The sequence below is a fragment of the Phaseolus vulgaris genome, chromosome 4, assembly GCF_000499845.2.
Source record: "Phaseolus vulgaris cultivar G19833 chromosome 4, P. vulgaris v2.0, whole genome shotgun sequence".
Classification (NCBI taxonomy): domain Eukaryota; kingdom Viridiplantae; phylum Streptophyta; class Magnoliopsida; order Fabales; family Fabaceae; genus Phaseolus; species Phaseolus vulgaris.
Window position 1 is genome coordinate 11,910,598 of NC_023756.2, and position 72,089 is coordinate 11,982,686.

General features: G+C 34.3%; 4 protein-coding genes across 5 annotated transcripts; 2 read left to right on the plus strand and 2 right to left on the minus strand.

The window, feature by feature from the left end:
• Positions 1–23,394: 23,394 nt before the first annotated feature.
• On the plus strand, positions 23,395–36,613 carry LOC137837286 (cationic amino acid transporter 2, vacuolar-like). Of its 2 annotated transcripts, none has more exons than XM_068646247.1 (14): positions 23,395–24,016; positions 24,428–24,629; positions 25,489–25,573; positions 25,796–25,936; positions 26,044–26,162; positions 26,265–26,361; positions 27,806–27,978; positions 29,109–29,175; positions 32,354–32,512; positions 33,343–33,607; positions 33,817–33,922; positions 34,645–34,757; positions 35,766–35,841; positions 36,173–36,613. In XM_068646247.1, exons 1-14 carry the CDS (start codon positions 23,860–23,862, stop codon positions 36,312–36,314), a joined length of 1,902 nt encoding a protein of 633 aa, XP_068502348.1. In that variant the 5' UTR covers positions 23,395–23,859; the 3' UTR covers positions 36,315–36,613. The 2 variants fall into 2 exon arrangements, with proteins under 2 accessions (XP_068502348.1, XP_068502347.1); XM_068646246.1 differs by having other exon boundaries at positions 23,474–24,016; positions 34,642–34,757.
• Positions 36,614–41,887: 5,274 nt separating this feature from the next.
• Positions 41,888–44,653, minus strand: LOC137838293 (uncharacterized). The gene is made up of 5 exons (XM_068647543.1): positions 44,498–44,653; positions 44,288–44,418; positions 43,931–44,200; positions 42,145–42,316; positions 41,888–41,944 (listed from the first exon to the last, which is right to left on the minus strand). The coding sequence occupies exons 1-5, from the start codon at positions 44,651–44,653 to the stop codon at positions 41,888–41,890; spliced, it is 786 nt and encodes a 261-aa protein (XP_068503644.1).
• Positions 44,654–45,688: 1,035 nt separating this feature from the next.
• On the minus strand, positions 45,689–56,947 carry LOC137837287 (co-chaperone protein p23-2). Its single transcript, XM_068646248.1, has 6 exons — positions 56,744–56,947; positions 56,239–56,422; positions 54,753–54,909; positions 46,655–46,683; positions 46,515–46,560; positions 45,689–46,024 (listed from the first exon to the last, which is right to left on the minus strand). Exons 1-6 carry the CDS (start codon positions 56,746–56,748, stop codon positions 45,993–45,995), a joined length of 453 nt encoding a protein of 150 aa, XP_068502349.1. The 5' UTR covers positions 56,749–56,947; the 3' UTR covers positions 45,689–45,992.
• A 2,136-nt stretch (positions 56,948–59,083) lies between these two features.
• LOC137838294 (uncharacterized) lies at positions 59,084–59,992 on the plus strand. The gene has a single exon (XM_068647544.1). It carries the CDS (start codon positions 59,084–59,086, stop codon positions 59,990–59,992), a length of 909 nt encoding a protein of 302 aa, XP_068503645.1.
• Positions 59,993–72,089: the final 12,097 nt, after the last annotated feature.

Genomic DNA, 72,089 nt, shown 5'->3' on the forward strand with positions numbered 1-72,089 from the left:
GCCATCACCGATCGCGCATACTTTTTCCTCTGCGATGCGGTGCATCCACCACCTGAGAAACCCCTTGCAATGGTGTGGATCTCCCCGTGGATAGGCATCTCGTGTTGCTGGGCTTCTCCACCTGCTGGCTGGGAACTCGACGCTCCCCCCGTCCTTCTATCCAGCAGATAGTCATTTAGGAACCCGCTCTTGACCAGATCGTCGAGCTGATACCCCAAAGACAAACACGAGTCCAAGGTGTGGCCAAAACATTGGTGGAACTCGCACCAGGCGTCCGGCTTTGACCCCAGCACCTTGTCGCCCACCTTCTCAAGCGCCTTCAACCTAGCAGATATGTTAGGGATAACGATCAGGTCCGCTAGTCCCATGACAAATTTGTGTTTAGGCGGACGATTATATTCCCGGCGTGCTGGTTGTTGGCGTGCTGGTTGTTGGCGCGCTTGGCTTCTTCCCTTGTTTCTCCTGTCGTAAGGATGGCGAGTCCTCTGGTCTTTTCTGGCCGCCGCCGCCGTTTCCAGCACCCTCTGCGGCTGGATCCTGGTCTGGGCGCGTGGCCTGGCGGGAGCCACGCTGCCCCTCTTCTCGGCGACTTCACTCTCGTCGGCGATGTGGGCCACCGCAAGTCGCCTGACTTCAGCAAACGTCGCTGGATGAGCCCTGATCAAGGCCTCGCAGAATGGCCCTGGCTGCACGCCCTTCTTGAAGGCATAGACCAGCATTTCTTCATCCTTGGCCGGTGATCTGACCATCTGCGCTCCGAAGCGATTGAGGTAGTCTCTAAGGGACTCCCCATGGTACTGCCTTATATCAAACAGATCATAAGACACCCTGGGCGGTGCCTTATTCACAATGTACTGCTCGACAAAGATTTTCGAGAACTGTTGAAAATTGGTTATGTGGCCGTTAGGCAGGCTCACAAACCACTCCATCGCCGTTCCCTGGAGCGTACTCACGAACATCTTGCAGTAGACGGCGTCTGACCCTCCCGACAGCATCATCTGCGTGTGGAACGTGGTCAGATGAGCCTCTGGATCCTCCACGCCGGTAAAGACAGCCTTAACCGGAACCACGCTCGTGGGAATAGGCGTGTCGGTAATCGCCTGAACAAAAGGCATCGGGAAAACACGAGGTGGCGTCGACGGCGCCACCTCTTCAGGAGAAGAACGTCCTTGCTGCTCCTGAAGAGCTCGACGCAGCTCCTCAGTCACCTTGCTGAGCTCCTCGTTCCTGGCGCGAGAGGCGACCAAGTCCTCATGTATCCTCGCATGCTCTACGCGCGAGGCTTCCACAGTTGCCTGCAACGAGCGCATCATCTCTGCCATCTGCGCCATGGTCATGGCGGTTTCGCCTTCAGCAGCGACAGGCGCCACGGGACTGGAATGATTGCTTCTCATTTTTCTCATTAACTTCAGCAAATCACAGGAATGCAGCAAACAACACTTCAGCGAATCACAGGAATGCAGCAAACAACACTTCAGCCTCGATCGAATCAGCGATCAATCGGAAAAAAAACAGTGCGGAACAGTGCAAGAAAACTCAAGAACACCGTAAGCCTTCAAAGAAAATCACAACTTCGCCAGAAACCACCGCTTCCCCGCGAACAACCAAACAAGCGAAAGAACTCGAACTTCCACCAAACAGATTACGCGTAAGCAGCAGTAAACCTTACTCCACCGATCGAAAAGCCAAACGAACGGTTCAAAACGCAAATTCACCGAACGAAACTCAAAGAAACTGCGAACGACGGTTGCACCAGCACACAACCACGCAGAAAACCTCGAAAACTTCCAAGAACTCACGCTGTGGATGGGAGCTTGTTTTACACGGCCCCACGGTGGCGCCTGATGATCCTGCCTGTTGACTGGAACGCTGGAAGCTGCCTCGTCAAAGGATCGTCGTGCGCACCGCTTCTCACCTCCGTTCCTCTTCGGGATCTATCTCAAGAACCTGCAAAGAAACAGCGCGGTGCCGCTGCGGCCGATCGCACTCCAACGCTCAAGTCAGTGACGGTATCACCAAAAACTAAGAGAACTGGAACCGTGCAAATCCTCTCTCACAGTTAGCTCTATCACTCGCAAGCGTAAAGTGTATGAACTGAACGTGCGTACCTCAGAAAGTTTGTTAAGAACTCTTATATACCTGGTGGCTTTCTCTCTCCTGGCAGTTACAGACTTGGACACGTGGCTCGCATCCAACTGTACACGTGCCATCATCTAGAGGCTCCCTGACTTGGCGCTGCTTCTACTCTCATTTTGGCTAAGTTACTTATGCATGGTACTGCCCAGTGCATAGCTAACTTAGGAGTGCGATCTCTACTGGAACTGGCGAGTTAGGGGCCTTCATACACCTTCCCTGTGGTCTCACCGGCAGCCTTCGTAACCTGCTTCTCCTTCATCTTCGGCGATGTGCTTGTTCTGGCGATCTCCGACTGCTTGGTCGCCTGGGTCTACATCTGGCGACTTCATCTTCAACCCGGCGATCGCCCATTCTGGTAAGCTGGAAGTCGGAAAACGCCAGCTTAACAACTGGCGACTACACGTGCCCCCCGACTTCCTTCCTTTCTGCCAACCTGGCGCCTTGTCAACACGCCTACACTGCAGCAGGACGCCACGTCATCACACCCGACCATCAGGGCGGTACAAATGTCATAGTGTAAAAAATGTAAAGTGGTTCCTACTCTAGACTTATTAAAAGTTTGTGAAATTTAAGTATAATTTAATCTAACTAAATCAGTTCAATAAGATTTTTTTTTCATTTATATATTATAAATTCGTTTAAATTTTAGTCAATGTATCTCATGCCGAGGATATCGTGCGTTCAAGTTAATGATATCAAGTGTGGAAATTAAAGGTGAGGGGTGATAGTGGGTGTCATGATATGTCCAACAAACCCAATCTATGATAGACTCTTAATGATTATAATATCATATTAAGAAATGACTCTGATACCATATTAAAGTATTTAGTTTAAGTTTAACTCATCCTCACAAAATTAACTCAATAAGGTGAGATTTGTCCACACTTTATATATAATTTGGTCATATTTCTAGTTAATGTGGGATCTCTCACATACTCCCTCACATCAAGGACATTGAGTGTAGGAAACAAGGAAGGTCGATAATGGGAGATACAATATGTCCAACAAACTTGACTTAGGATAAACTCTTAATGTCTCCAATATCATATTAAGATGGTGAAATTTAAGTTTAACTCAATCTCACAAAACTAGCTCAGAAAGATGAAGTTTATCTCCACTTATATCGTTTATACTAGTCTTATCTCTAACCAATATGAGATCTCCAACACATCCTTTTACATCGAAGACATCAAGTAAGAAAATAAACAGAAACACGATAACAAATGCTACGAGAAAACCAACAAACTCAATCTAAGATAGTCTTTTAATAACTCTAATATCAAATTAAGATAACAAAACTTAAATTTAATTTAACCTTACAAAATTAACTCAATAAAATAAGATTTATCTCACTTAGATATTATAAATTAGTCTCATCTTTAACTAAATTTGATCTCCAACTTTAAAATTATATATTTTATCATTAAACTTTTGTGAATTTTATTATTCAACTTTCAAATGATCAACTTTCGTGGTTTTCCTATATGACCTTTCAATTTGATGAATTTCATAATCTGAAATCTAAAGATATACATACTTTACATTGTTTTATATTGATCGTGTTATATTGATGTAAATTTTGTGATGATATCGATGACATAACCAATAAAAAAGGTAAACAAGTAAAAAATGTGTATGTAAAAGTTAATCATCTTACATCTTCATACTAGTATAACATTAAGAATAGTTGTTGAAAAAGTATAATTAAATCAAACTAGTATAATAGGATTAGCGTTATATAGAAGCAACGAGTAGGTTAAAAAAAAGGCGTCGTAATAGTATAAAAGCACGACGATTATTGAGTGCAATGATCATATCTCTCATAATTGCTACAAAACGTTCTCTTCATCTTTGTCTCTTTTGCCCTTCCCTTTCCCATCATTTCGGTTCCTGCTTAGTCATTTATGTCATTACTGTCATCAGCATTCTGCCATTTCACCGTCGTCACCGTCAAAGGAGAAAGGTTTGTCTTTTTCTTTCTTTACATACTGTTTTTTTTTTATATATATTTTTATATTTATCATGCTATTTTAATGAGATATTTATAATTTTAAGTTTTATTAGTATAATAACATGTTAAATTAGACTTTAGAATTTTAATTCTCAAGTTAATTTTATTTAATTATTTACATATTAATACACATGTTAAAGTTAATATTTATATTATTAATAATTTTTTATTAAATTTAACTAATCTAACTGTAAAGTTCCATATTTTTAATTAAGTATATTATATATATATATATATATATATATATATATATTCACACAATTCGAAACTATTTAGAAGTTTATTACGTTATTTAATTTTAATATTTAGTATAATATTTAAAAACATAAATATTCATTATTAGATATCATATTTTTACTTGTATAGACAGATAGAACCTAGATAGTACCTAATACCAATTTGAACAATTGTCCTTGATCTTTCAGTCACTTCTTCTTCTTTCTTTCTCATATTCATTTTTTGGTGTTCGGTTATTCCTTTTTTCTCATACTCACTCTTTGGTACTCAGTCGGGAGATAACCTGCAAAAGGTTATCTAACGATCAAGTAAGTGCTTTGTATAAGAGTGAATGATATATTGATAAAAACGTATCTTACTCTTGTGTGAAAATGCTTATTTATAGTGTTCATAATAGGCTATTTCGTTTATGGATCGTACATGATGCATATCTTTGCTAAAGCAGCAGTACTTGATTTATCGCATGTTACCAAATTTATAACATATTACCTGATTTATCGCATATCTCTTTATTTTCTATTAATGTGATCAGTTTGTTCAGCTTACTGTTATCGAGTGACGTGGCTCACTCGGTTTCAATTGGTATACTTGCCTTCCAAAAGAGCTTAGATGTGACCTTTGGTGTCTCAAGGTTGAATTTGATTGCTTGTTTTACCTTATGTTTTTCTTGTTTGATGATCCGACCGTGTAGGAGTAATTAAAAAAAATTGGTAAGTTGTTGGGAGGGATTGTCGTTTGAGACAAAACTTCCTTACCCGAACTAACTATGTGATTTATCACTATTCGAGAGGGATTGCCACGTTAGGAAAAAGTTTTCGTAGTCGAAGTATACAAATTTTTAAGCATCGGGAGGGATTGTCAATTGTTAGGAAAAGTTTCCTTAACTGTGCCAAGCCTTGAGGCATTGGGAGAGATTGTCATGTTAAGGAAAAACTTCCTTGATCGAGTCGAGTCTTTGGGCATTAGGAGGATTTCCATGTTAGGGAAAAACTTCCTTGATCGAGCTGAGCCTTGGGGCATCAGGAGGGATTGCCATGTTAGCGCAAAACTTCCTTGACCGAGCCGAGCCTTGGGGCATTGGGAGGGATTGCCATGGTAAGGTAAAGCTTCCTTGACCGAGCCGATTCTTTGAGCATATGGAGGGATTGCCATGTTAAGGCAAAACTTCCTTGGTTGAGCCGAGCCTTTGGACATCGGGAGAGATTGCCATGTTAAGGTAAAGCTTCCTTGACCAAGTTAAGTCTTTGGGCTCTAACCTTCGTCACGGTTGTGTCCGCTTTGTTCTCTAACCTTCGTCACGGTTTTGTCCTTAAAAGAAGCCTCGGTGGGTTAAGGGAGGAAGGTGTATTTAAACTGTCATTGACCTCGACTCCTAAGCGATGTGAGACTATATTGGGCATATTAGAACAAACCCTCCAGTCGAGGTCTAAGGGGAATGGATTCCCCCTAGGTGAGAAGCGAAGGAATTAAATGTTCGTCTTTGGAACCTCATTTCGTTCCCACATTCGAGGTATTCTCAAGTCCGTTGGAGATAGCATCTTTAGATTCAATTCCCGCATTCGATGTATTCTTAGAGGATTTGTATCTCCTCCTCTTTCTTCTGGCGCATGATTCACATCTCCTCATGTTCTTCTGGCATATCTCCTCCTTGTTCTTTTGGAAAACCATGATAGAACTCCAAGCTTGAAAGCGGACAATACCTCAGCAATGATTAATCCTAACAATGTTATTTCAATAGACTTGAGATCGGAACGATATTTATAAAAATTTAAATGATGTGAAATTTAATATACATATAATTTAAGTTAGTATGGTGAAATTCTATAATTTAATATACATTATATATATATATATAAATATATATATATATATATAAATATATATATATATAAATAAACGTAATGCCCTTTTAAATATATTGCAGTGGAACTCTCAAGACAAAATTTCCAGCTTCAAATATTATATTCAGGAGAAGATATGACATTTAAAATAATGTGTATTTATTGTATGACATACCTTATTAATGCATGGTAATCCCATTTTAAATACTTAGGGACCCCTTTATTGTCGTGGAATTCTCAAGACCTTAGATTTTGTGGTATCAATCTTTATATTTATGGGATATGGCATTTAAAATATTGACTATTTGCTAAACGACACACCTAATTAATACATTTACACTGGTATCTATAGTGTAGGAAATGATAACTTGGAGAGACAGTGTATTATTGGGTTCAAATTTTTTTCTTCAGAAATTTATATTTTGTTCCATTTAAATTTTTCTATCACCATTGTTGAGCCGGAAACCAAGTTGTGCTGATGATCATAAGTTGAAATGGATTTGTTGTTCACCAAGAGATAGAGCACAATATTTTATGAACACATTATAATTTTGTTATTAGTAATGATATGATTTTGGAGGAATTTTTCGTTCTATTTCAAGTTTGCTACATTGTTTTATATATATATATATATATATATATATATATAATTTTTATTTTTTATAGCTTCTATTCTGAAAAACAACATTTTCTATTTTTAGACAAATATTTAAGTATTATTTCTTTCTCTCTTTAACATTTTTTTTTTATATATGTGACTGTTATTTAAAGGCTACAAAAACTACAACATAGCTAGCCTTAATTTTTCATTTTATATTATATTAGTTAGTTAATTAGATTATATATATATATATATATATATTAAATTTTGTCATAAAGATTAACCTGCAAATATTATATATGAGAAATTAATAGCCTGAATTTTCACTAAAAGAAAAATTAATTTATTAGTTTCTAAAATAATAAAAAAATACTCATTAATATAATTAAATACTAATTTAAATCTAATAATAATAAGCATCAATTTAGTTACCATTAAATGAAATCAATTTAGTGATAAAATCCATAAAGATTAATATAATAACCAATTATATACAAACTAATTCAAAAAGACTACTAAAAAACTATTAATAAATAAAAAATAATTTTAAAAACAAAAAATAATTAATTATTATATTTACTAAATTAAATATTATTTTATAAATTAAAAAAATTATTAATATTTAAATTAATTTCTATTTTTTTATAAATAATTTTATTTATTTAGATTCTAGAATTCACTCATAATTATATTTGGGATTGATAAGTTTGTTGATGGATAGGAGAATCCCTCAATAAATTATATAGCTATAGAGAAAGTGGCCCTCTCCAATATAATAGTACTACATTTCTAGTTTGTGCTATTTTCTTACAATTGCTCTAGTTTTGTGAAATAGGATTTATTTAGGGAGATAAAAAATAGTGAGAGGCAAATTGCCTTGGGTTTTCTTGTGCATAGACTACAATTATTATGAGAGTTCTATGACTGTGTACCATGCTTTGTAGATATGGCAACGACAAACCTAGAGAGAGACAAAAAGATTGCAGAGACTCTTTTATTTTTTCTGAGTTGCCCTGTACACCTTAAACTCCTGTTTATATAATTAAATAGGTTATGTGGTAGATATTTCTAGAAAAGTAGTCAATTTCAACATGTAGAAAATAATTTTCAGGTTCACCCTTAAACCTTATGATAAGTAGAAACATATCAATAATTTTAAGTATAGTTTGCAAAAAAAATAACATTAACAACATTTAAGTATAGTTAAAACAAATTATTTTTCCATAGTTCCTCTCAAAACACCTTTAACATTTACTTTAGATGCTCAATTATTATCTACTTGTCCGAACACATAAAATAAAATAAAAATATTAAAAAATTGAAATTAAAAATATATATAAAATAGTGTAATAAAATTACCTTATCACTTTATCACTAGAAGAAAATCATGAAATAGAAACTAATTTTAGAGACAAAAAATAATTAGTTGCTATAGTGATTAAATTAGAGACCATTTTAGGAACTAAATAATTTTTTGGTTTCTAAATTAGTTTCTATTATTGTTAAATGGTTTCTAAATTGATATATAATTAACAACTAAGGTTTTTTTGCTACCAAATTTAGAATCTAAATAATTGGTAGTTAAAACATTGCTAGCTAATTAGATACCAATTTAGAAACTATTTCACAATAATAGAAATTAATTTAAAAATCATTTTTTTTAGTTTCTAAAATAGTGTCTAATTCAATTATTATTGTAACTAATTATTTTAGTGTCTAAATATTGGTTTTTATTTAATGATTTTTTTATAGTGTATAATAAAGATGGTGTATAATCGGCTAACTATATTTCCTTCTCATCTTTAGTTTTCTTTAAAAACTTAGTGGTATAGATTGATTACTAATGTCATCTATCCATTGTAGAATATTTTAGAAGTATTAAATATGGACATATTTATTTCCTGAAAGTAATACTAGATGTAGAGTGTAACATATATCAAAGGAGCAAAATCTCTCATTAATAAATAATATTGTAGACTTTGCAACATAATTGGAAAGAGAGAGAAATACCACTGGTTTACCTAATTTTTTATGATTTCTTGTGCTTGCCTCAACCTTACATCAACAACACTAGCAAATTCAATTAAAATGTGAAGTGGATCATTCATGTGCTCATAGTCAAACCTTCCTCTTAACAACTCTTTATTTATATTGTGTTTGCATACAGTGATTACTGTTCACCCAAAAAGATTTGTGATGATTTGCGTTGTTCGAATTCAGTGATTTGTGTTGATTTGAAAAGGTGAGTAAAGTCGAAAACATAATCCACACATATGTGTGAAGAAGTGAGGAGAAAGTCACGGAGATCCATAGTAATTTATATTGGTGTCTTTTCTTTTTGGTGGGCAAAGTCGCATGGTGGTATTGTGTGATAGTTGGTAGTTTATGTGGTGATCTTTGGTGTTGTTGTGGTGGTTGTTTGAGGTAAGAATTGAAAATGGAAATTGATTACAAAGAGTTAAAATTGATTATGAAATTATTAAGATCATCTCCTAAACACCGATGTTTCGTATCTTTAGAAAACATTCTTATCATTAAGAAAAGATATTATAAAGCATTTGATATATAATTATCTATTTCTAGGATTAAAACACATCAAATATTTCCATTTAAGTCAGATCATTAGAAATACTTCTCAGTCAATGTCAAAGATCTAAATCAAGAATAATATTCAAGTTTTAAGCATAAAATGAAAATAACAATATCAAATAAGAACAAAATATTATAGATAAATATCACCTCAATACATAGAAGTTTGAAACGATTACATTCAATCCCAAAGGAAAGGAATTAGCCAATCATGGTGGCCATTACATGCACCAAAGCAAAAGAAAGTGATCCAGAACATTTCTCTTTGATGATTTTTTCCTTGGGTTTCCTCTCTTCTTTTATCTTTGTCTTACGCCATTATTTAACCTAATTGGATTTGTGTTAAATGACATATTTATTCATAATATATCTCTTTGCTTCATCTCTCCTTAAATTCCTGAAAATAACACAAAATTAGGAATAAATAATACTATTAATCTCATAACTCCAAAATATATTATTAAATTCTAATTTTTCAAATTAGGTTGAATCATAGCTTAATTAACAATTAAAATCAATAAATATTTAACTTTTTCATGAAATTTTACTGAATAATGACACTTATCATCAATCCATGTTTAGTCCCTATAATCAGTTAAAGAAACTATAGATTATAATGAAACAAATACATAAAAGGAATGTTGCTACATTATAGAAAGAAATGAAACTGTGTTATAGAACAAAGATTAAATCATATATGAATTTTGGATATAGAGGCAATGGAGAAGAGGGAATCTACGCAATTTAGCAGCAGAACTGGCCAATAGTTAAGAATCATATTTTTTAACAATACATAAATTATATACACTTAATAGAACATAAAAATTGAGGTGCTTACTTCATGTGGCAGGTTCTTCTAGCAAATAAAGTTTTGATTTTGAGTTTGGAGAAGCAATATGACTTGGATTTATGAATTGCATTCTATCAAAGTCATTAAATCCTTGGTTATGCACTAGTCCATTCTTTTTGGTAGCCCTTGAAATCCAATATGCATGGTCTAAACTATCATCCCAACCCCATAATACATGAGTAGACTTCAAGTGCAAAGGAAAAAATGTATAAGAAAAGAGCCAAACCTAGAATTGAAACTCAACAACTCTCACAATCAACTATGATAAGGTTTTCAACCACAACCGATACATTATGAGATTGTTGAAGACATCAGAAGTACTAACATAACATGTAATAAACAATTAATAACATTACGCAAAGTTTTCATCATTATTATTGTCTATTACATTCTATTTTTTTAACATTAGGTAAAAAATAATTTCTCTCTAACAATTAAAAAAAAAAGGAAATTCAGTTTTAATATTACTTTTGACCGGAATCAAATCTTCTACAAAATACAATAATTCTAGAAAGTTGGAAACTGAGAAACTATTAACAAAATCTAAACCAAAATATTTTCCCAAGATCCTTGGAGCATAAAACCTATAAAAAGACACAAGCTTCAACGAGAAAGAGGGGCTTCATAGGGTTTTCTTAGTATCTTTTCTTCTTTGTAATTCTTTTATTTTGCCTCCACATGGAAGGCTAAACCTTTTTGGTTGATTTCTTTGTCATTCCCCATTGAGTTATGAGGTTTTTATTAGTAAAACTTTGATTTTTTAATTCTCTATAACAGTTGGTTTAATATTCTAATCTCCTAAAAAACTATTTTTTGTGAGAGGTTGTAATGCATGATTGATTTCTTGGGCGCATGATTGAAGGTAGAGGAGATAAGAATTCTCATGGAGTATATGCATGGAATAAAGTGATTACTTGTATCGGTATGGGCGAGACCGACACTTGGTCACCCTAACCGATACCCACTTGACTGCCCGAGACCTGGTCTACTTGACCGAGACCAGGGGAAACATGGCCGAGACCCGATAGATTCGGCCGAGTCGACCGAGACCTAAGAGGCTTGGCCGAGACAAGTGGAATCATCATGGTCGGCCTGGCCGGGCGATCCATACTCCTGTTAACGCTCAAACCAAGGTCAGTAAAACTAATCCATCATTAAGAATTAGGTAATACAATCCTAAGCAAGATCCACTCCGATAAATGGGCCTAACAAGGTAGGCCCATTAGAATAATATAAATAGCACACATCCCAAAGAGAAAGGTACGTCATTTATTATTGTTCACCTACCAGAGAACTGATCACCCGCTTTACTGACTTGAGCGTCGGAGTGCCTTCGCAGGTACCCCCACCATCCGGTGTTCACCCGAGACCGAGTACTGAAGGAGAAGCAGGAGGACGAGAAGAACCTCAGTCCATCACCCAACAACCTGACCGACCGAAGGAAGGAGAAGAAGACTTCAATAGTTCTCTAGGTCTCATCTCCCTAGTAGGAACATTACTGATTAAATTAATAGACACATGCTTTACTGGTGAGTTTCAGTTGAATCAGATTGACGCATGTTCAATATGGTTTAGCTCTATTGGGGGATTGAGAAAATATTAATCTTTAGAGAACCTGTAAAGAATTCAATTGTGGAAGAACTTGGGGATCAACCACTTTTTATTTATTATTTTAATCTTTTTTATATTTTTTTCACAATTATCTCAACCCCTTTTTATCATTATTGTTATTGCTAAGTTTTCTTGCTTGCAAATAGATTCTAAACACTGATTTACTGATTTTACTATTGGATTCGTTGGGAGACAACTTTGGGATCATTTGACCACAACTATATTATTATCTCTCTAGCGTTAGACAGGTCTAGGTTAGAATCATCTTAATTTAACAGCAAAACGACAACTAACAGTCTCACCATATTTGTTAATCACAATCATAACCCAAGTGAAAATCCTAAAAATATGTGCAAATCTAAAATCAACTCACATCACTCTTCCACAACCACGTTTCAAGAAGGTGCCTACACTCTAGTATACAGAGTGACATACACTAAAAGAAAATCATGAAATAGAAACAAATTTTTAGAAACCAAAATAATTAGTTGCACTAGTAACTAAATTAGAGACCATTTTAGAAACTAAAAAAAAAATTGGTTTCTATATTAGTTTCTATTATTGTTAAATAGTTTTTAAATTGGTATCTAATTAGCAACCAAGGTTTTAGAGACCAAATTTAGAAACTAAATAATTGGTAGTTAAAAGCTTTGTTGCTAATTAGATACCAATTTAAAAACTATTTAACAATAATAGAAACTAATTTAGATACCAATTTAGAAATTATTTAACAATAATAGAAACTAATTTAGAAACCAATTTTTTTTAGTTTCTAAAATGGTCTCTAATTTAGTTACTATTGCAATTAATTATTTTAGTCTCTAAAAATTGGTTTCTATTTCATGTTTTTTTTGTAATGATAGGATCGGTCACGAGTGCGGTGTTAATGGCTTTTTCCTCCGAATGAGAAAAACCAAGAAAACTGCTTGGCTGGATTTGGGCCAAAAAATGTTGCACCTTAATTGAGACAAATTCTTCCTAACTTTTCTTCTAAAATTTGTGGATTTTAAAACTCATAATATAAATTTTGTATTTTAGATTGCACAACTCAAAATACAAATTTTGCATTTTGGATTACATAATCCAAAATACAAATTTTGAATTCCAGAAAATTTGTATTATGAATTGTACAATCCGAAATACAAAATTTGCATTTTGGTTTGCAAGATTTGGAATACAAATTTTGTATTTCAAATACAAATTTTGTCTTCTTGATTGTGCAATTTGAAATGCCAAAAATTACAATTCCATAATTAAAAAAAGTGTCAATAAAATATGGGGTAATTTTGATATTTTTGAAAGTATGACCGTGCATGAGGAAGATATGGAGATACAAGAAGAATTTGCCCTTGATTTCATGCAGGACATTAAGGGGTGAAAAAAATCTTCATCCATGATTATAAAAAATTGGGATTCAAAAAAATTGGAAAAAATATCATTAATGAAAAATTATAGATTTGAGCAATGAGACATGATACTTGATACCATATATAAATTCAAATGCACATAATAAGAATCTTACAAATTATCATTCTCACATTCATTATAATAATTAAAGATACCTTGATCTATAGAACTAATATGTTGAGTAATTTTTTTAATCCCGTTTTCTTGATCTGTCTCTTTGAAATTTATTTTCTTGTCATACCTTTTTTTAAGAGTCATACATGAGAAAAGGTCATACATGAACAACTTCATAACTTCTTTTAGAGACAAAATCTCATTTCTTAATCTTTCTCCATCTCCATTAAATTGATCATGGTCAATTCTTTAAAACATAACTTCTCATACTAACCAATAGGTATCATTTTATTTTATTAAATCATATTATCTCACAATTATATTTCACATAAGTCACATAATTTAATTTAATATATTTATATTTTCTAACTAAATTGCCTTAATCTTTCACAAAAGTTTTTATAATTCCGTCATGCACAATTCATTTTAGAAAGTTCAAACAACCACATGAAGATCATGTTTTAGACAAAAAAGAAATTATAATTTTAAAAGTTACTTCAAAATTAGTATCTAAATCTAGATACAGTGACTAAAAGTTTAAGTTAGATATGATAATTAGAAATAAAAAATTTAGTTTTTAATTTTACTATTTTAAAAATAACTCAAATAGTTTCTAATTATATCTTAATAAAAATTTTAAAAAATCTATAAATAAAAAAATAATGTGTATAATTAATAGTACTAAAAATAAGGTATCTATAAATTTTTATTAATAGAAGTTATTAATATTAATTAAATTTAATCTATAATATAGTATCTAATTTAATTAATAAAATAATTAATTATTATTTGTTTTAAATTAAATGAATTTAAATAATTTTCTAATGTTCCAAGTTACTAATAACTTTTATTTTATTTTACTAATTTGTTTTTTTTTTATACGTACCAAAGAATAATTTTAGAATTCTGAAGAATATTTTATAGTATATATATATATACTACAAAACCTGAGTCCATCTTTGAGTACAATTACGCTATATTATTTTTCACCAAGTAAGAAAATATATTTATTTAAATCAAAGCAGGTGGACTCATGACATCATCATGTGGTCCTAGGGTTTTACATCCAATTATTAAACGATTATTGGCCTTAGCATCCAAAGCTCCTACGGCACCTTCAAACATAATTTTGGCAGTAATGGAAATTAATGTATATATTGTTTATTATTGTTAAAAAAAAATTGATGACAGCAACTCGATGGAATAAATAAAAGAGAATAAAAAAATAAAAAAAGTAATAAAGGAAAATGTTGTTTGCTGATTGGTTGTATGTTAAGTTTTTCTTACAACACAATTCCCTTATTTAGGAAAATGTTTATTTGATACTAGTTATTTTTTTTTTACACATACTTTATAATTTATTTTAATAACAAAAAATATTATGTTTTTCTAATTAAAATTAATATAAATAAAATTTTAAAATAAAATAATAATAAATTTAATTATCAAGTGAATTGCAAATCTATCATTCCGTGATCAATGATGGTTTTTTCTACTAAATTTTAATTAGTCTTTCTAAATTTTATTATCATAGAAAAAGTTTTCTTTGACACTATATTACATACATCTATTTAGCGAATGATTTTTTTAATAAAATATTATATATAATAATATATAAAATTGTAATGTGAATGTAGAAAGTGAAAAGTGATGTCAATGTGTCACACTCTATTTTCATATATAATGTATAGTGTAGCATCCCACACTAAGATGATGTCGCTAAAACATATCATTTTCATTCACTTAATCAGCACCAAGGGATTAATTAGATTAGATAATTTACAAGAATCCATACTGATTAGGTGTTAAGCAAATTAGGTTAGAATAACCTATGCTCACATAGGATAATAATTAGGTATTAAGAAAGTTCATCTAACTAAAAAACCACTAAAACTTTATAAATAACTAAATTGACATTTTTTAAGATATAATATTTAGTAATTATACATTTTGTTCTTGTTAGGGAGATGGGACCTAGAGAACTATTGAAGTCTTCGTCTTCCTCCTTCGATCGGGCAGGTTGCTAGGTGCTTGGTTGAGATCCTTCTCGCCTTCGTGTCTCTTCTTTGGCTCTCGGTTTCGGGTGAATACCGAATGGGGTACTTGCAGAAAGCACTCCAACGCTCAAGTAAAGCGGGTAATCGACACTCAGGTAGGTGCACAGTAATAAATGATGTACCTTTCTCCTTGGAATGTGTGTTATTTATATTATTTTAACGGGTTTACCTTATTGGGCCTAATTAGTGTAATGGATCACACTTAGGATTGCATTACCTAATTCTTAATGATAGTTTAGTTTCACTAACCTTGGTTTGAACGTTAATGGTTATACGTGTCGGTCAGTCTAGCCGTGCGTGGTGTGTCGGCCGGCTTGACCAAGTAGACTGGAACACATCAGCGTGTGTCTCGGTCATCTCGGGCATGAAGACCGAGACACGTCATGATGTCGATCGGCCATACCGGTACACATTATTACCTTTATTTACAACCAGTTAACATAAGATTCGAAGAGTTTTAAGCAAGTACATTCTTTCTTGATCTTTGAAGAATACACCTTAAAGTCCATGAAGATTTGGACCAAGTTGAAAAAAAAAAGACATACTCTTGTAGGAACATCTCACTCTCTTAGAAATATTTGGTGCTCATGTGGAGTTGGATTATAGGAGTATATGTTATTAACAATAAATGTGATGAATAAAGAACGACAACAATCAATAGAGACCCAAGGTAATCATGTGAACTAAATGACATTGTTAGCTTAACTACATAAAGAATTATCTGAGTTAAAAAAAGCAGAATGCTAAAGAAACCAATGAGTTACATCAGGAGAATCTCCAACAACTCTTCGTGGATGGAATCATGGAAATTCCATTACCTCCTAACTCGAAGAATTTGTCCAACAAGTGTTATTGTTGGAGCTGCTAGAGTTAAACTGAGCTACATTTGATGAATCCAACTATTCCTTGAATATTCTTAAAGATTTGAAGATTTAGATGCTTTTAGGGAGTGTGTTGTGTTTATTAGAATTTGAATTTAAGTGATTTGATAGAAAGATATTTAAAAATGTTTTAGAACTTATCATGATAATTAATAAGCTATTTTGAATTGATTGAAAGATATTTTAATCCATTAAAATGTTATTATTTAAAGTCGAAAAATGATTACATAAAGCATTTAACCAATTACATTATAATTTTAATTTATTATAATTACTTTTAGCTCCGAGTAGTTATGAGGGATTTGTTTTATATGTTAAAAAAAGTTTTTAATAGATTAAAATTTTAATTACTTTCAAAAGATTTTGATCTATTCTATTTTAATAGGTTAAAACAATAATTTAATCCATTAATTTGAGTGTTAGAGGTAGATGGAGTTGAAGTTTGTATTTGTTGAATCCAACCCACTTGAAAAATGAAGATCAATCTTTTGTAGAAAATGTTTTTATATGTGTCTTTTGGCTTTTGGGTCTATTTATTTTTGTCTATCAAGGTAAATAATCTATGAAACTCCAAGAATTATGTTTTAAAATGGTCAAAACTTGTGGAGATGTTTAACCTATTAAAACTTGTTATTTAAAAAGTTGAAATTCATTTGTTTTAAGGATGTTGTTATCTGTTATGATTTTAACATATTAGAGATTCAAATTAATCCATTATTTTCACTTTAAGTGAAATTAATCGTTTGAATCGGGTTTTTAATCCATTAAAAATAAGAGAAAATTTTGAAAAAAGTTTTTTTTTAGGATTATAAAAATTTATTTTAGAAAACCTCTTGACAGAACTTTTATAAATTCAAAGAGAGAGCTAAGTGATTTTTTAAGAGAACACTTTTATTGGAAAGAAATTCTTTAAGTATTCTTGGAGTCTTCTTGGATTGAATATCTTGATGGAAGAAGTTTATCCTAAATTTTCAAAACACCGTTGTTTTTACTATAATTTAGGTGTTGTTGTTTCTTAACCTTTTGACTCTAAGGTTTTTTTATAGAATTTGGATAGTGTTTCTAATTTCTATTGAGCAACAAGGTGTTTCTTGTCTTAAAGATCATTCTTGTAGGTTCAAGAGTGATTGTTGTGTGAATCTTGTTTGTAAAAGAATTCTTGTTAAGTGGAATCTCAGTTGGTGTGGATAGGAATCTGGATGTAGCTCTTGAGGAAAAGTGAACCAATATAAAAGTCTTTGTGTGATTCTCTCTCTCTGCATTGTGTTTATTGATTACATTGTGCATTAAACAATCGTCTGATCCAATTTTTGTATAAATAGCTAGCATCTAGTGCATTATAAAGTAAGCATACGATATAATCACTAGTTAAGTGACCTATAAAGCAATTGTCTAAAATAATAATTGAATATTCATCTGGTGTATCTTGCATTGATTATATTACGCATTTGCAGAAATCGTCTAATACATTTATACTGATTGTCTAATGTGTTTCTATTGATCGTCCAGTGTATTTTCTCTAATGGTTTGACGTGAATATTGTTAGAATTAGTGGCCAAAACAAGAGGGAGTGAATTGTTTTCACAAGATTTTCGCAAAGTTTGAAGGTAAAGTGAAATTTTTTTAAACATCACCCAATTGATTTTCTGTTCAACTCAATAAAATTTATGTTTTAAGATTATTTCTAGAAAATCAACCTGTTGTTTTCACGAAACAACCAGTTGTTTATATCAACAGAATATAAAAACAAGTTAAAATAGTTTACAAGAGAGATAAAGAGAATTGCAAAAGATGGTTATACTGGTTCACTCTTAACCAAGAGCTACATCCAGTCATCAACTAACTATTGAGAATTCACTATGTAATCAAACCTAGATTACAAAACACACACCAAGAGTGATGATCTTGAACCCCTCAAGAACACACACCACTCCTTGGCCAAAACCACAGTTTTTAGAAACACTTTTCTGAAACTGCCATATACAAGAACACACAGAAATACAATGTTCAAAGAAGAAGGGAATAAAATACACCTGGGTATTACAAAGCTTAAGGTTCATAACTACAAAACCCAATCCTATTTCATACACTTGAGATGATCCAAAGCTCTTGAAATCTTGAAAAACGTTTTAAGTGATCTCTCTTTCTTGGTCAAATCAAAAGAATGTTAAACAACCTTTATATAACCTGAATCAAGTGGTCAAAGTTGTTAGATCAAAAACCAAAAGCAGTTGGAAGCATTTAAAACAATTTAAAACACTTAACAAAATTTTGTTATGAAAACAACCAATTGTTTTCCAAATCAATCAATTGAAATAATTTTTTTGTTAAGGTTTTCATAAAAACAACAGTTGATTTATCAAAACAACCAGTTGATTTTGTTTGACAGCAAAGACAAAATAAAGCAAAGTTTTTCCAAACCATTTTAAAAACCATGAAGTGTCAAACAACAGGTTAATTCGACATTTCAACAGGTTGAAATTTCACAGCCTTTCAGAAAACCCAGCTTTTCAAAAAGATAAAGATTCAAATAAACTTGGATCATCTTAAGGAGTGAAATAACAAGTTAAAACCTATTAGATAACACACACACACCCAAAAGCAAGGTCTTCAAGCATTCCACATAGATTTGAAGGTATCAAAGCATCTTGTTCAACAAATATTTATGTTGTTTTTGTGCTTTTTTATCCATTTTTTGATATTCAAATTGATTGTTTCTTAAAGAACTTCATTCTAATACAAATCTTTGCGAATATCTTTTATTGTTGAATTCACCCCTCCCTCTTAAACTCTACCAATTACTCTAACAAAATTAACATATTTAAAGAAGTTTTAATCCATTAAAACAACTTTTTAACACAAAATTTGAACCTAAGTTTCTGAAATCATTTTCAATATTGAGAGAGGGTTATTACCCAGTTGAAAAACCTTTTTTGGAGCTTTCTTTAAGTGATTACTAGATCATTCTCTTGGTGTAAAAGAGAAAGATAGTCTTTCACATCAATTTTCTTCTTCTAATGAGCTTGTTATGTTCCAGGTTAATCAATTCCTTCTTTTTACTCTTGTTTTCGTGTTGTGTGGTTATTTTTGGAAAGGATTTCCAGATTCAGTGTTGTAATAAGTTGTTACTAGGTTAAAAATTCATTATTGTAGGGTTCAAGAGTTGGTTTCTTGTGTAGATTGTATTCATCAGGTGTTTGTAAAACTTTGTTTTAGTGTGAATGTGGTTGGGCAACTATATGTAACTCTTGGTTAAAGTGAAGTAGTATAAAAACCTTTGTGCATTTCTTCTTTCCTCTCTCTTTCTTGTTGTTTTTGCACATTATACTTATTCTTGAGTATTCTTAGTTCAAAAAAAATTTTGTAAAAAGCAATGGAATCCTAAAATTGATTGGACTAATAAAGTTTCATTCTAAGTTTTTGAAAAAATGAGATAGTTAAATTCACTTCCCCTTTAAACTCAACCCTTTTATTTTAACAATTGGCATTAAAAGTTGGTTCTTGAAAAATATTCAAGAATTGATCCTATTTTTTCTGAAAATGGTTGAGACAGGTTTCCCTTTGCTGAAGGTGCATATATTAATCGGTCACCTATGTTTGGAAGAGTTAACTACCAGTTTTGGAAGCTTATAATGAAAATATTTATTGAGTTTCTTAAAAGAGAAATCTAGGATGTCATAATGTAACCTTAATTGAGTATGTTTATTTTAAAAAAAATATTTTCTTTATTTTTACATAATATAATTTACCTTTTATATTATCCACGATTATCTCATGTTTACAATTTAAAGTTTTTCTCACTAAAGAACATATTTTTGAAAGAAAAACATTTTATAAATTGTAAGGTTGTACAAATTGTTTATGTTGTGACATTGTATATTTTTGAAATGATGATTGAACTAATTGGCATTCATAATTATAAGACTATTGAAAGTATAGCTTCAAAGTTAGTAACAAGCAATCATAAGGGATCCTAAAAATTTCAGGAAAGACAAAATGAAAGGAGACACCTTTTACAGATTGTGTCATTGTTCCATTGAAATGCACAATTGTTACAAATGAGTTAGTAAAGTTCAATTTATTTGAAGTATCAATTACACCCATTCTGACAACCATATTACATTTTGTTATTTGTTGTTAGGAGGAAAATTTTCAATTATTCGTTATAAAATTTTTACATGAACAACCCATAACTAAAGAAAAATTAAGTATAGTGTCACCCAAAAGTAATAATCATGATTACATCTACCCTCATCGACAAACAAGATTCATCCACCTCACTTGATGAGACATTATTCACCATCATGATTTGTTGAACGTTGATGTAGAGAATTTATCAAATTGTCACTCCAAAAGGAATGGTCATAATTGCATTTTTCCTCATTAATGCATAAAGTTTATCCACCACATTGCACAAGACACTTCTCACCATATGAAATTGCTAAACATTGAGACAGAGCAATGGTAAAATCATCACCCTAAAAACAACGACCCAGATTGCATCTGGACTAATTGATGTACAAGATTAATCCACCCACAATGGACAAGGAATTATACACCGTCAAATTTATTAAACATTGACATAGAGTATTAATCAAAGTGTCACCCCAAATGTAACAATCAAGATTGCATCTAGACAAATTGAAGCACAAGATCCACCCACCACACTTCACAAGGCATTGTTCACCGCCAAGATTTGTTGAACATTAACACAAAACATTAATCAGAGTGTCATCCTAAAACCAACAACCAAGATTGCATTTTCCTTCATCAATGCACAAGACTCATTCACCATGCTACATAAGGCATTGTTAACCATTAGAATTTGCTAAAGACTGATGCAAAACATTGATTAGAATGTCATCCTAAAAGTAGCAACCAAGATTGCATGTGTCTTCCTCGACATACAAGATTCATCCACCATAATACATGAGGCATTATTCACCGTTAAGATTTGATGAACATTGACAAAGAGTACTAACTAGAGTATCTTCCAAAATCAACAACCAAGATTGCATTTTGGATTAATTGATGCATAAGATTAATCCACCATACTAGACTAGACATTGTTCAGGATTTGCTGAACATTGACACAAAGCATTGATTAAAGTGTCATCCCAAAAGCAACTAGTAGGATTGTATTTGGACTTATCAATGCACAAGATTCATCCACCTCATTGGATGATGCATTGTTTATCGTCACGACTACGCAAAGCGTTAATTAAAGTGTCATCCCAAAAGTAGCAACCAAGATTATATTTGGACTAATCAACGTATAAAACTCATCCATAACACTATTGTTCGTCGTTAGGATTTGTTGGACAATGACATAAAGCATTGATTAGAGTGGCACCCTAAAAGCAATATTGCACGAGACATTGTTCACTATCAAATTTTGTTGAAGATTGGATACAAAGCATTTATTAGAGTCTTACCCCCAAAATTAACATAAGGATTGGATCTGAATTAATCGATGCACAAGATTCATCCAGCACCATGGACAAGACATTATTCACCATCATGATTTGTTGAACATTGATGCAGAACATTGATCAAAATATCATCCCGAAATCAATGACCAGAATTACATCTATTATGATCGATGCATGTGATTCATCCACCACACTAGACTATTTTATAAACCCTCTAGTATAACTTAAACAAATTTTACCATTCACCAAAATATCATTAAAACTAGTATTAGTTAAAAAAAACTACTTTCCTAGTTCTTTCTCGGTTGCAAAGTTCTATTTAGTTCCACAAAATACTATTGTGGATTCAACATAACATTACTTTTTATTTTAATATTAACTTTCAAATATTAAATTAATCCTTAGTTTTAAGTATCATTGTATGAATTTACATATTTTAATTTAAAATATTTTTAATTCATGATAATAAAATGGTTAAATAATTTAATTCATCATAATATGTTAATAAAATATTTTACATTCATTATATTTTTGGATCGTCATTATATTTATAATATTTTTTAATTTAATTATTAAACACACGAAAGCAAAATATAAATTTTAAAACTCTACTTTATACTTTTATTCATTTTATACTTCCCATTGCATTTTCATTTAAAAATATATTTTTATTCAAATTTATTCAAAATAATAATAGTAGTATAATACAACTTTATATTTTTCTACTGTATTTCATTAGATTTTTATACAAACTGTTATAATAATAATAATAATTTTATTGTAAATTAAATTACGAAACCCAAATTGAAATTGTACTAAAATTTTTCTATAATTTATTTTTATTTATTTCCTTCCTCCAAACTAAATTAAAGTTAATTTCAACATTTTTTAATTATTTATTTTAATTTTAATTTTAATTTTAATTTTAATTTTTTACATTTTTTCCTTCTCCTCTCCTTTATTTTTCTTTTAAAAAAGGTTAAAAATATCTAACGGAAATTCAACTCAAAAGATTAAATCTGGATTATTTTTCAACGTGGGAACCTCTACATGTTAGGTACTCTCAGATTTCACAAAACCGAATTCTTAACATGAAGACCGAATGAATCTAATTATCTATACCTATATTCCATTATAATCGTTTTTTATATACAAATTTCTTTTCATTATATCCTTATTTAATATATTATAATTGAATATTTTGTCATTTTATATAAATTATTTAAAAAAATAAAATTATTTTTTAATTTAATATTAATATATAGTTTTCCTACAAATTAAATAAAATAACATTTATTTTTAATTACTCTTTTCACTCTAAAATCATTATTTTTTTATCTACCAAAACTATCAATGGAAGAAGAGAAAAAACTTGAAGAAATAGAAATACTCAAACCGAAGAAAAAAAAAGTTGTTTAATCAATTCATCATTTTTATTTTACATGTTATTTTTTGTTTTTTATTCTTTACTCATCCAAAATTATTTTTGTATGTATATTATATCATCGGGTAAGTTGAGAAAAAAAAATGAGATACATAAATAATGTTAAAAAAACTCTATTTTAGCATATTTTTTTATAGAAAAAAAGGAACATTGAGGGAAAGTATCTTGGTTTGTATCTCTTTTGTTTTCTATTTTTTAAATGTATTCTGCTTGCGTAGGTGAAAAATGCATAAATGGAAAAACATAAAAGCCATATAAAAAAAGGTCAAATTGTAATCTTAAAAAGGAAGATAACAGTTCGAACATGGTAGCAGAGCAACTGCGATGCTTGCAATTCTCAAACAAGCAATTAGACAAATCATCACACAACAATTTTGCGGAGAAAGAAAACTAAGAAACTTTCAACCTTAAAACAACTCATCCTTGTCGCACAATAAGGAAAAAAGGAGAATCCAATTGCTTCTTCTTCTTCTTCTTCTTTTTCTCTCTTTCTCTCACTCAACCAGCATAACCAAACTGTTTCTCTATTCTGACAAAATCCCGAATAAACTCATTACTCAATTGAAAAGAATCTTTTTTTCTGCTATACCAAACATCATTGTGTGGCTTGTTGAACCAAAATATAAGGTAAAGAAAAGAAAACTTGTGATGGGGATTTGGGCTGATTCAAAAGGGGGTGGTGGAAACGGAGGAAAGAATTCGTGGAGTTTTCTAACCAGGAGGAAAAGGGTGGATTCTGCAGTTGAGAGCAATTCTCACGGTCAACTTGCCAAGGAGTTAACCGTGCCAGATCTCATGGCAATTGGTAGTTCAACCTTTTCTTCTCTTCTCTTTCTTTCTGGTGTTTTATTTTACTTTCAATCACGTTTTTCATCTGGGTATGGATGTGACAAGGTTTTAAATTCACGATCTTTCATATTGTGAGAAATTGGTCCTTTTGGGGGTGCCAGATACCCAAAAACCTTAAAGATGCAGCTGAAATTAGTGTTTCCAACAGTTTTTTTGAAACTTGTAGTGTGGATCCGCTCTTGTCTTGGTTTCAAGTTTCAACAATTTGTTTTCACAATTCCACAAATTTTCTGGCTGAGTGCTTTTTTCACAGAAAAAGAGAGTATAAATGAACTGTTTTTTCTATATTTTACAATATGCTATTGTTATTTAATTTGTTCATAAACTTCTTTTGCAATATTTAAATTTCTGTGGTGGTTTGACTCAGGTGTTGGTGCAACAATTGGTGCTGGTGTTTATGTGCTGGTTGGAACTGTGGCTCGAGAACACTCTGGACCTGCTTTGCCACTCTCTTTTCTGGTGGCTGGATTTGCTGCTGCGCTTTCTGCTCTTTGCTATGCAGAGTTGGCTAGCCGTTGTCCTTCTGCTGGAAGTGCATATCACTACTCATATATATGTGTTGGAGAAGGGTATTCATTAGTTCTCCTCATTAGTGGCTTTCTCTTCCTTTTTATTTCCTTGGACCTTCTAACACACTGACTAACAACAATATTGAAGAATTCTCCGCACTCACTTGCAGAAAAGAAAATTAAGAAAAATAAATTAGATGAGCTTCTTCGTGAACTAAGTGAGAGTGTTTCTAGTTTATCTATCAATAATTTAATTTTAAATTATAAAAGAACTTATTTGTTTTTCTCCTAAAACTGTTTTTGAAAAAGCTTGTTCAAACATCTCCTAGACATAGTGAAGATTCAAAAGTGGCTTTAGTTCTGAATTATGATAATCAGTTATCTTATGATAATACTGTTTTTTCTTAGATACTCAAGAGGGTTTGGATACACTGAAATCTCAATCCTTTAATTTAAAGAGTAATAAATTTTAGTTATAAACAAGAAAGGGAATATAAGGATTTAGTGTTGGATATTTTCACTTGAGAGAATTTGAAAGGGGTAGGACAAGTTTTTATGTTCTGTTCTTTATATTTAACATGGAGTATTCTAGCTAGAGTTTTGATTCTCTAAACTCTTCTGACATATGTTCTTCAATACACTGGACTTGATAGTTTGAGTTCTCTTATCTGATCAAGTATAAAACATTACTTGATTACTGATTGAGGGTTTGGTATATTTTAATCGAGTGGTGATATGAGTGGTGATATGTAAAGAACCTTTCATCAAATCAAATTATAATTGAAAAGAGAAATAACTTTTTGAAATAGAATAATCTTAAAATTATATTGGTCAAATTGTGAATTGGTGTCCTCCATGTATAATTGTCAAAGACATTTTCATATTTTAATTGATGAAGAATGATTACTTTATTTTGCAGAGTTGCTTGGTTGATTGGTTGGGCCTTGATATTAGAATACACAATTGGTGGAGCTGCAGTTGCTCGTGGCATAACACCCAATTTGGTATGGTGTTGGTTCACCCTTTTTGTTCTTCTAAGAGGGTGTTAATTATACCATCTGTTTCACTTTTGTCCTTTCTTAAAAAACTATCTTACAACCTATTTTTGAGTGACTCAGTGCACATGAATAACATTTTTGTTCTGAGAGATTAGTTTGTTTTGTTTGTAATGGTGTATGAATCATGGGATGCAATTGTTGATACAAAGTGAGTATTTGAGTGATTAGGCTGCAATTATTGGAGGAGCTGAAAATTTGCCAAGCTTTCTATCATGGTACACAATTCCTGGGACTGATATTGTTCTTGACCCATGTTCAGCAATTATAATATTCATTATAACAGGACTCCTTTGTACTGGGATCAAAGAGGTATATTTCTATTATTTTTGTTCCATTCTACCTAAAACATATTTCTTTTCTTACTTACCAAAACTTTTATTTTTTAAATTGAATAAGTGAATGCTTGATGTATGCAGAGCACAGTGGTGCAAAGTGTAGTGACAACAGTGAACATATGTGCATTGATTTTTGTCATAATTGCTGGAGGTTACTTAGGGTTCAAATCTGGATGGGTTGGATATAAGCTTCCCACAGGGTATGCTATAAATAAATAGATCATTGTTTTTCAGTTCCTTTTTTCCTTTGGTGTTTTCCAGTTACTGAATGAGTGTTGGATAAATGGGTGTTGATTTCATAGGTACTTTCCCTTTGGGGTTGATGGAATGCTAGCTGGTTCTGCAACAGTATTCTTCGCATTTATAGGTTTCGATGCAGTTGCCAGCACCGCAGAAGAGGTATAATTTTGTTGTTAGTATTGTAAAACTCACAAAGTGTTTGATTTAAAATGACTTTAATGGGGTTGGAGAAGTAGGTTAGTTATGATTTTAATGGAGTTGGAAAACTGGGTTTTTTTAGTTTTATTTAAAAGATGGATAAATATAATTTTCGTCTACTTCACGTCAAATTAATTTTTGTTTTCCAAACATTATACCGTATTTATAGTAAAAAAAATTTAAAATGAATTACTACTAATTTTTTTTTACATAACAAATAAAAATATAAATTTTTAGTGTGAATTAGGATATTAAAATATTTTATGTTTATATCTGACATGAATATTATAATATTATAATATAATTTATATTTTTATTATTTAAATAAATATTAGTAAAAAATCATTTCAATAATTTGGTTTTTAAAATTTTTCAGAATGTTTAAAGTTTGAAATATGAAAAAAACCAATTTTAAATTGTAGTACATGAACTAACATCTCCTAAAAATAAAAAATTTTGAAAGTGGTTTTTAAGTCAAGTTTCTTTCCAGAAAAACACACATGAAAAAGTGGAAAGGTAAAATAAAAATTTCAATGAATTTATTTTACCATTTTTATTAAATAATTTAACATGGTAATAAATCATATATTTTAATAACACTAAAATGAGCATACTTGGAGGAGGTTAGGTATGTTTGTGTCAATATCATATTTGGAAATAATGAGTAAACTTGAATTAAGATATACCTTCTTATATTTTGTAAAATGTGTCTTATGATATTAGTGTGTCAACATCATCTACTTATGAAGTGTTTTATCACCCCATTTAGACTATGTCTACTTGAGATTGCATTTTTTTCTTGTTCAATACTTCTTAGTACACTTTCTCCTTAACAAATACTTGATCTAAGTAGTATTTTTCATTATTCTTTATTATTATTATTATTATTATGTCTAAAACTTATATCTCATTGTTCAATCTTTAGGCTTAGTAAATTTATACATTTTAAGTAATTTAATTAAATTACTAAAATATAATATTATTTGTTATTATTAAAATTTTAAATATTTTAAACAAAACTTTCAAAATTAGCTTGTTTTCAAATAATGTGAATTTTTTGTCTAGGTGTTAACTTCTTTAAATCAACATTCCATTCACACATGCTAAAATTCTTTCTTTTACCTATGTACAAATTATTTATTATTGAAAATAGTGATTAATATCTTCATAATCTTAAACAATATACATATATTTCCCTCCTAATATGATTTCCAAAGTAACACTTCTACTTGATTCAGAAGCTTACTCTCTTTTCACTTCTTACTTAAAGTTACTCTATACACATTATCTTGAAATCTTTTGAAAGGAACACAATACAAAACTTTGTATCTAAATGTTGAATGTTATGAATGCATAATTGTGATTTTATTATTACATGTTTAGTAATGTTTAATTTGATGAACAGGTGAAAAATCCTCAAAGAGATTTGCCACTGGGTATTGGTGCTTCTTTGTTACTGTGTTGTGGATTGTACATGTTGGTATCCGTTGTTATAGTGGGATTAGTGCCTTATTATGCTATAAGTGCTGACACCCCCATCTCATCAGCATTTGCAGACAATGGAATGCAATGGGCAGCGTAAGTGCTTCAACTCAACATAACTATATCATTTTCTTTTATGTTTTTCATCTAACAATTTTTTTTCCTAAAAACACTCTTATTTTTATGGATTAGATAGGCTTTCCTTTCTAACTGTAACATGAAATCAATATTTACATGTTTTCAATATTTGTAGGAAAGAAATTATCAGAATAGAATAGATTTTTACTAGTGTTTTTTTATTAAATAATAAACAAATTTTTAACATGAATTGTATTATAATATTATAATATCTATATTAACGATGGTCAATATAACAAAATTATTTGTCAAAATTATTTGTCATGTAAAACACTGATAATGACACTAACACTATAAGAAAGTCATGAAATAGAAACAAATTTTAGAAATAAAAAATAATTAGTTGTTATAGTTACTAAATTAGAAACTAACAAAATTTTTGGTTTCTAAATTAATTTCTATTATTATTAAATAGTTTCTAAATTTGTATCTAATTACCAACCAATGATTTAACTACCAATTATTTAGATTCTAAATTTGGTACCAAAAACATTGGTAGCTAATTAGTTATCAATTTAGAAACCATTTAAGAATAATAGAAGCTAATTTAGAAACCAAAAGTTTTTTTAGTTTCTAAAATGGTATCTAATTTAGTCACTAGACCAGCTAATTATTTTTTTCTCTAAAATTAGTTTTTATTTCAAGATATTTTTGTAATAATTTTCTTATTACAAATATTCAGGAAGTGTAAAATTTAAAATAGAGAAGAAAAATATATCCCTAACCTAATATCACATTCTTATTTTTATTTACCCATAACTACATTTACTATTTAAAGAAATTCACGTTAAAAGGGTGGGAAATGTCAAATGTATATGATATATTTTTGAAGGAAAATGAAGACAAAAAATATAGATGTAATGTGAAATGAAAGTGAGAAGTTGTTTAGCTTATTTCAAATAAAACAGAATTAGACAGTCTCATAAATGATAAATTGATGTAATTAAAACATTGTAGTAACTATTTTAAAATATAAAATTGCATCAATTTTTTATATAGTTATTTAATCTCCTTATTCATGATAAATTTAAATAATTTGAAAGGGCAATGATTTCTAATGTCACACTTTTGGAAATTGTGGTTTGCAGGTATGTTATAAACGCTGGTGCTTTCACTGCTTTATGTGCATCTTTATTGGGTGGGATATTACCTCAGGTAAATAAATTTAATTATACTTATATTTAATTTTTAAGTTCCTAAAAAAAATTTCACTTTAACATAGATATACAATATCCATCATCTTTATTAAATATTTTTTTTAAATTAAATTTTAACTTATTACTTTTTTTGTAAAATAGTGTCTTTCATATTCGACATCTTATTTTAAAAAAATTCAACCTCATTTTTTATTAAATGAAAAGGGGTTCGTATAATACAAGTTGTCCACAAAAATTAAAAGTATCGCAGTATAGCCAACAAACAAATCTTAAGCAGAGTGGTCCCACGTTTATTTGATTGGGAAAACTGAATATTTGCAAAATAAAAAGATTCTTTTCAAATATTTTATGATATAATTTGGAAAAATTCTGAAACATGAATGAGATATAATTTTAGTTTGTACAGTTTTTGTTTTTTTTTTTTCTAAAATTGAAAATAATTGCATTTAATCTATAATATTATATGACATAAGATAATTATTATTCATGTATTAAATTATAGATCAATTCACTAGTTCAAATCACAGTCAATACTGTTTATAATACATAATAACTTTTTATTCTTTTAAAAAATTGAAATTAATAAAATAAATATTATTTATCTGTCCAATACAAATAATAATTAATTTAAAAATAAAAATAATTAATCTTATATTAATTAAATTAGATAATATTTTTTAAACTAAAAAATATTAATATTTTAAATAATTTTTATTATTATACAAATTTATAAAATAAATTCTAAAGTGATAACTAATATTAGTTATTAACATTTTAGCTATTAATTATTTTAAATTTTAAATTAATTTATAATTATTATTGATTAATTTAAAATATAAAATAACTAGTATCTAAAAATATGATACCTACCAATTTATAAATTATTTTATAAATTTTTATTAATAATAAAAATTATTTTATATATTAATAATCTTTAGAAATTATTTTAAAATTGACATTTTTTTAGTTTATAAAATAATATTTAACTTAATCAATTATTAGTTATTTTTAATTTTTAAATTAATTATTATTTAATAAACCTTTTGTATTAAAATTATTTTTTTTTAAGAAAAATAAAATCAGCAGTTACAAATTTCACTAGGGAAAAAATAAATAAATAAGATCGTACAAATTGAAATGAAAACTAAGAATAATTACATGTTTATACCTTTTAAAAAGTAATTTCAAAACATGTTAAAAAAAGTCTTATTTAATTATTAAAAGTAAGAGGTTGATGTTACACTTGAACAACATATGAAATTTGTTTTTTTTTTGTGGTTGTGCGAGTGTTAAGGAGTTTGGGTGTGGGTGGGAAGTTTCGTTGATACCTTCTTCACTTGGATCTCTTGCTTTTTCTTCATCATCTTTTTTGTCTTGTTATTATCATTATTATTATTTTGTCTACCCACACTCTTTACAAGATTCCTAGTCTCTGAGTTAAATAAAAGAGTCAGTTCCAACGGATTTATCCAGGAGTTTGTTAGAACCTAACTAATTAATATTTTAGGATTCGGATTTAGCGTTTAGGGTTTTCAATCTGTTCTGGTTAATTATGTCTCACTTGCCAATCAGAGGTGGGTGGGGGTAGGTGGTCTCTTTATCTTTTTTTTTTCAAATTAAAAATTAAAATTAAAATAATTTAAAAAATAATATTTTATTTTATATTATTTAAGATGTGAATTTTAAATAATATTACAATTTAAATAATTAACTCTACAAGTCAAGTTAAATTCTAATAGGAAAATTTAAAATAGGAAGATAATAATTATTTTAATTTATGTAATTAAATATATTAATTTTTTAATAAATTACAAATTTAAAAATGTTTACATTGTATTTTTAGAACATATATTAAAATAGAAAAACCAAAATATATTTTTTTAAAAAAAATTACTTACGTCAGTTTGTTGCCAAAATTTTCATGCACTTATCAATTGTGACTTCCATCTTTTTTTTTTTAGATTTTCAAAATTATCTTTCATAGATGAGAATCTAGAGTCCAAAAAATATATTATAAAAAATATTTGGAATATATTATTATGTTCTAAAAGTAAAATTTTGGAATATAATTTGAAAATCAAAATCCATTCTAAAAATCAATTTTAGAATGCAAAAAAATATGTTTCGAAAAAATAATTAATTTTTTAAAAAGTTCAGAAAATATTTTAAAAATATAAATCTAAATTTTATAATAATTAATTATTTTCTAAAATAGAAATTTATACACATTTGTGAGAGACAATAAGATTAGTACACAATTTAAAAGGAAGAATACTAAGAACACACTTTTAACACGCTCCACCGTTAATTAAAATTTGGCTAATTCAAATTTCTTCTTAATCAAAACGCTTGTGTTTAAGGTTTCAAAAAGTATTATGTTCCAATTTATGGTTAAAAAATATCAATAGAAAAGGTCATGTTAAAACATGATATTAACATTTATGTAATGTTCCGATTTCAAGGTTTTTTTTTCTATGCATTACATCATGATCAATTACCACATTTATATTATTTACTTTGGATTTTGAAGCTTATCACAGTTTTATTTATTAAAGACAAAGACACTTTGATTAAGATGAAATGTGTATTTAAATTATCCTTAATGATCTTAATTCTTTATATACGTGAGACTATTGAATAATTATAAAAAAAATATGAAACAGAAACCAATTTTTAAAATAAAAAATAATTAGTTGTTATAATAATTAAATTAGAGACCATTTTTAAAAATTAAAAGAAAAATTTAGTTTGTAAATTAGTTTATATTATTGTTAAATGATTTCTAAATTGGTATCTAATTAGCTATCAAAGTTTTTGCTACCAAATTTAGAATCTAAATAATTGATAGTTAAAATTTTGGTAGGTAGATATCAACTTAGAAACTATTTAACAATAATATAAAGTAATTTAAAAACTAATTTTTTTAAAATTTTTAAAATAGTTTCTAATTTAGTCATTATAATAATTAATTATTTTTTATTTTTAAAATTGATTTTTATTTCATGATATTTTTAAAGTGAATACATGGAGAGAGTAAATATCTAGGACTAGAAGAGCAAGAAGTTGTATGTTCAAATTAATTAGATCGTAGTCACATTTGTTCTTAGCTGCGACATAGATTTGCCTTTTGTTTTTGTTAGGGAAAATAATGAATGTGTTTTGTTAATGTCTCTCAGCCAAGAATATTGATGGCTATGGCTAGGGATGGGTTGCTGCCACCTTTTTTTTCTGACATAAACCAGCGTAGCCAGGTTCCTGTTAAGAGCACAATAGTTACTGGCCTTGTTGCTGCGCTTTTGGCATTTTCAATGGAAGTCTCTGAATTGGCTGGGATGGTAACTCTACTTTTCCAACATTTAGAATTCCCTTACTGTTTTTGTTTGGATTATAAACTTCAATGTTGTTCAAAATTAACTCCATTCAAAAGTTTGTGTGGTATATCATCATCATATCCAAATTCTAAACTCTAAGATGCCGATAGAGTTTCTTAGATTTGGGTCACTTGCATTTTGCAATAATGTTTAGAAACTCTTTAATTTTATTCTAATTTTATTTTATGTCTAACACATTTTGATTACGAACAAAGAAAATTTAGACATTTTTTTTTATTTTCTTTCTTCAGAATTCCAAAATTTATTAAAGTCTTTTACCCATATGGTATAAATTGCTTTACTGAATTCTTCGGTTTATCGTATCTTTTAATACTAAGAAGTGAATTTTAAGTCTAATTTAATTTTATAAAACTAGGTTGTATGGTAAAATTTGTATCCACTTATATATTATGAATTATATACTATGAATTGGAAATGTTTGCTTTGGTTCAACTTAAGGTTTGGTCTTGGGTTACATCCAAGTCACATTCTCCGCATTTTTCCTTCTCTGATTGGTGTCTTGATCCTTTGATATACATTGGGATGATCTTATGATGTACCTTTTTAGGTGTATGAATGAAAGTCTTAGATAATTTTTTTCCCAAATTTAGATAAGATGGGGAAGTTAAAGGTTGAGTTTCATGTATAAGGGTTTGATTATCTTTAAGGTAGTTCATATTTATTATTTTTTTATTGTCGATAAAAAAAATAATTATATACTATGAATTGTAGTTCACATGTGAAATTTTCAACAAATGATACATCTTAATGTATATTTACTTTGGGTCCTGTAGGTGAGTGTTGGTACACTTCTTGCATTTACTGTGGTGGCAATATCTGTGTTAATACTGAGATATATCCCACCAAATGAGATTCCATTGGCCCCTTCAATCCTGGAACCATTTGTTTCAGCATCAACACAGTATAGTTGGAACAGGTTGGAAGCAAATGAAGATTTAAAGGCACATGCTGGAACTTCTGAGACCAGGAAACCTCAAGTTCATAAAGAGGATGTATCAATTGATCCCCTTATTGCTAAAGATACTTTCATAGCCAAATGTGAGTAAACAAAATGATAACATATTTATGTCAAATCAATGCTCATAAAATGAAGTTTATATTGAAATATTCTTATTTTTAGTTGTTGTGATGAAATCTTAAAAAATTTGCACTAACAGATTGATATTGTAATTTTTTTCTTTTGCCTTTCCTTTTGTCATCATTTGACATACATTTTTTGTCCTTGCTCCTATTTGTTTGTGATGCAGATGTAAATGAAGGTAATAGAAGAAAAGTTATTGGATGGGCAATAGCATTCACATGCTTGGGGGTGTTTATCCTCACATTTGCAGCTTCAAATAAAACTATAATCAGGTCAGTTTTCATGCACATCTACATTGATATCTGAGTAGGCTTTATTTGAATAGTCTTCTTTTGCAAACACTTTTAGCCCAACACAGAAAAAATAAAATAAATATTTTTTAAATTAAAATTAGTTTATAAATAAGTTAAAAAACAATCTTTTAAAAAAGCTAATACAAGAGATGTTCTACATTAGTTAATAAATTAATTTTACAATACAAGAAAATCATAAAATAGAAACCAATTTTAAATACAAAAAATAATTAGTTGTTATAGTGACTAAATTAGAGATATTTTAGAGAATACAAAAATTTTGGTTTTTAAATTAGTTTCTATTATTGTTAAATGGTTTCTAAATTGGTGTCTAATTAGTAACCAAGGTTTTTGCTACCAAATTTAGAATCTAAATAATTGATAGTTAAAGTCAAAGTAGCTAATTAGATACCAATTTAAAAATTATTTAACAATAATACAAACTAATTTAGAAACCAATTTTTTTTTTTTCTATTTCATGATTTTCTTGTAGTCTTAATTTATAAAGAAACTCATTTTTTTTTTAAGAATATTTATGTTAGAGTTTACCTACACTAGTCATACTTTACCAAAGACTATTGTTTTGATTAAAGAGGGTTAAACTACATCAAATTTATGCACTTCACTAATGTTATTGATGCCATTAGGAATTATTGTATGTTCTTATGTTTTAATTAAGCATTTCATATTTGCATTAGCAGTCCTATTCGTTTTTCACTATGTGGAATTGGTGGCACTCTTCTTCTGTCTGGTTTTGTCTTCCTAAATTGTATGGATCAAGATGATGCCAGACACAATTTTGGACATTCTGGAGGTATGCTTTACAATAAGCATCTTACCGTAATAAACTTATACTTCTTGTCTTTGTATTTTTTTTATTGGTAAAAAATAATTAAATAAAAGAGAGTATTTGTATTCCAATCCATATACAAAACAATATAGCAAAAAATTCAAACCAAAATCAAACAAAAACACAAAAATTCGGATGTGATCTTCAAGAGATATATTTTTTTTTTAATTAGTAATAAAAATCTTCAAGAGATATTGAAAGTAAGAACATGTGCAAGAAAGATAAATTTTGAAATTAGGTTACAATAAAAAAGCATAAAAAAGCAGTAAAAGATTTTAGTACTTGAGAAAAAAAAAGTCAAACTCAAGATTTTTCTATTAGGGGAACCGGAAAATGAAAACACAAATTGTTAGGATTTAGACACAATCGAAAAAGTCAACCCAAAAGACTAGTTATTAGGTGAGAGAACCTCTGCACTTAGGAATCATATCAAATAATTTATCATATTCCATGTGCTTTAAAAAATATATTATTAAATAAAAATCAATTTTAGAAAAAAAAAATTAGTTATTATAGAGACTAAATTAGATATTATTTTAAAGACAAAAAAAATTATTAGTTTTTAATATTGATAAATATTTTTAAATTTGTATCTAATTAGGTATTAATGTTTTAACTATCAATTAATTATTTAGATTCTAAATTTTATAATAAAAATCTTAGTTGTTAATTAGATACCAATTCAGAAACTAATTTAAAAATCAATAATTTGTTTAGCTTTTAAAATGATTTTTAATTTAATCACTATAATAATTAATTATTTTTTATCTCTAAAATTGATTTATATTTAATGATTTTTTTTAGTGACGTAAAACTATAGGAAATATTACACTGAAGTTACTATTGGAAGAAATCTATTTAATGAATGTATACTTTGAATTCAAATAAAAAAAAAGAAATGAATCTTTTTAACATTTTTATCTAGCTGGCTAACATGTTTTGTGATGATAACATAGTTTGATCCATTTTCAGGTTTCATTTGCCCATTTGTGCCTTTGCTGCCAATAGCTTGCATTCTTATCAATTCCTATCTACTTATTAATCTTGGGTAAGTAGAATGGACTTTAACAATGGTTAAAAGTCCTATTTGACAAGTTCAAACATGTAAATTTTGTTAGTAAAGAGTTATACCTCACAGAGCAATTTGACAATAATTTAGCTTTTCATTAATGAAAAAAATAATTCCAGTTCCTTCAATATTTAAAGTTGACATTATCAATATTTGTCACTTTTTCCAACTATGGTCTTTACTTACATTCCTATTTCAATTGGAGCAATACTATTTGTTAATTTACTTAACTCAAACTTGTTAAACAACATAGAATTGAACCAGGTTTTTTCAGAGTTATATAATTATTTTGTGTGTATTATTCTTCCAGGGCTTCTACTTGGGCACGTGTTTCTGTATGGCTGGCAATAGGAGTGGTTGTTTATGTATTTTATGGCCGAAGCCATAGCACTCTGAAAGAAGCAGTTTATGTGCAAGCAACTCAATTGGTTGATGATACCTATCATACTTAGTCTCCATCACCTTCAAATGGATCTTGCATGCAACTATAACACTGCCTATTTACTAGGTCATTCACTCACTAGACAGGGATGTGTACATATTGTAAGAAAGAAAAAAAATGAGGATTTACAATGCTTGAAATTGAAAGGTAAATTATGATCATATATATAACATTAAATTATTAAAATTTTATCTTGTTTTAATGTAGAAAGAAGTTATCTTTTTTAAAATAGTTGTAAAGCTTGTATATAAATGTGACTTTTGTGTTGATGGCTCCAATTGAAGCTCAAGTATTTTTCCTTTTGTTTTATCTTGATTGGAATGGCCAAGATGAGTCACATCACAAGTCATATGGGTGTGTTATAGTTAAAAGTCTTCATAATTACTGATTATTTAATTTTTATAATGGTACAAATTTATCTTCTGTTCCTATACAGGTATATAGTTTGCTTTTATCCTTATATATATCCTTTTAATATTTTGGTGTCTATGTCTAAACTTATAGGATAGAAAGAGATTAAAAAAAGTTGTATAGATTCTTATTTAGAGAGACTAAAAGCTAAGATCTATTTAATTATAAAGATAAAATTAGTAATTTAATTTTGAATATATATAAATATAATGGGAAATTTGATATTACATTTGCTTTCAGTTGCAAAATGAGTTATTGTCTTTGACTTATAATTAACATTTGTATTTAGAAGTTTATTGTAAAAAAATACCATATGAAAATTAATAGAAGCATTTATGAGACAAAGGAATACTTTAAAAAATTTAACTTTTTCAAATTTCTTTAAGAAACTTGGACTACAATCCTTTTTCCAAATTTTAATTTCTTCGATTTTTTTTAAAGAAACTTAGACTACAATTTCTCTTCCAACCTTTGAGAAGATCTCTTGAAAGAAAACTTCCATTTAGGGATTCAAGAATACAAGTATACAAGTATTTGTTATAAAGGGATAGGACTTTATTTATAATAGAGAGAGCATTCATACTCAAATTACTAGGGGATGTGGGATTTAAAATGCAAAGTGTTTGAAACTTATATGGATGTATGGTTTATATGGTGGATCCAAGTGGCTCTCTTTGTGATCTACTCAATTTAATCCAACCGAATGAAGGATAAATTGAATTTATATAAAAATAATATGTTTAATCATTTATTGTCAGTTGATACAACTTTGTGTTGTAGATTCATGAAGTTGACCTAATTGATGGAGTTGGAACCACTTCTTACTTAGAATTTCACTTATTTTATTTATTTTTACTGTTAGATGATCTAATATACAATTTACTAGATAATTTAATTATTTTATCTGTTCTGAAAAGAGAGTCTAAAGCTCTATTCAAATTCTCCCCCCTCTTTTGGAGTCAACTACACCTAAACTATCTTCATGATAACTCACTGTTAGCCATTTTGAGCCTATATTTTTTTCTTATTTTTAACCATCATTACAAGCCTTAAAATAGAAAAACTATGGTTGTCCCTATCTTATTCGTTTCTTATATCTTCTCATGTTATTGATTCAATATAGAATAAGATAGAAAAAGAAAGAAAGAAACAAGAAAAAAGGAAAGAAAATAAATTAACACAAGTCTAGATATTCTAATGGACATATTAGACCATCTATTACATGAAGAAGAAAAAAAAGAATGATGTGTAATGGAGACAAAGGTGTAGAGAGAGTATGATGTGAATATCTTAGACGAGATAGTTTGATAAAAGTGTTTACTGCACTTATGCGCAAGTCTAATAAAGTGTCTACGAGTGAGCCTAATCAATCAAAGTCGAAGTTGCTTCTATGAATCAAAATGAAATACAAAATCTAAGCAAAAGAATTAGAGAATAAAATCTACAGTATCTCAAAAACAAGAATGGAAGCAAATCATCTGGAAAAAAAATAAGAAGAACTATAATTCGCAATAGAATAGGAAACAAAATCTGAAAATTATGGAAATTGGAAATTGAGAAATTGTGAACAATATAATACAATTCTGAAATCCTTAGAGCAATGAAACTTGTAAAAAGATGCAATCTTTAAGGAGAAGTCGTCAAGCTTTACAGTGGAACACGTTCATAAGAGCATCATAGTTTTCTTATTTTCTTCTTGTAATTCTTTCATTTTGCCTCCGCATGGAAAGCTAAACTTTTTTGGGTTTTGATATTCTACACAATTAATGTCTTATTCTTCAATATCTGCAACAGGTCGCGCTAGATAACATAGTCTTTTTGAGTTCTTATTTCTATTTTGGGATTTTTTTTAACATATGTTGATGATTCAATTTTGTTTTTATTTGGAACTCTTATATAGTTTGCATTATTTTGAAATCTCTTAGACACATGATTTAAGAGGTAAAAGAGTAATAGCAACCAATGAAAAATTCATTGTTGAATTAGCTTAAGACTCGACCTATTCTTTAATATTCTCTATCGTCTACTTTACTTCTTTACACAACGATCTCATCCCTTCTTTAGTTTACAGTTATTACTAAGTTTTATATGCTTGTAGATAAGTTGTCAATACTGTTTGACTGAAATTACAATTGAATTCATTGGGAGACGACTTGGGGTTAACTAACCCTATCTATTTTATCATCTTTTTGACGTTAGATGATTTAGCAATGTGTTGGACGGTCTACACTAAAATCGTTTTTAATTTGATTGTAAAACAACAATAATCACTTGCAAATTAATAATAATTTTTATTTTAGTTCTTTTTTCTTTTTACCAAATTTCATTATGACAAAAAATTCATTGTGGATAGTGAAGTTTTATGCGATTTATATGAGACCATTGATAAACAACTTGGTAAAACATTTCTACATGATAAAAAACTTGATAGATTCAAAAAGGCATTAGAATTTTTTGGAACAATAGATATCAGGGGTAAAAGAAGAAACATGGTAAGACATTTAATTAATCTTCATGGTTTCATAAATTTCATAACAATCAGTGTTAAGGTAAAAGTCGAACACCCCAAGGTTTTAATTAATTCTTCAAAACAATTAAGTGTAAAATTTTATCAAAATATGTTTATAAGACGATAAAAATAACAAATCATGTAAGACGCAATTGTTTTGTTTGACAGATGATACAACACTTTGCAATCTTTTCTCAAAATCTAATAAAGTGCACATAAGAACGTCGTAGACGATACACATAAGCCAAACTCGTACTTAAATTAAATATCCATGTGCTTATGATATGTGTGCAAGAATGTTCGTCTGCCGATGAGATCTATTTGAATTCAGATATTAAAGATCTTTTGAGACGCAAACTAAAGTTGTTTTCTTCATGAACTTCTTGATACAAAGAGATTATCAACTCTGGCCCAACTATCTATGTATTTGGAATTCCATATAGGTTGCTCACATGAAGAGCTCTCCTTTAAGCCAAGAGAGCGAAGGTTGTACCACACAGATATGTTGATTAGATGATAGTGCACAACTCATAACTTCCTAGAAGGATCCTCAAGTTAAAAGAAGATTAATGTAGTAGGATCATAAGAAACTCAAGGGAAAACATTTAGAGTGTTTATACAACTACCTATGAGAGTGAGCCAAATCATTGTATACATCGAAAGACATTATCCTCCCTAGAGAGCAAGATGATCTAAACTAGGATAGAAAGCTTAAACATTGTATTTGTTGTCAGATAATCCTCCCTAGTCATTAGACCCAATTGTCAATAGATCATTAAACCTCTGGATCTTATCCAGTAGTGGATGTTTGGAAATAATACTCAGGGTCAGCCATAAGTGACTTGAGTAAAGAATACTATGTGATGAGGTTAGTCAGGAGTGGCTGCGATCTGAAAAAAAAATACTCAGTTAGCCAAGAGTGCTTGTTATAATGACTAGGGAGGATTATTTGTAGTTTCTCCCTACCATGTCTCTTGGTATAGTGCTTGTTATAATCGTTTGAACTAACCCAAAAACAAAAGTTTATGTGTGAGAATCTATTAAAATGTTTTATTTAACTTTTTTAAACACCTAATTTATGTGTTTTGACTAAGCAGATGTTAAACTATGATTAGTCACATGTTAAAGTAAACATGAATATTCGTCAGTGAAGTGTTTTAATCTATTAATTTTTTTGTTTCTTTAATAGGTCCAAAAAATTTAACTACTAAAGTTGATAAAGAAAGGAAAATATACCATAACTACAAATGATAATAAAATTGAAGAAGTGATTGAAGAGGTTGAGGAAGAGGATAATTGAAAATAAGTGACAAGCAAATATTATATTAGAGTAAGAAAATTAACTAAGTAACATTATTCTAGGAAATGATAAATGAAAACATAAGATTAAGATGTAGGGTTTAAATATAAGAAATAGTATTTTGTATTTGGGAGTTTCTTCCTGCACCCATACGTTTTTCTTCCTACACCCCTACAATGTTAAGCAAAGACTAAATTGTCCTTATTAATTTTTAAAATTTCAAAAATGACCCTAACAGAATAAAAACCCTAAAAAGCGCTCTCCATCATCTTCTTCTTGCACAACCGCATCTCCGAACTGTAGAACTTCATGCTCTCTACGGTGCCTTTCAACCTCGCACATCTTTTGACGATTTAGAGTGGTCTTGGCAACTTGGTGCTTAAAGGTAAGTAAAAACATTTGTTTTCGGATCTGTACATCCATTTTTTCTTTGGATTTTTGTTTCCGTAATTGTTTTTTCACATTCCAGATTATAGAATCCAGTAGAATTTCGGATTATGGAATCCGGTAGAATTCTGGATTATGGAATCCGATAAAATCCTGGGTTGGTGGTTTCGGTAATGTTCTTGATTGTTGTTTTTGGAATATTAATTGTCGTTTCCATAACTGTGTGTTTGTATTGGCTCAAATTAGTAAACTATAATCTATTCTATAACTTGTATTGGGTCAAACTAGAGGAGTTGTGGGGTTGGGTTAGTATGCATTCATCATTAATTGTAACCAAACTTGCAAGCATTTGAATCAAGATAATTCATTATGGAATCCGTAAAAATCCCAGGTTCGTGGTTCTAGTAATGTTCATGATTGATGTTTTCATAATATTAATTGTTGTTTCCATAACTGTGTGTTTGTATTGGCTCAAATTAGTAAACCATAATTTATTATGTAACTTGTATTGGGTCGAACTAGAGGAGTTTTGAGGTTGGGTTAGTATGCATTCATTAGTTGTAACCAAACTTGCAAGCATTTGAATCAAGATAATATTTTTATTTTAAAATAAGTGATTTAGTTTCTTTAGTTTTTTATTGTTTAAATGAAGTTCTTATTTATTTTTAAATAAGTGATGTACTTTATAAAATAGTAAAATTTAGTTTCACAATTTATAACTATAACGTTACATGATTAACATTTCGGATTGACGAATCTGAATTCGTACTGTGCATTGTTTGTAATTTGGTTTAACTTGAATGGTGTAATTGAAAAAAAATGTGAAGACTAAGGGAGGAGGCTCACAAGGTGATCGCCTACGTCCCACAGCCTATATTAGAAGAAGAAAAAGACATGTTAATGAAGATGAAGAACATCTTAATGGGAAAATAGTCAATGATTGTTTAAGAGATAAACACACAACAATCATATTATATCAATTTGCAATAACGTATCCCATATCCAGAATTGTCATCCACTTATCTGAACTTATCTGCAAATAGAAGAAAATGTAACAAGTTAATCCAACTCATACACCATTTTACAATTAATAACATCATTCAAAATTAATAGAATTACCATGTGGTCAATTAAAAGTGAATTTTTCAAATATTCATATCGTTCTTCCCCGCCAAACAAATCAATATATTCTTGACATCATTGATAAAGTTCTTTATGCAAGTTCATGTGTACATTAGCCCAAGAATCCTTTCTCATACCCAATAATCCACCAATCGCACGATAGCCACAATGATCGTCAGCCTTAACGTCAACAATATCAACAATGTAAGGATGAATTCCCAGAAAAAATTTATCTAGCATTGGTATTGATTTGGTCGGAGGAGTCTTCGAAATAAATCCCTTGCTACATTTCAAAGTAGAAGAACATCATGTTGTGAAAGAATGGCATCAACATGTTCAAAGTAAGAAAGAATCGCTTCGTTGATCTACCAAATTTACTCTGATGCCCTTTTTGTGCACCTTTTGTTTTTACTTTCTCACTTGGTGGACTGATGAGCATATATTTATTCACACTCAATAGCCTTAATCATAGATTATTAGACTATAATAATAAATAAATCCATTGTTTTAATTAATATTCTTATAATTGAGTTTATTTGGGTCTTATATATTATTATTGTTAATTTTGTGTTTTTAGGGTAAATGATCTGAAGCATCTACCCTTGTGAATGGGCCAAATATGCAAAAGTCCAGGTTGCTTCTTTGAATCAAAACAGAAAACAAATTCTGAGGAGAAGAAAGAGAAAATAAAAGCTACAAGATTCCAGAAACAGAATTGGAAGCAAATCTTCTGCAAAATAAAAAGAATTATGGAAAGTGGGAACTGTTTACAAAATCTAAACTGCAATATTTTCCCAAGATCCTTGGAGCAGAAAAGCCTATAAAAGGACACAAGCATCAAGGAGAAAGAAGGAGCTTCATAGGGTTTTCTTAGTTTCTTTTCTTATTTGTAATTCTTTTGCCTCCGCATGGAAAGCTAAACCTTTTGGTTGATTTCTTTGTGATTCCCCATTGAGTTCTGAGGTTTTGATCAATAAAAGTTTCTATTTTTAATTCTCTATAGCAGTTGTTTTTATTGTCTAATCTCCTGGAAAACTAGTTTTTGTGAGAGGTTGTACTTGAACGCATGATTGAGAGTCTTCCTTATCTTAAACTTTGGTTTCTTAGTTAGTTCATATTGTTCTAATTAATTTCTTGGGCGCATGATTCAAGAGAGAGGAGATAAGCATTCCCATGGAGTATACGCATGGAACAAAGTGGGTATTGATTAAACCGGTAGACGCATGCTTTATTGGTGAGCTTCAGTTGAATTAGGTTTGGCGCATGTTCAATCTAGTTTAGCTCTGCTGAGGATTGAGAAAAGAATAATCTTTAGAGAGCCTGTGAAGAATTCATTGGTGGAAGAACTTGGGAGTCAATCTGCATTCTTTACTGATTCAAATCATCATTTATATTTTCTTGCTAAGCGATCACAACCCCTATTTTGGATTAACAATCATTTTACATTTTGCTTTAACATTTTTATCAATGTGAAAACGACATAACAAATTAGCAGCTTCGGGAAACACAACATTTATTGCATTCATTGGAGCAATATCTTTATCAGTAACCACAACCTTTGGCTATTAATCAACTCTCAAAAACAAACCTCTCAGCTTCTCAAGGGCCCATACAAAGTTATGATGACGTTCTAATGCGAGTAACATAAATGCAACACTAAAGGTCAATCATGTTGAGGTAGCACCAACAACTTCAAACAAGGGCATCCTATACCTATTAGTTTTGTATGTACTGTCCATCATCAATACAATGTTAAAGGCATTCAATAGTTTCACTGAATCAGGGTGTGTCCAAAATAAATCTTGCACAACATTTTTCCTTTCTTCAAACCTAGACCAATTGATATACATATCTCGCTCAACTAACATCATCAATTGTTGCATTTCAGTTCTATCACCTCGTTCTGATTTTCTGTACAAATATCGTGCATTGTAAACTTGCTTTATTGTGGTCACATTTTTTCTCATTATGTTCTTTCATTGTTAGCAAAGTATTTATGGGCTTCACTACACTGTCTGTCATGTCCATAAGCATTAACTTCTTGCTACATGTGAACCTACCAGCATATGGATGAGCAACCAATGTATTTGTCAACGCATGATTATGAGACCCACAAAATAATTTCAATATCCATCCTTCATCATTCTTTACTGGATACCCTTGTAATCTAAAAGAACAATCACATTTCCTAGTTCCACTATCAGTAACTGTAAATCTTTCTTATATTGTTTGTATTTACCTCCTTTCTCATAACCTAATAATACAAATGTCTTCCTTCCTCGTTGGCCAGTTGAAGTATTCGATCTCAATATCACAATAAAAAAAACCAAAGTGAAACGCAACTTTTATAACCCACATCAAGAGTTCATCCCGAATACGAAATACCTACAAAAGTTATCATAACAAATTATTTCATTTAACAATTAACAAACAACCTAAACATACTTTACAAACTTAACTTTACCTCATCTGTAGTAAACGAATTTGTACATTCATATCCCTTCGATATATTGTCTATTGCTTTGTTAGATAATGACTTCTCAATATCGTCATCATGTAGATTGTCCCACACATCAACCCCATCATATAGTTCTTGTTCAAATTCTTCACTATTGTCCATGCTTCTACAAATTAAAAAAAAATGAAACTAAATCATTGCATTCAAGATCCATGAATCCATAAGTCAAACAATTCATTTCGGATCCAGCAATCCATAATTCAAAAAAACCATTTCGGATCCAGAAATCGATAATTTAAAATATGCATTCCCGATCAAGAATTTCATAATACAAAAAAAAAAACATTCTGGATCCACCAATCCGTAACAAAAATTAGGGTTCCGAATTTAGCAATCTGGAAATCAACAATTTATGAAAACTTTGCTTCCAAAACGTCCCTTCATTCGGAAAACAAAAATTAATCAATTCTAGATTGATAAATTCGTAGCACATTACCAGATCTCGATTTTCGATAACCACGAAATCTCCATAACCACCAATGCTCCTAAAAAAACTTAATTCTTACCTTTAAAACTCAAGCAACCCTTCAACAACATAGCCTACTCCTCCACCTTGCTCCAAACAACTACAAAGACCCTCCTCCACCAACAGTTGATATTCAATGAAGAAGGTGAACAATGGCAAAGAAAGTCTAGCATGGTGCCCCTTTTCAAATAATAGGTTAAGATCAATTTTGGAATATTTAAAATTATAGGGGTATAGGAAGAAAAACGTAGAGATGCAGAAAAAAGAAACTTTTGTATTCTATTATGTTTTGATTTTATGGATTTAACATTTTGACTTTATTTTCATATATAATATTTCTAATGTTTGTTTTTATTTAAAAATATCATTATATTTATCATCTATATCTATATCTATTCATTCAATTCACAATTAAAAAACTTGAAAAATAATTCACAATTTAAATCTCGTTTGATAACCATGTTCCGAATTGCCCAAGCCTTCATATTCATATAACAAGGGCAAAGTAGAGATTGTAATATCCATGGGAGTGCAGGAGGAAAACATTGGGTATAAAAGGAAATTCTGAGCAGTTCATCAAATCAAAAGATTTAACCATCAAAAGATCCAAGATTGGAGTCATTTCCCTCGCTAAATCCAATAAAAATGAAATAAAATATGGAAGAATAGCATTTCAAACAAAAGTTGCAAGCTTGAAAAGACACGTATTCAAAGTTAGGGTTGTTTAATCTTACAACAATGTGGTTGAGAAGAATCTTAGATTGATTATATGATGCAACCAGAATTCCTTTCAAAGAAACCCTCAACAGAATAGGTTCCAAGTAGTCACAAAAGATCGAGACTATGTGTTCCAAAGCACTACTTTGATTCTATATACAATGCAGCCAATGATATCACAGTGCATCTTATAAAGTAGTTCAACATGATTCCATGTTCCCGATGCTTCTTATATCTTTGTTAGTACTATAACAGTTACTATCCCCTAGCCTTTTCCAAGTCAGGAAGATCTGCAAATCATAATTATTCATGTCAGCAGGGGAAGAGCACAATAAATATGGAAAATGATTACATCAAATGATTCAATATTAAATAAATAAAACCAAATGATGCAGTTTTTAATACTACAACTACTAACAAATTGTCAATTTTGAGGAAACATTATAACCATATATTAAGACTGTTTGGATAAATTTTTCAAGAAGTACTTATAGGAGAAGAGAATGAGATAAAATGAATTAAACTTCTCTCATAATTTAAAACCAACTTATGTTGTGTGCACTTAAACTTTTACAGAAATCTTTTCATCTAAATTCCCTAGAAGTTGAGGTACACAAGCTGATTTTACCTCTCCTACAAGTTTTTATTGAGAAGCTTTTCCAAGTCTAAAGGACCTCATTATGCATATATTCATTCCATACAGATATTAATATTACAACAAAGGCATGTCACTAAGCAATTGAAAGAATCACTAAAATTTAATACAAAGGGATCACTCACACAACATTCCATCATCATCACTGCTCCCCTCATCTTGATCAACAAACTGCAAAAGAACAAGATACCATTGATTGAGATTAGGTACCAGGTTGTTAAATTTTGTAACTATTGCATGTGGCATGTGAAAAAAATTAGTTTACCCGAGAATCATCATCAGATACCAAATCAGCTGAAAAAGGTCCAACAAAAAGCTTAATCAGATTAGAGCAATACTCACAAGAAGAAAAAAACTATATTGTAATCTGTTAGGGTTTAGAGTTAGGTTTTTAGTAGGACTGAATTGTTTTAGCAGTTATTAATTATTTTAGTAGTTATTAGTAGGGGCAAGGGTAATTGCCTCTAAGCAGGTATTAGCAGAATAAAAAATAAGAGAAGAAGGGGGAGTTTTCGGGAAGTTTTTCTGAAGTGTTTTTCGGGAAGGGAGAGACCAAGCTCTCAACATCTTGGAAGGGAACCTTTATACTCAATCAATTGTACTCAGTTCCTGTGTAATTTGTAATTCCGCATCGGTTCAATTGAATAAAATTCAGTCCTTATTCTCATACCAGTTGGTGCCTATCTTAATCCTCAAGCAACTTATGCAAATAAGAAAACAAGGTTTTCCGACCAATCTGCCATCCAAGGTAAACTACAAAGATCAGGATGCTACAAATGGAATTAAGAATAGTGACGGTGGTGTGAATTGAGAATAAAAATTGAATTTATAGAACTAGATAAATCAGCATAAAAGAACAAGTCAATAAGATAGGCAACATCTTAAGAAAAAGGAATTTTACGAGGTTAATCAGGATGCCTTAAAGTAGTAGTACCAATCATAACAGCTTACTTGTTCCAGAAAAAATGGTGGTTGGGGGAAAGGGGAAGACCAGACAGAGAAGACACAGGAAAAGTATAATATAAAATACTGATGAAACAGAAGAGGGAGGTATAGGTAAGTTGCCATCATCACTACTTGTGGTCAAGGGAGTAGTAGAAAGATGTTAAATACTGTTAGGCAAAAGGATAATGAGAAAGTCTGGAGAGTGTATTATAGAAGAAAACTTAAAAATAAAGAATAATTAGGTGTTTTTGGGGTGGAGTGAATCTGTTGCGGTTGGCCTTTAAATATGGACCAACCAGGTAGGGTGAGGGGCCTTTTTTGGTAGTTTGTTGTCAACAGGTACCTGTGTGAAAGGAAGTGATTCCTTTGTATGTGCTTGTGAATACTTTTGTAGTGCTGGAATACTGATCTTATACTCAAACTTCTACCAATATACCATGTTTAATAGAATTAATACAAAACCATCTCAGTATCAGTGCTATCATAATTAGACTCGTAACAAAATTACAATGCTAATATTCTAAAAGCCCCCTGCCCCTCCCCCCTCCTGTTCAAGCTGACATTCATTAAGCTCTCAGCTTCTTACAAATAACCAAATAAGACGAAAACAACATTCAAATATTGTCAAACTATAAGAAAAAGAGAGACATTATGTATTTTTGATATAACATGAGTACTTTATTTATATTGAGAAAATGAAATTAATACGATAAATAGTGGAGATTTTATATCCTCTAATAATAAAAGGATACGAGAATAAAAAAACAACATTCCTATTAGTACATACATATTTTAGATATTCTTGGTTAAAAATGATCTACGCCTTGTTTCTACAATTATAATGCTTCCCCTATAGCTGGAGCATATAAGTCGTATTTACTCAACTTTTTGCAAATATGATTGATCCTTGGTCCTCTTAGTAACTTGGTGAATATGTCAACCAATTGTGCATTAAAGTTGACAAATCTAGAATTGATATATCTCTAGACTCCACTTTTTCTCTTATGAAATGACAATCTACCGCAATATGTTTGGTCCTCTCATGAAAGAGAGAATTAGAGGCAATGTGTAATGTTGTCTAGTTTTCACATATATGGTGTATTTGAAAACATTCTTCAAATTTAAGCATATTGAGGAATTGTTTGACCATGTGTTCACAAGTAATGATGTCATTACCCTTTATTCTGCCTTTTCACTTGATATTTTCATAACATCTAGTTTTTTTACTTAACAGATATTAAGTTACCTCCCACAAGTACACAATACCTTGAAATGAAACGTCTATGGCTTAGTGACCCCGCCTAGGCGGTGTCAGAATACCCAATAATTTGAGTATTTTCCTTGTCTACATAAATGAAGCCTTTGCCAAGAGCATTCTAAATTACTTTAGGATTCGTACGACTACATCACAATAACCTTCACAAAGAGAGTTTAAAAATTGACTTACTATGTTCACTACAAATGTGATGTCAAAATGAGTATCAGTAAGGTAATTTAGGTTATTAACTAGTTGTTTGTATCTCCCAAGGTTAAAATATAGTTCTTCTTTGTCAGGTACAAGTTTGACACTTGGATCCATTGGTGTGTCCACAAGTTTAGCATTACCATCCTTGTTTCTTCTAGAATGACTAGAGCATATTTTCTTTTGAGATATGACCAAGTCGTCCTTGGACTGTGCAACTTTTATACCAAGGAAATATCTCAAGTATCAAAGATCTTTTGTTCAAAATTGTTCAAGATATTGTTTTAGTTGGAGAATACGCTCCTTATCATTTCCTATGATAACAATGTCGTCCACATGTACAATGAGGTAGATACATCTTTAGGGAGAATGACGATTAAATAGAGAATGATCAGCATCACTTTACATCATCCCAAACTACTAAAAGACAGTTCAAAATCATCCAAACCATGTATAGAGTGATTGCTTGTGGCCATATAAGGACCTGAAAAGATGACATACTATATCAAATGACTCCCCCTGAGCAACAAATCTAGGAGGTTGCACCATGTAGACTTCCTCACCAAGATCACCAAGTAGAAATGCATTTTTTTATGTAAACCCGAAACAGTGTTCAATGACGAATAGTTGCAATTCAGAAAAGACAAATAGATGTCCCTTTGGCAACAAGAGAAAAAATGTTTGTATAATCTTGACCATAGATCTATTTGTAATCTTTGGCAACTAGACAAACTTTATATTGATTAATTTCAACATCAGGGTCTATTTTTAGAGTGTACAACCACTGACACAAAACAATTGATTTTCTAAGTGGAAGAGAAACCGACTCCCAAGTACCACTACTTTGAAGGGCACATCTCATCAATCAACACTTGTCATTGTCACCACCCTACATGAGATAAAGCTTCACTTGTAGTAGGAATAAGAACAAAAGATAACAAGACAAACAAGTATAATGTGTGGATGGAAATTCATTGTATTTGGTGTATCCAAAGTTATTATAAATATGAGATCCTAAGGGGGGGAAATTCACTCTTTCAAATTCATTCTAATTTCTTTGTATTTTTCTCAAGTTGGTATCAGAACCCACTCTGCCTCTATGTTAAGCAAAGGAATTGTCATCAAATGTATGCACCATCCGCTGCCGTCTACCATTGTCCAGAACCAGCATTGTCCTCCGACACTTAGGTCATGTGTGCCTCGAGGAGCGCAACCCAAACCTAATAGTCGCAAATCTACCCTAGGTGAGTGTGTCTTAGGCACCACCTTGTTGTGGTCAAAATATTTCTGGTCCACCATTGTTTGACTCGCTGGAGCACTTTAAGCTCATATTTACCCTCTATTCTCTGTTTCGATACCATTTGGTAAGTCTTCTAGTGTTGATCACGCTTTCTCTCACTTGAAACCCTAGGTTGCCTTTTGTTGTTCTTTGTTGCACTAGAAGACTATGTCCTTGCCTCTACAACATGTCTTTAGGGACTATCGCTTCTTCCAAGACTCCTCCTTGACTATAGTTATACTTTTTCTCCAATGGCCAAACTGACTATTGTCAGACTTTTCCTTGCCATGGCAACTATTCGTCATTGGCCCTTCATCAATTAGATATTAAAAAAAAATTGTTGCATGGAAATCTAGAAGAGGAGGTCTACATTGAGCAACCTCCTGGGTTTGATGCTAAGGGAGAGTTTGGTTTGGTTTGTTAGTTGTGCCACTCTCTCTATGGTCTCAAGCAATCTCCAAGTGTTTGGTTTAGAAAGTTCAGCCACATTGTACAATCCTTTGGGCTATAATGCCTGGTGTGGCAGACCACTCTGTTCTTTATTGTCACACCTCCCCAAGAAAATGTGTACTTAATAATGTATGTTGATGATATAGTTATTATAGGAAATGATGCTTCTAAAATCTCTCAGTGAAAGGAACATTTTTGCAATCATTTTCAAACCAAGGATCTTGGAAATCTCAAATATTTTTTGGGGATAGAAGTAGTCTAATCAAAGGAAGGAGTTGTAATCTCTCAAAAGAAATATGCTCTTGACATCCTAAAAGAGATAGGTATGATTGATTGTAAACTAGTGGAGTGTATCGTGGAACCAAATTAGAAATTAATGGTAGAATAGGGAAAAGTTTTCTTTGTTCCGGAAAGATATAGAATACTGGATGGAAAACTTTTTTATCTCACTATTACTAGACTAGATTTGTCTTTTGTAGTTGGTGTTGTGATTCAATTCATGCAAAATCCTTGTATTGATCACTAGGATGATGTCATCCATATTCTAAGATATCTCAAAAAAGGCTCCAGTCCAGGACAAGAACTACTTTGTGAAGATAAAGGGAATACCCAAATCTTTGGATATTACGACGCTAATTGGGCTAGTTTTCCTATGGATAGATGATATGCTATAGGATATTGTGTTTTGCTTGGAGGAAATATTATCTCTTGGAAAAGCAAGAGACAAAATATTGTTGTCTGATCATCTGTTGAAGTTGCGTAAAGAGAAACGCTATCCCTCACTTGTGAGCTTATATGGAAAAATAGTTCCTCCAAGAATTAGATTTATAAAGCAATGGCACCCCTCACCTGTGAGCTTATACAAGTAAAATAGTTCCTCCAAGAGTTAGATTTTTTTTGTGAGATTCAACCAATGAAGATGTATTATGATAACCAAGTTGCTCTCCACATTGATTCCAATCCAATTTCCATGAGGACTAAATCCATTGAAATTGACAATCATTTTATTCGAGAAAATTCGAATCCAATTTGTTGTCCAAGGAAATCTACATTGAGTTTATGGGGTCAAATGATCAACTAGCGGATGTATTAACAAAATCCTTGAGAGGACCTTGGATTGAATTTATTTGTTCCAAGCTTGGCACATACAATTTGTATGCTCCAACTTGAGGGGGAGTGTTAGAATATGTAGTCTTAAATAGAATTATGTAAAGGTGTTGTGTGTTGTGTTGTACCTAGTTCCTAGATATATCTTTCTAGATTCTCTTCTCTTCTCTCTCATACATTGTATTTGGTGTATCCAAAGTTATTATAGATCCTGAGAGGGAAATTCACTCTCTCAAATTCATTCTAATTTCTTTGTATTTTTCATGTGTGGAAAAGTGACTACATATGTCTTCATTAGAAGGAGCAGGTGTATAGTATCGGACAAACTCAAAGAAAAAGACAACAATAGGCACAAAATACTAATCAAGATCAAGTGATAAAAATCAATATTGTTTTTGAGAAAAAATGGCATCCTAGGAAGACACATTTGAACAACCAAGGAGAAAGTTTATCTAGAACAAGTGTGAAGTTTATGTACAAAACATATGGTACCAAAAACTATGGAGGAAGATTGTATAGAGGGGAATGAGGAAAAAGACAAAGTGGGGTACCTAGTCATTAAGGATTGATGATAGCATCATATTAATAAGATAACATGTTATTAGGACAACATCCCCAAAAAAACGTTGAGGAAGATGACTGTGAGCAAGTGTCTGAATAGTTTCAATAAGATGTCAACTTTTGTATTCAACTACTTCATTTTTTCGAGAAGAGTGAGGGCACGATGTTTGATGAAGAAAACCATTGGATGCCATGAACTGCTGGAATTGGTGAGACAACATAATCGTAGGAATTAATTCAATATTGGTAGAGAAATGGGATTTTTAGCCCAAATCACTTGACCATAACCTGATTTCTAAAGCCTGAGATGAATAGTGAGACTCGTCCATCTTCTCAATACTAACAATATGGTTAAAAAAAATGGGTGAATATGTCGTGGGTTTTGGAAGACATTCTTTTTCTCGAAATATAGAAAAATAATAATAAAATAATCAGAGAGAGAAATTAGATCAAACCACAATCAAAAGTGCTCTCACAAATTTAATTTCATTCAGAATCCAAAGTACACATTGCAAGACAAGGTATAGCTATTTATAGCCAAATAGGACTGGAAATTACAATGAAATTCAATGCCAAATTCTAGTGAAATGAAATGCAAATGTGGCTTCTCAAGCACACTTGGCACTGACTGAAAATTCAAATGGAAATGGAGAGAAGAATTCAAATTTAAAATTAAAAAATTATATCCTAGAAAATCCTTAATTGGCTGTATTTGAAGGAGGCATTTTCCATGCCTTGTTCATGCCTCTTGAATACACATGCTTTACTTGCTTGCTTTGAACCCTTGGATGACCAAATTTGACTCCAAGAATTTTGTTTGCTTGTTCTCACCTTGGCTTTGTCTTCTTTATTGTACTGTAATTATATATGTGCAAATGGGTTTGGAAAAGACACATCTAAACCTATTTACTAATATTAAATTCACCTCTCTTACAAATATTTACAAAGTCCAAAAGTACAAAATAAAGAAGATGAATATTTTGTTGAGCATGAAACACATGTCTTGACTTGCTTCTAGTAATCCTTCTAGAAATGTGGTGTTCTTGCTCATTTTCTTTTCTATCATTCATGCACTAGTCGTGACTTGGGTGTGGTTGGTCGGTCGTCAAGTGTCGCCATTTATGAGGGTACATGGGTAGGTGATTCGTCTCGACATTTGTATTATTGGATAGATTAGTTCACGCAATCCCAACCCTATGCTTGCTAGAGCAAATGGAGGTTGCCAGAAAACTCATTGGAAAACTTGTTGAAGATGGTACCCGAACAATACATGCAATCTTGAGAGAAAGGTTAATGAAATTAAAATCCTCTGGAGAGGGTGGGTTTACTAGACAACACAATTTTGAAAAAAATATGCTAAATACCATGTCCAACTATAGGAAAGAGAGAAACATTGAGCTAAAACCATGTATTTCTAAGACAACACGGATGCTTTATTTATATTGAGAAAACAAAATCAATATAATAAATAGAGGAGATTGATATCCTCTAATAATAAAGATATGATACATGAATAAATAGAAACATATATAATCTAGATATTTCTAATTATAAAGGATTTATGTCTTAGTTCTATAATTATAACAAATATAAATGACTTCATAAACCACAAAATGTGTGAAGAATCTGACAGAGACTAAGCATAACGATGTCTGGAACAACACAGCAAAAGAAAACAGGTTCTAGAAAGAGTTGCTACAAAAAAGGTAATGAATTGGTTGAGCAAAATGAGCATGCCCAAGATAAGAAAGACATCAGCTAGAATCAACTCACCCAATAAATATGCATTAGAGAACACGTGGTCTGATGGACAATTGAACCTTCAACATCATAATCACATCACATCCATACCCTAAAAGAATTGTTCAGGTGCAATTTGAGATACAAGCTTGGCTGCTATCTAGGCTTTTATGGATCTTTTATTATTGTGAAGGTTTTCTTAAGGGTAACATAAGAGATAGAAAAGCTAAGGATTCTGGATTGATATTCAAACTCTTACCTATTCTGATCCCCTCTTAATAGTCAAATTTAGTTTATATTTTATCTTTATTAGGAAACCATGTTTCCAGACATTTTACCCAAAAAATAGTATAAGAAAAAATAAAATGCCAAGTCTAAATAACATAGAAATAGAAGCATGCACAATGTAATAAGAAAGAAAAAAATTAATAGAAGATGCTAAGGTTGCAATTATTGAACCGTTCATGCAAATATCCTTTCATAAAGAGGAAGATCTAGAAAAAAAAGTTAGCAATTTCAAGATGATGATGATGATGATAATGAATAAAAGAATATGTTAATCCCTATTGTGGGATAAAGGTGAAAACAAAACTATCATCATTTTGTAGAACTTGTGGTTTTAATAACTCTCAAGTATAATCATGGTGAAAAGGTTTCTCTTCCAAATGAAATCTAGAGCAAATTTGAAAGAGGGATCACTAAATGCATTGATGGCCACAGAAATATGAATTCTCACATTTAATTACATACAAAGTAAAAAATTTAAACATATCAGAAAAATCTAGCTTCCAAGGGAAGTTATGATTTACAGAAGCTTACAAGTTGACTCTTCATCTTCATCACACCATTTGTTCCAATCAACCTTCAGGTACGGAGCAGGTTTCTCTTCAGACTTCAATAGCCTCTTCCACCAACCTTTTTCTCCTTTCTGAACTGAGCATAGTATGTTTCTTAAGCCAGATTTAGTTTTACAACCCTACACACCATAATGAAAAATTTATGGATACGACCACCAAACCTTTTCTTTTAAAAAGTTTGATATGGAAAAAAAATAGGAAACCTACTAGAGGCAAAACAAAAACTTTCGAGTCACATTCTCTATAGAGAAATTTATTTTACCACCAGATCTCTAACTTTTAGTAAAATATTTAAGTAGTTTCATATTTATTCAACTTCAATAGAACCTTAAACAAAAACACAATTTATTTAAACTTAAAACAATGCATGATTAATATATGCATAATATGAAAATAAATCTCACAGGCTGTTCCATATAGCATAACAATTTTGCTTGATAGAGTGATAAAGACTCAACAAAAGAAACAACAATGGGGATTAGAGCTATAGGCACTAAACTCTTATAAAGAGGCAGGTAAAAGAAAAAGAAGAGCAACAATGTAATATAGCACATGATTAGGGACAACACGAGGTGGCAATGATTGGTTTCGGTTGGAGGTATTGACCAAAATTTTAGGTGATATTGGTGTTTAATGAAGTCATAATAGTGAATCAATGACAAAGTACTGACACTTCTTCATAAAATAAGTTGCTCACTTCAGTTGTAAATAATTCTTCTTCCGGTGTATCAAGGTTAAATGCTAAGTTATTAGGTGAAGACACGGCAATAGTTTAATGTCTTTTACACTGTACATAAATATGTTAAATGAAAAGTATACTACAACATAAGTTGCATGCATTAATGCTGCATAAGTATTCAAATCTCGTCAATGAAAGGCAAGGCAAGGATTGACAGACCATAGTTTCATGCTAAAAAATACATATGGAATAGTATTCAGGATTTAAAACTTTCCATAATGCCTGGTATATTAACAACAAATGATCATTGTCGACCAAATTACCATAGAGAAATTGTAAAACTGAAGGTGAGATTAGAATAGGGGAAACCCCAAACCCAAAGGTTGGAACAGTTTCAACATAACAAGATTAAAAGGAAGCATTTCATCAAATATTTTTTGCGAAAACAGCGCCCAACAATCTCAAAAGCTAAGAAGGGCACAACTACTTGCAGTCCAAGAGGCTAAATTACTATCAAAAGCTGAACGATTCCATGGACAAAAAGAAAAGGAGAGATAAAACTCGTAAGAAAATACCAAATAATTGTAATTAGAAAACACACAGCCAGCCCAAATCCTTCAAAAATCAGTATACTCAAAAGCTACAATCACCACTATCCTTACACAATCGCAAAACAAGATTTCACACAAAGCATGCACAAAATCAAATAAACAGTTTGGCATTTTTCTAATGTGAAGAATGTGATCAAACAAAGCCATAATCCCCTCACCTCAGGTTCAATGGATCCATAAAGTTCCAAGCTAAAGCTGTAGGATTCATCTTGAACCCCCGAAGCAGAGAAACTAAACAAACCCTGAGGCTCACACTTCACAGAAACATCCTTGGCATCAGGTAGAGCAACAGTAAGGTAAACCTTATCAGAACGTTGAGCCCACAGAACTTCAGGATGGCGACTAATCTCACACAAGAAAAAAAAAAACACAAACTTTCAATGACATTACAAATAACTGGGTAAATTGCTCAGAATATTAAACTCTTACAAGTTACAACCAAATGGGTCAACGATATTCCAATGTTTTTCCCACAAAAAGATGTGAAACAAAAGCGGCAGAGGCAATATAGAAATGGGGTGGTGATAAAAAATAAGTTAGCTTACAAGTTAGGAAGTTTTCTTTCTTCGGGTCGTAGCAGAAATTAGAAAAAGCTTCGGATTTTAGTGGTAAGTGAAACAATGAAATGAGAACAAAGAAAAGAAGAAGAAACAAAGAAAGAACCTCATTTGCTGTGTGAGAAGGTCAAATGCGAGAGGAAGAGTGTTCAGAAGAAAACGAAATGTTTAAGGTATTGTAATGACTTCAAGACAGCCTGAAGCCTCGTTCTTGCCTCTTTGATCTCTCCTTGCTTGTGAGTGGTTCCTCCTCAACCTACAACCTACAAATATTCCTTTGCAGTCTCTTTGTTTTCTTCTTTTCTTATTTGCCTTTAGTTTTTTAATAAATAATAATATACCTTTACAAATTTTTTTGTCTATTCTTTAAGGTTGTTTTATAGAATTAAAGAATACAATAAATATTTTTTGGCAGTTTCTTCCGGGCACCCCCACAATTTTGGGATCTCGGAGTGTGCTACAGATTCATCAATCCGGAAGTGAATCATGTTGCATTCTGGATAAGGGGGTGTTCTGGAAGCAAAGTTTGCATAAATATTGATTTATGGATTGTTGAATCTGGAAGCCCAATTTCTATTACGGATTGGTGGATCCAGAATGATTTTTTTCAATTATGGATTTTTGAATCCGGAATGCATATTTTGAATTATGGATTGGCGGATCTGGAATAGTTTTTTCAATTATGGATGTTTTACATTTTTTTATTTAGATTAACACTATTATTCATGTACTACCGGAAGCATCAATCCGGGAGATTACCGGATGCGCCAATCCAAAAATTTACTGGAAGCGCCAATCCAAAAATTTACCGGCTTTCATAATCCAGAATACAAAAAAAAATGTACAGTTTATATAGGAACAGTTTTGTCTTTGCACAATCTTGTGGGGTGCAGGAAGAAAAATGTAGGGGTGCAGGAAGAAACTGCCATATTTTTTATTCTAATATATGCACTTATTTTTTACTTCTTACCTTTCTCCATTTTTTACAGTAAACCTAAACAAACAAAAAAAATCTCAAATAGACTTAATAAATAAACCTCTTTATTCTTCATGTTACAAAATTGATATTTCCCTCCCGTGAAAAAAGTATGAGAATAGTGTAATTTGACACCAAAATTATTAATAGGTAGATGTACAAAAAATTACATAAAAAAAAATTGTGTTCATGGAGTTGATTTCATTTTTTTAATAAACATTGAAGTCATACTTCAGATATGACTTCAACTAAAACATTGAAATTAAACACTCCATACTACTTCAGTGAGAAAAAAAATATGTTTGTACCGGTACTGGGCGAGGTCGGGTCCCACCCGGTTGCCCGATGCCTAGTCAACCTGACCAAGAGATCGAAAGGTCGAGACCTTTGAAGACTTGGCCGAGTGGCCGAGACCTTTGGAAGCTTGGCCGAGAGGCCGAGACCTTTTGAAGACTTGGCCGAGAGACCGAGAGGCCGAGACCTTTTGGAAACTTGGTCGTGCGACCAAGACCATTGAAGACTCAACTGAGACGGCCGAAGGCCACGGGTATTTGGCCGATGGCCGAGCCCCATTACTATTAACGCTCAAACCAAGATCAGTGAAGCTAATCCATCACCAAGAATTAGGTAATGCAACCCTAAAGCGGTATCCACCTCGATAAACGGGCCCAACAAGGTAGGCCCACTAGAATAATATAAATAACACGCATTTCAAGGAGTAAGGTATGTCATTATTACTGTTCACCTACCTGAGAGCTAACCACCCGCTTTGCTGACTTGAGCGTCGGAGTGCCTTCGCAGGTACCCGCACCATCCGGTGTTCACCCGATGACCGAGTCCCGCGTGCCGAAGGATAAGCAGGAGGACGAGAAGAATCCCAGTTCATCACCCAGTCACCTGCCCGACCGAAGGAAGAAGAAGAAGACTTCAACAATTCTCTAGGTCCCATCTCCCTAGCAGGAACAATTGGCGCCCACCGTGGGGCCGAGGGAAACTAGCTGAAGGAAAAAAGTAGATGGTTTCGACAATAAGCATGGAAAGAATGACTGAAGCCGACCAAACAATGTTGCTGCTGTCTCTCCAGAGGGAGATGGCTGAGATGCGAAGAAAGGCCGAGGAGGCCGCTCAGAAAAATGAGCAAGAGCTGCAAGTTCTCCGCAGGGAGAACGAAGATATGAGAAAGAAGCTGGGGGAGGGAGGACCCTCTGTCATACCGACGAACGTGGTCGGCAAGTCCTACACCTCTCCCCCCAACCCGGATGTGGCCGAGGGACGAGAGGCCGACCCCCTCCCCGCGAGACTGAAATGGGCGACGAGTCGTGCCTAATGAGATCCACCCGGACGACCCTGACGGCCGACCCGAACCGCCGTCACCCCTTTACAAACAACATCATCGAAGTCCCACTTCCTGAGAAGTGGAAGAGTTTCAACCGAGACCGATACGACGGGTCGACCGACCCGGACGAGCATATGGATGCCTACACCACCCATATGAGTCTCTACACCTCGGACGACGCCGTCTTGTGCCGAGTGTTCCCTACATCCTTGAAGGGTGCAGCCCTTAGTTGGTTCACCAAGCTCTCACCCAACTCCATAGACAGCTTTGCCACACTCGTCGCAAAGTTCGAAACACAGTTCGCGACCAGCCGGCCGCACCATCTGACCTCAATCGCCCCGGTAGGCATCCGCCAGGAGAAGGGAGAGTCGCTGAGAGCCTTCGTGGATAGGTTCAGTAAAGTGGCGATGAGCATCCGAAATCTGAGTCCGGACGTCGCCATGCACCACATGCTGACAACCCTGCGCCCGGGGCCCTTTGCCGACAACCTATGCATGCAGTCGGCCGACAGCCTGGACGAGCTGAGAAAGAGAGCCGCTAAGTACATGCAGCTGGAGGAACTAAGAGAGTTCCGCAACCAGGCCCGTGCCGAGGCCGGCGGAGAGAGGAAGGAAGAAAAGGACCGCCAACCGCGGCCGATACAAAGAACTGACCGGCGACGGGAGAATCGAGACCGGCCAATTCGATTCTCGAGATACACGCCGTTGACGGCTGAGAGAGGAAGGATCTTGGACGAGGCCCTCAACGCCGAGTTGATCCCTCCCCCAAGGAAGGTGGCCAGCCTAAATAATGCCGACCGGAGGAAGCAGTGTCGGTACCACCAAAACACCGGACACTCGACCGACGAGTGTCAAGCCCTTAAGGATAAGATCGAGGAACTTATCCAGGCTGGGCATCTCCGCCGTTTCGTCAGGAATGGCCGAGACCCACCCGCCCGGACGGATCCACCCTGGCGGACGAGGTCACCCCAGCGCGGCCGAGAAAACCAAAATAACAGAGGCGACCGGCAACCCGCAAAGGGCCGACCCCCCTCGAAGAGATGATCCCCCCAGGGAGGGCGATAGGAGAGGTAACCGAGAGGTTATCAACACTATAGCCGGCGGTTTCGCCGGGGGAGGAAGCACAAACAACGCCCGAAAGAAGCACCTCCGGGCGGTACACCAGGTAAACGCCGTGGCGTTCCGACCAAGGATGCCACCCATCACGTTCACGAACGAAGACTTTAAAGGCGTGGACTACCGCCAGCAGGACGACCCGATGGTGATAGCGGTCGACATAGATCGATTCACCATAAGGAAGACCCTCGTGGACCAAGGAAGTTCGGTAGATATCCTTTACTGGAAAACTTTCAAGGTCATGAGAATGACCGAGGCCGAGATGATGCCATACGACGACCACGTGGTAGGATTCTCGGGTGAAAGAGTGGGTACCAAGGGGTATATCGACTTGTACACCACCTTCGGAGAGGGGAAGAACACCAGGACCATCAAAATCCGGTACCTGGTCATCGACGCCAACACCTCCTACAACATCCTCCTCGGCCGACCATCCATCAACCGGCTGATGGCCATAGTATCAACCCCTCACCTCGCTATGAAATTCTCTTCAAAGACAGGAGACATTCTCACAGTCCACGTGGACCAGAAAGAAGCACGAGAGTGCTACGCCGAGAGCCTCCGGGTGGAGCCTCTAAGGGCAGACACCTCTCCCCTTCGGGCGAGAAAGTCCTCCCGAAAGGACCGCTCCCCCAGGAAGGACCGGCCGAGGGAGGCCCAGCCAACCGTGGCACTAGTAGACCTTGATCCCCGGGCAACCGAGGACAGGCTAGAGGCGAGAGAGGAGCTGAGGAGAGTCCCCCTCCTCGACGAAGAGCACAGCACGGCTGTAGGGACAACCTTAGCGGCGGCTGAGGCCGAGGTCATGCACGCCGCGCTAAAAAAGAATGTCGACATGTTCGCATGGACGTCGGCCGACATGCCGGGAGTAAGTCCGGATGTCATCACCCATCGGCTGTCCATATTCAAGGAAGCCCGTCCGATCTCCCAAAAGAAGAGGGACTTGGGCGACGAAAAACGACTCGCGGCGAAGGGGGAGGCCGGGAAGCTCCTGTCGGTCGGGTTCATAAGGGAGGCCCGATACACGACATGGCTGGCCAACGTCGTCATGGTTACCAAGCCAAACGGTAACTGGAGGATGTGCGTCGATTACAGAAACATCAACAGCGCATGCCCGAAGGACACCTACCCCCTCCCGAATATTGACCGCCTGGTGGATGGAGCGGCCGGCCACAAAATTATGAGCTTCCTGGACGCTTACTCTGGCTATAACCAGACAAGCATGCACCCGCGGGACAAGGAGAAGACAGCCTTCATGACGGCCGATGCCAACTACTACTACGAGGTCATGTCGTTCGGCCTCAAAAACGTCGGGGCGACCTACCAGCGTCTCATGGACAAAATTTTCAAGGGTCTGATAGGCCGGGCGGTAGAAGTCTATGTGGACGACATAGTCGTGAAGTCCGACTCGTTCAAGCAACATCTAAAGGATCTGGACGAGGTCTTCAAGGCTCTAAGGGGAGTCAACATGAAACTCAACCCCGAAAATGTACTTTCGGGGTAGAGGGAGGAAAGTTCCTAGGTTTCATGCTCACCCACCGAGGGATAGAGGCCAACCCCGACAAATGTCAGGCCATACTCAGCATGAGAAGCCCGAACACCGTGAAGGAGGTACAACAACTCCTTGGGCGGCTGACCGCCCTCTCTCGATTTGTCCCCCGTCTGGCCGAGAGGACGAGGCCGATCGTTCAGTTGCTCCGAAAAGGCAAAAAATTCATCTGGGACGACCAATGCGAGGAAATCTTCAAAAAATTCAAGGAGTTCCTCACATCCCCGGCCGTCATCCAGAAGCCGAGACCCGACATCCCAATCCTGGTATATCTAGCAGTCTCGGAAGAAGCAGTCAGCGCTGCCCTAGTGCAGGAAGCTGAGGGCGAGGAGCGACCCATATACTTTGTCAGCCGAACCCTCCACTCGGCCGAGACCCGATATCAGATGATTGAGAAGGTGGCTCTCGCACTCGTCCTCACGGAAAGACGGATGCGCCCCTACTTCCAAAATCACTCCATAACTGTAAGAACCGGCTACCCTATTTTTAAAATTTTATCTAAATCGGACCTTGCAGGGAGGATGATAGGATGGTCGGTCGAACTCTCCGAGTTCGACATACGTTATGAGCCGAGGGGCACCATCAAGTCTCAATGCTTGGCCGACTTCTCGGCCGAGCTGACACCACTGCCCACCCTCTCGGCCGGTTGGACTCTCTACGTGGACGGCTCCTCAAATAAAACAGCGTGTGGAGCGGGAGTTGTCCTGGAGGGGTCGGGCGACCTCCTCTTGGAACAAGCCCTCAAGTTCGGATTTCGGGCGACCAACAACCAGGCCGAGTACGAGGCCTTGCTGGCCGGGCTGAACCTAGCCTACGACATGGGAGCGCGCGAGGTTACATGCAAAAGCGACTCCCAGGTGATGGTCGGCCAAGTCAATGGAGATTTCGAGGTTAAAGAACCTTTGCTGCAGCGATACTACCACGCGGCCAAAAACAGTATCGCCCGCTTCAGCAAAGCACCCTTGCAACACATACCGAGGGAGGACAACAAGAGAGCCGACATCCTGTCCAAGCTCTCGGTCACCAAAAAGAAAAGCCATCAGAGGTCGGTCATACAAATATGGCTGAGACACCCAAGTGTGACGGAGGCCGAGGCCGAGTGTCTAGTTGTAGAAGAAGAAGAGGCTGAGGCCGACAGTTGGATGACACCCGTCATCCAATACCTGACGGACGGCACGTGCACGGCCGACCAAGAGAAGGCGATGAAGCAACAATGCGCCCGGTACACCATGATCAACGAAGATTTGTATCGGATAGGCTACTCAACCCCCCTGCTAAAATGCATAACCAGCAAAAGGGCCGAGTACATCCTGGCCGAGATCCATGAAGGAGTCTGCGGAAATCACGCCGGGGCGAGGACTATGGACGCCAAGGTCTTGAGAGCCGGCTACTACTGGCCGACCGTACAGGGCGACTGTGCCGAATACGTAAAGAAATGTGCCAAGTGCCAAGAATTCGGCCCCCTCCTCCACACCAGGCCGGAAGAACTGCACAGCATGATCTCCCCATGGCCGTTCACCATGTGGGGGATGGACATTATCGGTCCATTCTCCCCAGGGAAGGGGCAAACCAAATTCCTCCTGGTGGGAGTCGACTACTTCACAAAATGGATCGAGGCCGAGCCTCTCGCCTCCATCTCAGCGAAGAATGTACAAAACTTCGTATGGATGAGCATTGTCTGCCGATTCGGCGTCCCACACACAATAGTGACTGACAATGGCCGACAGTTCATCGACCGAGGCCTACAGTCCTTCTATGACGACCTGGGCATCAAGTCCATCACGGTCTCGGTAGAACACCCACAAACAAATTGGCAGGCCGAGGCTGCCAACAAGGTCATACTCAACGAGCTGAAGAAGCGACTGGGCAAGGCAAAAGGACGATGGACCGAGGAACTAATTGAGGTACTTTGGGCGTACAGGTGCACTCCCCAAACTACCACACAGGAAACGCCCTACAGCCTGACATACGGAACCGAGGCCATGATCCCAGTTGAGGTGGCCGAGCCCACCATACGACGGCAGATGTTCGATCTCACCCTAAACGAGGAAAGCCTAGCGGTCAACCTCGACCTGGTAAGTGAGATGCGTGACAAAAGCAAGATTCGGGAGGCTGCCTGCAAAGCCCGGGCATCCAGACGGTACAACACCAAAGTCCGGCCGAGATGTTTCCAGAAGGGCGATCTCGTCTGGAGAATGCGTAGCGACGCCAGAAAAAATGAAGGGAAGTTCTCATCCAACTGGGAGGGGCCTTTCCGAGTCCGAGAAGTCGCACAAGGAGGAGCCTATCATCTAGAATGACTTTCAGGAAAAATTGTACCGAGGACGTGGAATGCCACGCACCTCAAGTTCTATTACAGCTAAAATCAATAAAAACACGCACTCTTTCCTCACCCAACCAGGGAGGTTTTAACGAGGCGTTTTCATCAAAGTGTTGGAAATATTCTACCGAACACCGCAAGTGCCGGCCTACCGAACGCCCACTTGCTCGATTAACATCGCAAATGCCGGCCTACCGAATGCCCACTTGCTCGATTAACATCGCAAGTGCCGGCCTACCGAACGCCCACTTGCTCGATTAACATCGCAAGTGCCGGCCTACCGAACGCCCACTTGCTCGAATAACATCGCAAGTGTCGGCCTGTCGATCGCCCACATTTTACTTGCTCGAATCCAACATTCGCAAATAGTGGCCGATCGCCCATATTTTATTTACCCGAATTTAACGTTCGCAACCAAATGGCCGATCGCCATATTTTACTTGCTCGAATCCAACATTCGCAAATAGTGGCTGATCGCCCATATTTTATTTAATCGAATTTAACGTTCGCAACCAAATGGCCGATCGCCACATTTTACTTGCTCGAATCCAACATTCGCAAATAGTGGCCGATCGCCCATATTTTATTTAATCGAATTTAACGTTCGCAACCGAATGGCCGGTCGCCCACATTTTACTTGCTTGAATCCAACATTCGCAAATACTGGCCGATCGCCCATATTTTATTTAATCGAATTTAACGTTCGCAACCGAATGGTCGGTCGCCCACATTTTCCTTGCTCGAATCCAACATTCGCAAACAGTGGCCGATCGCCCACATTTTACGCGCTCGGATTTAACATTCGCAATTGACGGCCGATCGCCCATATTTTAACTTGCTCGAATTTAACATTCGCAATTGATGGCCGATCGCCCATATTTTAAATTGCTCGAATTTAACATTCGCGATTGATGGCCGATCGCCCATATTTGAAATTGCTCGAATTTAACATTCGCAATTGACGGTCGATCGCCCATATTTTAATTGCTCGAATTTAACATTCGCAATTGATGGTCGATCGCCCCCATATTTTAAATTGCTCGAATTTAACACTCGCGATTGATGGCCGATCGCCCATATTTTACTTGCCCGAATTTAACATTCACAATTTATGGTCGGCGGCCCTAACGAATGACAGACCGATTGTTTAACTTCTCAAATTGCATGCCAAACTGATAAAAGGAAAGATGGACGATATATTGATAAAGAAAAAGAACCGGGCGATACATCAAAACAAAATAAGAAGGTCACGCCCCAGCCTCGGAGGATGCTAAAAAAGGAAAAAGGCCACAACCCGGCCAAAGGCAAACCTAATCCTGGATATTAATGCATCCACCCTCCTCAGCCTCGACCTCCTTACCCCGAACCTCGGCCTCCCCCTCCTCGGTCCCGGCCGGTTCAGTTTCCTGAGCAGTTAAGGCGGCCACTTCAGCGCTTGACATTAATCGACCCTGGTAGACCTCAGAATCAAGGTCAAACTCACCAGTGGCCGGCGGTTCGCCATAAAGCACATGCGCTTGACGCACGGCCCTTTCGAAGCACTGCTTCAGCAATTCCTCGGCCTCTTCATAATTTTCATCAAGCTCGGCCTCGGCTTGCTCCTTGGCAAGTTGAAGGGCGGCCATCTCAGTGGCCGAGGCAGAGAGCTGCCCGTCCTTCTCCTCGACCAACTTTCTTAAATTGGCGATCTCAGCAGCCGCCCTCAGCTTCTCGGCCTCCAGCTGACGCTTTGCCTCGGCCGCCTCCCTCCGCACCAACTCCTTCTCGGCCGCCTCCGTAGCAATCAGGGCCGATAGGTTGGTGTTGGCAGCCAAAGATTGCTCCAAGTCATGATTGGCCTCGGACAGCTTGTGCTCCAAGGCCGACACCTCCTCGGCCTGACGCTCTCGGCCAACAAGCCCACTCTGAAAGAGGACGACCGAGCGGCACATCAATTCAAAGCCACTCTTTAGGAGGTCCGAGGGAGAGACGTCTTGAAGGGAGTCTCGGGCCTCATCTGGAAGAGCGACGCGAACTCTTCGAGAAAATCGGTACCCACCCCCCAAGAGGTCGAAAGGCGTGGGCGCCGCCCGAGCGTCGACTTCCGATGGCCCGGCTGCCCCGCGCACCAAAGGACCGGGCGAGCTTGTCACTGCCTCGGCTGTCACTCGCCGAGAAGGAGGGGGCGTCGGCATGGACCCGGGAGATCGGGTGGTGGTGGCAATGTTGCTAACGTCCCTCGGACGTTTCTTGGACCTGTGGGTGGGGCCGGCCGGCCCCTTGGACTTGTGAGAAGAATCAGCCGCCCCTGTATCGCTCGGCGGAGGGATCACCTCTAAACTCCGACGGCCCTTGCGATCGGCCGCTTTTTGGCGGTGCTTGTCGAGTACACTAACGGCCGCCGGTCGTTCGTTAACCATGATTTCTGCAAAACAAAATTAATAAACAAGTTAGATCACACGCAAGTCAAAAGAGACCGACCGTCCTAGACAAGCCTAAACACATACCCCTCACGGCCGCCCATCGCGCAGACTTGGTATACGCGCCGATCAGCCCCCGGCATGGAAGCTTCCTCGGTAGGGCGTCAAAAAGGGCAAGAACCCCCAACTCGTCCTCACCCTCGGTCGGCCTCGGCCACTCCTTGAAATCACAGGGATTCCGAGTCCAGTATAGAGGGAACCTCGACCGACCGGCTGAGTCAAAAAAGAAGGGGGTCGCCTCGGGATGAATGACGACCTTCACAAACCTCTCTTTGAAACGTTTATACGAGAGGGCGAAGGAGTCAAACAACACCAAACCCGGCCGCCCAGCCAAAGAATGCCAAGCAGCCTTTTGGGCGGGGTGAGACTTATAATAAGAAAGGAAACAAGAGGGGGAGGGATGAAGGCGCATAACATCACACAACAGGCGAAAGGCCTGAAGGGACGCCCAGGTATTCGGGTGAACCTGGGTAGGAGCCATGTTAAGCGTCCGAAGGACGCCCATCGTAAACTCATCAAAAGGGAGAGAAACATAAAGGTCTTTGAAAAAACAGGCATACATATAAAAAAATGGGGGACCAACACCTGGCCGCCCCATACACACACTTTCGGCCACCCCACAAGGCAAGACGTCGAAGTAACTCGAGTACTCTTCCGCCTTTAAGATCGGATGACGGGCCAAGAACTTGGCCACAGACAACTCGGTCCCATAGAGGGACGAGATCTCGACTACTCGAGGATCCACCCAGCTAAGGTCCTCCAAAGGAATAGCCGCCAGGGGAGAGCCCGACCGACCAACAACATCAGCCGGGATATCCATCAGAAGAGAATCTGATCGATCAATAGCGTTGGCCGAGACATCCCCCCTTACAACCTCTACCTGGGGCGACACCTCGGCCACCCCAACCGAGGTAGGCTCGGCAGAGGAGGTGGACGAGGAAGAAAACGAGGAAGAGGAAGATGACGACGACTTTTCAAAACGGGGAGGGCGACCGAGAGAAGGAGAAGAATGGCCGGACGAAGAAGACGTTGGCCGAGACACGGTCGACATCACTAACCTTGTAAATAAATGGACGAGGCTGAACCTAGTAAGAATGGGCGAGAAGTCGCTCGGATATCAGAGCTGTGGGCGAAAGGACACTCAACACTCAGCAGTGGACGAAGGATCACTCGGCTGCCAAGAAAAAACTCACGAATGCAAATGAAGGACCTCGACGCTGGTAGACCCCTATTTATAGGGCCCATGGGCCTCGGAATGCGAAACGTCAAACCAATCTCAACCGTTAGATCTTGTAGATCTAACGGTCCATGAACTCCCCCGCCCAAAAAACCCCTCATCAATGCACGTCACGTCGCGCTGTCTGAAGTCACGTCACGCCGCCTAGTCAAGTCGCACCTCGAGAAACGAAACGCCCGCGCGACCAAGGGAGACCGACCGACTCCCATCATTAAAGACTCATCGGACATAACTTACGAATTTGCCCTTGAGCCTGGGGGGCAAGTGTACCGGTACTGGGCGAGGCCGGGTCCCACCCGGCTGCCCGATGCCTAGTCAACCTGACCAAGAGACCGAAAGGTCGAGACCTTTGAAGACTTGGCCGAGTGGCCGAGACCTTTGGAAGCTTGGCCGAGAGGCCGAGACCTTTTGAAGACTTGGCCGAGAGACCGAGAGGCCGAGACCTTTTGGAAACTTGGCCGTGCGACCAAGACCATTAAAGACTCAACTGAGACGGCCGAAGGCCACGGGTATTTGGCCGATGGCCGAGCCCCATTACTATTAACGCTCAAACCAAGATCAGTGAAGCTAATCCATCACCAAGAATTAGGTAATGCAACCCTAAAGCGGTATCCACCTCGATAAACGGGCCCAACAAGGTAGGCCCACTAGAATAATATAAATAACACGCATTTCAAGGAGTAAGGTATGTCATTATTACTGTTCACCTACCTGAGAGCTAACCACCCGCTTTGCTGACTTGAGCGTCGGAGTGCCTTCGCAGGTACCCGCACCATCCGGTGTTCACCCGACGACCGAGTCCCGCGTGCCGAAGGATAAGCAGGAGGACGAGAAGAATCCCAGTTCATCACCCAGTCACCTGCCCGACCGAAGGAAGAAGAAGAAGACTTCAACAGTTCTCTAGGTCTCATCTTCCTAGCAGGAACAATGTTAAAATCGTTTTAATGTATACGACTTTGTGATTAGTCAATTGGGTTAGTTAAATTATTTTATTAATTAGTAAATTATGTTAGTTAAATTTTTTTAATTAGTATAAACAAAATACATAGAAGTTATGTCATTGACGATTTCAAGATATTTATTTGCATCTCCTATGACGACTTATTTGCATCTCCTATGACGACTTTCAGTTGAGATTTTTTAATTATAATAATTTTTATAAATGAAAATATATATGTGATAAATTTTTAATTATTTAAAATTCTCCTTCCTTGACATTAACTTAACATTTTGTCGTGTAAAATTTTATTTTATGCTATATAATTTGAAATTTCAGTTTTAATTAGTTTTTAAATTTTCATTTTGTTTTAAATAGTAATTACTTTTACTATAAAATTAATTTTCAATTTTTATAAGGATAAACTATTCATGTTTTAAGAACAAAAAAATATTTTTATTTTAAAGAATTAAAGATAAAAAAAGTTTCTGAGAAAAATCAAACTACCTTAAATCAAATTTTGATATATTAAAAATATATATTAAGTACTTTAAATATTTTTAAATAAATTGGGTTAAAATAGGTTGTGAGATAAATTAAAATTATTTTATTGTCTTTTAAAATTTTAAATAATGAAGAAAATCATTCAGTTTCAAAATTTTCGGTTAAAAAGATAAACGAAGATCAAGTCTTAATGAAGATATTGTAAAGTTTTTTTCTTCTTCACAACCTTGTAAAACTTGTATAGAGCAATTGAGAAGTATAAAGCCTTGTATTTTGGGCTAAATTAGAGTAAGGTGTAAATAGAAAACAAAGTAGGGTGTAAAAGAGTAAAAGAATGGTGCAAATAGAAATGTAGACAAGTTAGGCATGAAAGTTCACATGTCATCTCCTCAATGGAGATAGTTTTACTCCAATGAAAGCATGTCATTTGCCACTCTCCCAATAGAAAAGATTTGCACCAATAAGGTGGTGATATTTCTCACACTCTCATCTTAGAGATCTTGAGAGACTTTCTCCTATAAATATGAGTCTTTTGTACATGATTTTTAGTTTTAATTTGACTAATGAAATGTTGTCCAATTTGTGAGACACTTTTACTTGTTCAAAGTTCTCTATTGAGTTATCTTCTTGCTAGACAATTTTATTAGTGTTAATATTTTTGTGGACTTATAAGTCATTTGGATGTATAAATAATGTTTTTTTCTTGTTATATTTAATCATTCATTGAGTTTAATCTTCATCCATTTTTTTACCTTATTAATCAAACATAATTTACTTGTGAAAAGACTTTAACTAACATCAACACTGCCAAAATTCAATTAATTAAATAATCATAAATCACAACTTCTATCACATGACAAAAAAACCAAAAATTCTCCACTTTATAACCACAACTCAACTTTATTTGAACCAGTTAGAGGTTAGTAGCTATTGGCCTTGTAGACACGTTTTGATCATTGGTGCGTTCTGTGATTTTCAATACTCAAAAAATTTGGACACACTAAAAAGCCATAGATTTCTTCTTATTTATCCATTCTCATGGTTTGTGAGAATATATTCACTATCTTTTTCTTTATCTTTCCCCTTAATAGGTATCAAAACCGTTTGCATACAAAATTGTTTACAAGATAATAAAGTAAGAGATATCATTTATGAGACAATCACGTAAGAGATAGAAAAAGTTAGAAAATTAGTTTGTAGATCAAAATATTCCTTCTTATTAGATCAATGCATCAATCATTACTTCTTTTGCATAATGTTAGTACAATGAGCTTTTATGTTTGGGTGAACATCGTTATAACAATTTACTTGTTGATTTGATATTTAACTTCAAATGCTTTATTTTGTGTCAAATAGTTTTGATAAATTGTTTCTTGTTTTCAACAATTTTCAAATGTATATATTGATGTCACTTAACTGGTGCATGTGCTTTCGGTTAATGTTGTTAAGGATGCGAATGAGTTGGTTCGAAATTATGAGCCTACCACCATTCAGCACAAACTAAAGTTCATAAGAAAATTAGAAATAACTTGGAGGCTGAACTTATTGAGCTTGCAATGAGAAAATTCAAAATTATTCAGGTATGTATTTAATTACATATAATAGTTGTTGTAAAAAACTTACATCTTATATAACTACCTAATCAAACTTTTGGTTATTTATTTCAGTTTGTCATTGAAACTGTTATTACTATCCTACAATTGATGACATGATCAAGCTTGTCAAGGAAGAAATTCAAAATAAAGATTGAAGTGTAATTGAATTTAGGAAGAGTCTACTTCCCGATTCTTACAAAAGGGAGGATTTTGTAAGTTGTGTTGGTGTGCATTTGAAGAAGCTATCTGCATTTTATCTTCAATGCCCTTGTTCTTGAAGAGAAAATGTTATAATTGTTTTTATTAAAGTAGTGTTTATTGTATTTGTTCTCGTCGGTTGACTCAGCCGCCGTTGACTCCAAAGGCAAATGGTGGCTCCTCCTATGGTGGTTTCTGCTCTCACTAGGGTGGTCGATAGTGGCTCCATTGAAATAGAGGGGGCCCTACCTCTTGATTGCACTCTGATGATCAAGTCAGTACTGGGCTAAGAAACAGTAAAGTATGTAAAGCAGTTTCAGTATTAGAAACGACATACCTTTTACAGGGTTCTTACCACCCTTTATATAGGTTGTATCTAGGTCAACTCCCTATCCCACGAGGATCTTTCCTTTAGTGGAATTAGGGTTACTGGTGAGGCATCCTGTGACGCGTTGCACAAGCTTAGCCCAGCCACGGCACAAGACTTCCCTCTTCTGGAGTGCAAAATCTTTAACAATATGGCCGTCAGGGTTCCAACTCATGTACCAACGCTACGGGGCCATCTATTCTACAGGTGCCCTAAGTATTCACATGTCATGCATGCAGTCTATCCTTGGAAACCCTAACCCTAACAGGCCTTAGCACCTTTAAGGATTATTTACTTGTGCTAGACCTGAGCGTGTTATACACACCACATGCATGAATCCTCTCGTGACTTAGGTCCTTCTGATATTTGGGTGTTAACTCGTATTATTTATGGGGCTCAGCTTACGTGGCCCATTAATTCGTTTGAACCACCGAGGTCTGATGTCGACCTCTCCGATGCCGATGTCCAAGGTCTGGCCAGTACACAAGTCCCCCAGGCTCGAGTTGTAACTTGTTTCAGCGAAGAGGCTAAGTGATCGTTCAGGGCGACCTACGTGGTGAACGAATGATAGGACGTGCACAGTGCGTTGATGTGACGTCTCACCATACTTTTTTCACCAGTGTACACGTGGCAAGATCAACGGTCGAGGCTCGTTGCCGTTTGCGTTTCTCTATAACTTAAACCCTTAAACTCTTACGTTCATTTCACTGTTCCATTACTTTCTCAAAACTCATTTCGCGCATTCTGCTTTACGAAACGCTTTATCTTCTTCTCCAAACCCTTCAACACTTCGAAGCGTGATTACGACAAGGTATGCCCTTTATCCCATAATCGCCTTCGCTTTATGATTCTGATGTTC

What these genes read in the sequence shown, in the direction of transcription:
- LOC137837286 (XM_068646246.1), top strand. Translation starts at nt 23,860, where the DNA reads ATGGGGATTTGGGCTGATTCAAAAGGGGGTGGTGGAAACGGAGGAAAG. An exon ending in GTGGCATAACACCCAATTTG is followed by an intron (nt 25,574 to 25,795) that starts GTATGGTGTTGG and finishes TTGAGTGATTAG; the next exon opens with GCTGCAATTATTGGAGGAGC. An exon ending in TCTCTGAATTGGCTGGGATG is followed by an intron (nt 32,513 to 33,342) that starts GTAACTCTACTT and finishes TGGGTCCTGTAG; the next exon opens with GTGAGTGTTGGTACACTTCT.
- LOC137838293 (XM_068647543.1), bottom strand. Translation starts at nt 44,653, where the DNA reads ATGGACAATAGTGAAGAATTTGAACAAGAACTATATGATGGGGTTGAT. An exon ending in GAAGACATTTGTATTATTAG is followed by an intron (nt 44,201 to 44,287) that starts GTTATGAGAAAG and finishes TTGTTCTTTTAG; the next exon opens with ATTACAAGGGTATCCAGTAA. An exon ending in GAAAGGATTCTTGGGCTAAT is followed by an intron (nt 41,945 to 42,144) that starts GTACACATGAAC and finishes TTCTATTTGCAG; the next exon opens with ATAAGTTCAGATAAGTGGAT.
- LOC137837287 (XM_068646248.1), bottom strand. An exon ending in TGAAGATGAAGAGTCAACTT is followed by an intron (nt 46,684 to 54,752) that starts GTAAGCTTCTGT and finishes GACCTTTTTCAG; the next exon opens with CTGATTTGGTATCTGATGAT. An exon ending in TATCTGATGATGATTCTCGG is followed by an intron (nt 46,561 to 46,654) that starts GTAAACTAATTT and finishes GTTCTTTTGCAG; the next exon opens with TTTGTTGATCAAGATGAGGG.
- LOC137838294 (XM_068647544.1), top strand. Translation starts at nt 59,084, where the DNA reads ATGGATGCCTACACCACCCATATGAGTCTCTACACCTCGGACGACGCC.